This window comes from Solanum lycopersicum, chromosome 10 (genome assembly GCF_036512215.1).
Source record: "Solanum lycopersicum chromosome 10, SLM_r2.1".
In the NCBI taxonomy this organism is placed as follows: Eukaryota; Viridiplantae; Streptophyta; class Magnoliopsida; order Solanales; family Solanaceae; genus Solanum; species Solanum lycopersicum.
Window position 1 is genome coordinate 10,322,827 of NC_090809.1, and position 72,089 is coordinate 10,394,915.

The 72,089-nt window shown below is 35.0% G+C and overlaps 1 protein-coding gene and 1 long non-coding RNA gene across 4 annotated transcripts; one reads left to right on the plus strand and one right to left on the minus strand.

Annotated features, from left to right (window-relative positions):
* Positions 1–28,408: 28,408 nt before the first annotated feature.
* LOC101247669 (metalloendoproteinase 4-MMP) lies at positions 28,409–32,271 on the minus strand. Its single transcript, XM_004248558.5, has 2 exons — positions 31,657–32,271; positions 28,409–29,011 (listed from the first exon to the last, which is right to left on the minus strand). Exons 1-2 carry the CDS (start codon positions 32,227–32,229, stop codon positions 28,511–28,513), a joined length of 1,074 nt encoding a protein of 357 aa, XP_004248606.1. The 5' UTR covers positions 32,230–32,271; the 3' UTR covers positions 28,409–28,510.
* A 3,980-nt stretch (positions 32,272–36,251) lies between these two features.
* LOC104649540 (uncharacterized) lies at positions 36,252–41,668 on the plus strand. Of its 3 annotated transcripts, none has more exons than XR_011212093.1 (3): positions 36,252–36,390; positions 39,359–39,423; positions 41,407–41,668. It is a non-coding gene; the product is annotated as an uncharacterized lncRNA (long non-coding RNA). The 3 variants fall into 3 exon arrangements; XR_011212094.1 differs by lacking the exon at positions 36,252–36,390 and adding an exon at positions 38,963–39,099; XR_011212092.1 differs by lacking the exons at positions 39,359–39,423; positions 41,407–41,668 and adding an exon at positions 38,365–39,284 and having other exon boundaries at positions 36,255–36,390.
* Positions 41,669–72,089: the final 30,421 nt, after the last annotated feature.

Below are 72,089 nucleotides of genomic sequence, written 5' to 3' on the forward strand. Positions count from 1 at the left end.
TTAAGTCTCCTTTGTCATATTTTTATGCCCCTTGATGAATATATTGTGTTTTAATTTTTTTAAATATGTTTTTCTTTTTTAAGATTATTTTAGTCATATTTTTTAAGAGTTTATTTGTTGATTTAATTAGTTTATGATTTCCACTCTTTACGTACTAGAATTTTTATTGAAATTTTACGATCATAATATAAGCTTTTAGTTTATTATTTTAATATTATTTCTCTATATTATGTTAATTTATTCTATTATAATAAATTTTTGTTTAAAAATTATTTTTTAGTTTATAAAATCAAGATATAATAGATTTTCTAATCCTAATAATTATTTTTCAAAAAAAATATAATTAAAGTTTGTAAATTACAAAAATTTGTTTAAGGAATAAACTATTAAAATTATAATTTTTTATTTATAATTTCTTATGAAATGTGTAATGAAATTTAATAAATAAAATATTAATTAAATTTCACCTACCTTTAATTTTAAGAATAAAAATATCCTATTAATTGACGGAAATAATATGTAATTATGTTGGTGTTTATGGATGTATTTGCTTTTTGAATTTCTTGACAATAGTATCAAAACTTATATAATTTTTTGTCAAGATCATTTATGTTCTTTCCGTTATGTTAACTTATTGAAGAGTATTTGTGGATTGAAGTGTGTTTGGATTATAAAATTGTTGAGAGAAAAATAAAAGAACATATTAAATTTCAACCTTCATTATTTTCATATTAATAATCTACTCTCTTTTTTATAATTTCTTAAGAAATTATAAATATAATAATAGTTTTACTAATCTACACCTTAATTTTTTTTGGTAACTTTATAAATTTTATTTATACATTTATAAATAATTAATTGTTATCATAAAATTGAAAATTGTAATTAATTATATATTTAAAATTAAAAAATAATATTATATAACTATTTTTAACAATATAAATTATAAATATCGAAATACAAAAATAAAATGTTAAAATAAAATGAGTCGGTCAAGATTTTTTTAATTTCATATTTTTCATAAGTAAAGTTATTTAAGTATGAAATTTGGAACAATTGTTAGAAAAGAAATCAAAGGGAAAAAAAGAGTCAAAAAAGTAAGGAAGAGAAAAAAATGTGAAAAGGAAGAGAGAGAAAAGAGGAGTTTGGTCAATTTCCAGAAATAAATCCACTTGGCAAATTATGAATGGTCCTCATACAACTTCTGTTTGTCACATTATATTTATGCCTCATGCATGATAATTTTTTCATCGGGAGTACGCTTAATACCAAGTGGACTAAGGGTCAGTCACCCTCATAGTCCCATATGTGGACAACATATTTAATGATCATGTTAGTCATGCCTTTATACCCTGGCAAGGTGTATTGGGTCCTATCGATGGGGCAAAACATTGGACTCCACGGATAGATCTCATGGTTTTATGTTGATTACTAGTGGCTCCCACAGTCAGAATCTATGGTATTAACCAAGTTCTCAATTGTAGTTTGGAATTCAGTCTCAGGTCATTAACTCAATTGGTGTAACATATTTTATATTTCAATATTTCCCTCATGTTAAGATTATATCATTGATCTTATTGCTTTGTTCATTTATGCATATTGTTCAGTTTAATCCTATATTTCATGCTCAATACCATACAATTACTAATGCATATCCTGCGCTACATCTTCTCGTAATGTAGGTTCATGTTCCCGACATTTAAGTGACACATAGATAAGTTCTTGCTCTCCAGTTCAACAGTATTAGCTAGTGGTGAATCTTTATTTCTCGAGGGAGATAGACATGTTTAATTGTATTTTTGGTCTATCAGTTTCAGTTTTTCTATAGTTAGTTGGGACATGTCCCAACATCTACAGTCATTTAGAGACTTATATACAGACATAGTTAGATTTAGTTTTAATTGAGTTTGATATTTCGGTTGTCATTAAACTTAGTTAATTATATATTTTGACTTAGAATGGGTATTCCCTGTCATTTCTCTTCACGTCATGTTTTAAGATTCTACACATATTTATCTACTTTTAGTTTTCTTAGCATGTTTATGATCTGACAACAGGGTTAGCTTGGGGTTATTCTTGATCCTTGGTCTCGTGTTAACGTCTAAGGGGTAGCCTCGGGGCGTGACAAACTTGGTATCAAAGCACTAGTTATAGGAGTCCTAGGATGTCAGAAAAGCCGCACTAAGTAAAGTCTCTTTCATTGGTGTGAAGAGCACCACATATATGAGGCGGAAGCTACAATGTGTTTTGAGGAAGAACTTTACTTTCTTGATATTCTTATCTTGCGTGGGTATAATCTCCTTTATAATCCATCGTCATGCATTTCATATCATGCCACGTTGTAGATTTACCCCAGGAATATTAATGCCTGCAACGTTGATGCACTTTCTCTAGTAGCAAATCACGAGGTTTCGAATGTAGAGTTTCAGAACGCCATTCAAATTTTGGTCCATATTGTAGTTAACAAGAACAATCAGCAGGTTCGTGTTCTTGTAAATGCTAGTGGTAGATCAAAGGAAGCAAAGGTCCATGATTTTATTAGGATGAACCTACCTGAGTTTATAGGGTCTCAAGTTGGTAAAGATCCCCCAAAAAAATAAATTTAATTGACCCTTGAACCAGATCAACTAGAACGGTACCAGGCCAGAACCGGTTCTTACCAAACCAAATCAACTACTCTAGAATATATTTTTTGTAGAAGATAAAATATTAGTGTAGAATTTAAATTTTAAAATATCCCAAATATTGGGATTTGGCCCAAATACAAGTATTTGAGAAATCGGGTTATTTACCAAAAATATTTGCCAAATAATGAAAAATTGTATGGACAAACACTAATAGCCAAAATTTCCCCCAAATTTTACTTGGGAAATCTATGGACAAACAGGTCCCTAGTATTTGCCCCAGGGTGCTCCAGTGTTGTCTGTGATAAAGAACGATGGTGCTTTTAGGATGTTCATCGACTATCGACAGTTGAGCAAAGTCACAATAAAGAATAAATACCCTATCCCCAGGATAAATGACTTTTTCAACCAACTACAGGGTGCTAGTAATTTTTGAAGATAGACCTCATATTTGGTAACCATCAACTCAAAGTCAAAGATAGTGACATCCTGAAAACATCTTTCATTACTCGATATGGTCATTATGAATATGTAGTAATGTCATTTATACTAACCAATGCCCTGCAACTTTCATCATTTTGATGAATAGGTGTTCAAGCAGTATTTGGACTTGTTCGTCATTATCTTTGTTGATGATATCCTAATTTACTCCAAAAGTGAGGAAGAACATATGACTCATTTGAAGGTTGTCCTGAAAACTCTCAAAGATCGCTAGTTATTTGTTAAGTTTAGCAAAGTTGAGTTTTGGTTGATATATGTTGTTTTCCTTGGTCATATAGTGTCCAAAAAGGGATCCGAGTGGATTCTTAGAAAATAAAGGCAGTCAAACAATGGCCTAGACCTACCTCTCCTACAAATATCAGAAAGTTTCTTAGGTTTAACAGGTTATTACAGAAGGTTCGTGGAATGATTTCATCAATATATTCTCCATTAACTAAGTGGTTAGATGAGTGTGAGAAGAGCTTCTCAGAACTGGAAACTAGATTGACTACAACATCTGTTTTGACTCTACTAGTTTATATGGTTATGTGATCTATTGAGATGCGTCCAATGTCGGCCTAGATTGTGTATTGATGCAGTGAGATAAGGTTATATATTAAGCTTCTAGACAACTTAAGGTGCATGGCAAGAACCATCTGACTCATGATCTCGAGTTTGCAACAACAGTTTATCCCCAAAAGATTTGGAGATATTACTTGTACGGTGTTCACATAGATGTGTTCATAAACCATAATATCCTTCAGTATGTGTTCACCCAGAAAAAGTTTAATATTCGCTCCTTCATATATGTTCACCCACAAAAGGTTGAATATTTGATAAGCTCAAACTTACATCTTATTTGAGAAGTAAAGCGGTCGTGTCAAGTAAATAACCCAACTAGTGAAGTTGGGATCGTTACCACTAGGAAAATAGTTTAGACTTAAATTCAACCTGTTATTACTATTGTTTGGTCAATGACTTCCTTGGAAAGTAAAAACAATAAAAGGGGGGTTTCTATTTCTAAATGAGTGAAAATAACTAGCAAAATTGAAAGAGACACTTAGCTGCTTTGATTGTTGGAGTTTAATCAATTAATCGAAGTAACTAGGGTTTACGTGTTCCCCACAAGTTCATAACTTGATAACACTAACTACAACAATTCTTTCCTAGTATATTGCATGCAAAGTGATAAGTTATGTATTTCTAATCCTTAGTCTGACATCTAGAAAATCTCGCTCCGTACCTTGGTCTGGCTACGTGTGTTGCTATCCTAACCCTTATCTTTACCTCATATTAAGCATCGTATTTGTTAATTGACTAAGTTATTACCTCGTACCAATCAATACTAGCCTATTAGATAGTATACACTAAATCTATGTTAATAATTCTTTTCCTATTATCTACCTCCTTGGTCCGGCAAGTAGCATTAAGGTGAGTTCTAACGTTGGTCATCCATTAAAAAGACTTCTATGCGAAAGAATTATTAATACATGCAAGAAACTATTCTAGAATTGTTATTTTAGTTAGGTTTTATCTCATTATTTGCCTATGGTTCCCACAACCCTAGTTATGGAGTTTAGTTACTCATATTCATAATCACAATATTCAAATATATTAAATAAGAATTCATGTACTTACTTCAATGAGAAAGAGTAAAATCCGAAAGTTTGCTTGATTAATCACCAAAAATCACTTGCAAGAATCTCAAAGTAATCAATAATCTCACAAAAAGTCTAATGATAATCAAGAATCTAACAATACAGTATCTACTAAGATGATGTCTAATAATCCAGAGTCTAACCTCAAAAACGAGGTTTTTGGAACTATTTATAAAAAATAAAAACCTAATTAAACAAGGACTCTATTTGCTGGAAATCTTCCAAAACGCGGCTGGGTCGATGGACCTCGCGACGGATCATCGTGGTCACGAACCCATACTTGTGCAATTTCTTCTGCTGCTCTCTTTATTCCCCTCGACGACAAGCATGACGGACCGTCATAGGCACAACGGTCCGTCGAGGGTCTTTGTTCCAAAACACTTCAACTCTTGAAAGATGAGTACTAGGATTACTTCTCTGAACTTCATGACAAACCTACAGGACGGAGCGTCAAAGACACGACGGACCGTCACAAGCTTCGTAACCCTACACTTGGTAAGACTTCTCCATCTTCCTTCAGCAGCTGCACTACGCTGCCACCTACGGACCGTCACAAGCACAACAGACCGTCATAAGCTCTGTATATGGTCTCTTCTGCATTTCTTCGCTCAAAATCTCCGCATTCAGCTTTGGACAGATTTCCTTTAAAATAAAAAAAAACTTATATAAAAATTAGCACAAAAAGGCTTTTAGACACACTAAACTTAAGGAAAAAGTATTAATAATACCGTGAAACCACGGTATATCTCCATCCTCAACTTAAATTCGTAGTTTCTCCTCAAGTGACGCACTATGACTCAATATAAAATCTTTGTACAATAGTATCCATGTTTCATCATTTGCAATTAATTGGCTATCAATCCCGATTAATCTCATCAAATCTATGCATGCTATCACTATTAGGCTTGAATTATGTGGGATCAGAATGTGAAAAAGACTCACCATGCACTAACACCTATCCTCTTCAATTTCTCACTGAGGTGCTAACAATTCTGGTTCGAGTATGGGGCATAAAGGTTGACATTTCCTTGCCGGCCATTCACCGGTTTCTATACAGCGAGGGTGTTGATGCTACTCGGACCCCCCCTCACTGCCGAGTTTGACTACCGCTGGCATATAGTTAAAGATGGTCAGTTCCTATGCGAGCCATCATTGAGAGAGACCACCAAGATGTGGATGGCCCTGCACCTGTCAATTGATGGAGAGGGTGCCGACTGGGTGACTGAGCCAAAAGAGGCCATCAAGAAGGCCAACCTCACTTTCACGGCGAAGTTCTTGTGGCTGCTTGCCCGTCACTGCCTTTCCCCCATAGCTGCTGATAATATCATTGCATGGGATCGAGCAGTGTTGATTGCAGCGATGATAGCTGGGTTCGAGGTGGACTTTGCGTGGCTTCTAAATGAAGTCATGCACGAGAGGGCATTCAAGGTCACTACTACTTACCCTTTCCCATGCATGATCTTTGCTCTTTGCAGGTCCGCATGTGTTCCTATATGGCACGTAGATCAGCTCAAGACCCCGCAGGGCACTGTTGACGTTGGCCTCATCAGAGATAAGGCAAATGAGTTGTGTCCACGTAGAGGGCCCCTTCCAGAGCTGCCCCCACTTGCTGATGATCTTCCTAATACGGTAGCCTAGGCCCGCACGGCTACACAGGCGGCGTCCACTGACAGTATCCCGGTCGAGTCTATCCCGGGTAGTAGCACTACCCCGAGCTCCTCTCGCACAGCCCCTCTACCGGCACGGGCCCCGCTTGCTAGGGTCCAAAAATTAGAAGCACAAATGGATACACTTCTGTATCATATCTAGTCGTAGATGCAGAAGTCTATTATTGAGTCAGAAGAGCGCCTAGAGCGGAAAATGGTCCAGTATACAGAGCGGAAGATCGATGAGGTTCACCAGCGCTTGGACGCCTTTGATTTGTGGGTGTTAGCCTGACAAGCCCCTCCGATGGATGTATCGACTCTTCAGGCTGCAGTTGACACTCTTCGTGCAGATATTGACATGATCTTAAAGGCTAGGGTGCCAGAGTCTGAGGCCTTTTCTGGTGAGCCTGCTGAAGACACCGTATTGGCGGCCCTTTTTGCCACTTCAGAGATTCCACCACCTCCCCCTCGAGAGAACGCCAAGAGGCGTAGGGGTCGATAAGAGAACGAGGCGTGAGCACGGAAGAAGAAGGAGCACCGAGATGTAGAGGCTGCGAGAAGAGCCTCACTTGCTGAGGAGGAGGCGCACTAGATGAGAGCATCAGAGGTAACGGCTGGGGCGTCTAGCTTCCGCACTGTGGAGATAGCAGGAGGCACTACTGATGGTGCAGTTGTTCCTTAGGACACCACTGAGGGTGTCCAGATTGCAGAGGATGTGGGTTCCGGGGAACCGGACCCACCAGCTTGCTGATCGACGGAGCTTTGCGCCACAGGTTTTCTTCACCTACCACTCTAGTATTTAAATTTTTATGCATTGGGGACAATTTCATGTTTTTTTGTTGGGGGTGGGGTAAATGGAAAGTGAGTGTTAGGGTGAAGTCTGAGTAGCCCAATTCACTATCCTTTTTTGGAGTTTTCTTGCCTGTGTTCTTTTTCCCCAAAACACTGATTACTTTTACTGTTGAACCGGCATGTTTATATATTTTGTACATAGTTTGATTCTGGAGAATGATGGCTAAAATGATATCCTGATAAACTGGAAAATGATGAATGACTAGGCATAGTAACTGATAATTGTGTGGCCAACATGACATAGAGGTACACCATTGCATTACCCTAAATCTAAAATTCGAACTAGGTTTCTGATAATCTGGTATAGTGATGAGATGTCAAGTTAGTGTGAGGAAAATTTGAATAGTCCACTATTGGTATTGAGCTAGAACTTGCCTGGTTAGTCCTGCTAAAAGTAAGTTGTAATACACAACTAGGAAAGGATCATAGGCCCTTATTCAGTATAGCCCATTTCTAGCCTAAATAAAAGAAACCAAATAAAATTTATCATTCTTTGATCCAAATGATCTGATCTTAAATTAGACCTTTCTTTTTCACCCCAACTGATCTTTTCTGGGAACAATTTGTTGGCCCTGGTCCCTCCTTGGACATGTGCACCTCAGCTTATGCCAAAAGCATAAGCTGAGGGTGGCTAATGCAATAAACAACCTTCATTATGGCCCTGACCCAACTTTGGGTATTGTGTACCTTGATTCATGGCAAAGCCATGAGTTGAGGGTGGCTATTATGAGGAATGCTCTGAAAAGTGGGGTTGAAAGAACAAAGAGAGAGAAAGAACAAAAGTAAAGTTACTCAAGAATTAGTTGAAATAAAAGTAAAGAAAAAAATATACAAGAAATACAAGCAAGAAAAGAAATGAGTCACTTACACAAATGAAGAAAGAAGAGAAAATAGCAAGGAGAAAGAATATGAGAAACTGGGCGAGATAAAATGATAGAAGGTGGAAGGTTTAGCTGATATGTCAAGAAGGGCAAAAAGTTACTAAAGTAAACCTAAATATACCCTACCTGACCCTGAGCCTATGTTACTAGCTAAGAAAGTCCTATCGTGATCCTAAGGGTGTATAGCGAACTTAAGGCAGTGAAAATAAGGGCAAGCTTATGGCAATAGGTATGAATGAGTGTGACTTTGTTCTAAGAGCGAGTGTTGAAAAGTAATCCTTATACTCGAACTGAAATCATTGTGTGAAAAATGAGGATTTTGTTTTAAAGTGAGGACACTAGTTGCAATAAAGGAATTGTTAGCACCTCGGTGAGAAATTGAAGAGGTTAGGTGTTAGTTCATGGTAAGTCAGTGCCATATTCTGATCCCACAAAATTCAAGCCTAATAGTGATAGCATGCATAGATTTGATGAGATTGCTCAGGATTGATAGTCAAATGATTGCAAAGGATAAAACATGGATACTATTGTACAAAGATTTTGTATTGAGTCATAGTGTGTCGCTTAAGGACAAACAACGAATTTAAGTTGAGGGTGTTGATATACCGTGGTTTCACGGTATTATTAATACATTTTCCTTAAGTTTAGTGTGTCCAAAAGCCTTTTTGTGCCAATTTTTACATAAGTTTCTCTTTGTTTTGCAGGAAATCTGTTCATAGATGAATGCGGAGATTTTGAGCGAAGAAATGCAGAAGAAACCACCTACGGAGCTTATGACGGTCCGTCGTGCTTGTGACGGTCCGTAGGTGGCAGCATAGTGCAGCTACTAAAGGAAGATGGGGAAGTCTGACCAAGTGTGGGGTTACGAAGCTTGTGACGGTCCGTCGTGTCTATGACGGTCCGTCCTGCAGGTAGGTCATGAAGTTCAGAGAAGTAATCCCAGTACCCATATTCCAAGAGTTGAAGTGTTTTGGAATGAAGACCCTCGACGGACCTTTGTGCCTATCACGGTCCGTTATACTTGCCATCGAGGGTAATAAAGAGAGCGGCAGAAGAAATTGCACAAGTATGGGACGACGGAGTCCATGACGGTCCGTCGTGACCACGACGATCCGTCGCGTGGTCCGTCGACCCACCCGCGTTTTGGCAGATTTCTAGCAAATAGAGTCCTTGTTTAATTATGTTTTTATTTTCTTTAAATAGTTTGAAAAACCTCATTTTTGAGGTTAGACTCTTAGATTGTAAAAATCCTTATTGGTAAACATTGTATTGTGAGATTCTTGATAATCATTAGACTTTTTGTGAGATTATTGATTACTTTGAGATTCTTGCAAGTGATTATTGGTGAATAATCAAGCTAACTTTCGGATTTTACTCTTTCTCATTGAAGTAAGTACATGAATTCTTATTTAATATATTTGAATATTGTGATTATGACTATGAGTAACTAAACTCCATAACTAGGGTTGTGGGAACCATAAGCAAATAATGAGATAAAACCTAACTAAAATAACAATTCTAGAATAGTGTCTTGCATGTATTAATAATTCTTTTGCTTAGAAGTCTTTTTAACGGATGGACAACGTTAGAACTCGCCTTAATGCTACTTGCCAGACCAAGGAGGTAGATAATAGGAAAAGAATTATTAACATAGATTTAGTGTATACTATCTAATAGGCTAGTATTGATTGGTACGAGGTAATAACTTCGTCAAATATCGAATACGATGCTTAATATGAGGTAAGGATAAGGGTTAGGATAGCAACACACGTAGCCGGACCAAGGTGCGTAGTGAGATATTCTAGATGCCGGACAAAAGATTTAGAAATACATAACTTATCACTTTGCATGCAAGATACTCGGAAAGAATTGTTATAGTTAGAATTATCAAGTTATGAACCTGTGGGGAACACGTAAACCCTAGTTACTTTGATTAATTGATTAAAATCCAAACATTCAAAATTGTTAAGTGTCTCTTTCAATTTCATTAGTTATTTTCACTCATTTAGAAATAGAAACCCCCCTTTTATTGTTTTTACTTTCCAAGGAAGTCATTGACCAAACAATAGTAATAACATGTTGAAGTTAAGTCTAGACTATTTTCCTCGTGGGAACGATCCCAACCTCACTAGTTGGGTTATTTACTTGACACGACCGCTTTATTTCTTATTTAAGAAGTAAGTTTGAGTGTATCAACTCCACATATAGCTCTCATGGTTTTATATCGATTACTAGTGGCTCCAGAGTCAGGTTTTAGTGTATTAATCAGGTTATCAGTTATAGTTCAGAATTAAATCTTAGCATGTTTATACATTGTTATTATATTTAGTTAGTTCAACATTTAGTATATTTCAGTATTTCCCTCATGCTCAGATTACATCATTGCTTCTATTGCTTTGTTCAGTTATGTATATTGTTCAGTTTTATTCTATCATGCATGTTGAGTACCTTTCAGGTACTGACGCATACTCCGTGCTACATCTTCTCGTGATGTGGGTCTAGGTTCTCAACATTCACATGATTAGTTCCCGATCTCCACTTCAGCAGTATCAGTGGTGAGTCCTTATTTGTCAAGGACGATAAACATGTTTTATCGTATTTTCCGTCTTTCAGTTTCAATTTTGCTAGATTTAGTTGGGGATAGTCCCAACATCTCTAGTCATTTATAGGCTTATATTCAGACATAGTTAGATTCAATTTTAGTGGAGTTTGATCTTTTAGTGGTCATTAAACTCAGTTTATTATAGCTTCAGACTTAGAATGGGTATTCCACATCATTTCTCTTTATGTCATGTTTTAATTTTCTGCACAGATTTATCTTATTTTAGGTATCTTAGTATTATTATGATATTCCAGTAGGCTTATCTTTGAGTTATTTATGATCCAAGGGTAACCTCAAGGCTTACAAGTTATGTAGACCCTAAGATATTATATAAAAGATTTTGTAATCTACTTTCCAACGTCATCAAGTTTGATAAATTTCAAGCTCAGATGAGGGAGATATGTCTGTTTGAAGTCAGCCTATCCAGTTAAGGAAAGTTATCCGAATTAGTGAGAGGTAATTGTGTTTGTTCCTTACCCCATCATCTTAAAAGGTTTTTAGTATTATTTAAGGGGTCAAAATTTATTTAGGTCAGTTTTGACAATCCTAAATTACGCTTTTGAGAGGAGTTCAAGAAGAGGAAAAGGGGAGAAAAGGAAGAACAAACAAGATCTCTTGCATATCAAGGAATTGTTTCACCAAATCAAGGAATGTAAGTTTTCATAGTGTTGGGTTCATTTCCCACACACCAATCATGATTTACATATTTGAATTTCATTCATAAAATTTGGAATGTTGAGTTCTTGATGATTCTTGATGAGTTTGTTGAAGTTTATGATTCATTTTTTTATATGAGGTTTTGTTGCGTTATTGTGACAAGGATCTTGTGTATCAATTATTATTCTTGAGTAATTTAGAGTGGATTTCGTTGTAATTATGTTGGATCTAAGAATCCATAAGATTTTTAGGGAATCATTCGATTCTAGAGGAGTTATACATAAATTTGAAGCAATAAAATTCGTCAAAATCTGGGCATAAGGGTGGAGCATAACGCCACTCAGTGAGTCCCAACTGGTGTAGGTTGGGGCCTAGCATATTGCGCCACTGAGTGCGCCCCAACCCATGTTTATTAATTTGGGACATAGCACATCATGACATTCAGTGCGCTACAACCTACCTTCAGTAGTTCAGGAGCTGGCATTTCATGCCACTCAGTGCGCCAGGGTCACCAAGTCCCCTACCCTTCAAACTTTCTTTCCGTGTGAGTTCCCTCAAATCGTACCTATGTTTTATACTTGATAACCAAACTTAAAAATATTGTTAAACATCGAGAGACTCTTCCTAACATGAATCATATCTTTTGAATTCATAATTCAAATTTAAGGAAAGATTTGAGAGTCAAGTCTTGAGAGTTCTTTCGTGTCATTTTGAGAAGTCTTTTACAATCTTTTAAAACTTGTTTTAAGACTTGAGTACTTTAATACTAATATGAGTAGAGTTGAATATCATTTTTCAAAGTGAATATATGGGAACTAGTATTCCCAAGAGTAAATGCTTTTACATTTAAAATGAGGGGAACCACCAATTTTCGAAGGTGTTCACGAGGAGTTTTGACTACTATCTCTTTTAAGATAAATCTTTTGAGTTATAATATCAAAGTTGAGGATGAGGAAATTTTTTTATACATATGAGAAAAGTTATATTTTGGGAGTAGTATTGAGCATCAAGATGGGGACGAGTCCTGATCATAAACATTTATAGCCAACGTGGATAGAAAGGGTCATACTTTTTAGATGATTTCTTATTACTTTTTAAGCATATCTTAGTGAATCCACTTAGTTTTGGAGTTTTATACCCTAGTAAGGTATAAGATAGTTCTGGCGGTGCGAGCGAAACATAGTACAATTACATAGCTCATTGTGATGGTTGTGGGTTAGAGAATCTCCCAAAAAGAGTTATTTTTTATATTTACATACAAACTGAGTTATTATTGTATTTTTGAAATTCAGTGAGTTGTTATCTACTATTTTAGATATTTTATATAAACTGCACTTTTAACATTGTTTTATATTGCATTGACTTGAGTATCCATGAGTTGAGGTTGAGTTGAGTTGAGTTGAGTAGAGTCAAGGTGAGTATGTTTCCTTTTTATCAGTTCAAGCTTGCAGGTTATGTTCAATATTCCCCTTACATGCTCGTACACTCCATGTAATGACATCATTTGGCCTTCTTTGTTTCATGATGCAGATACAGTATTGTTTTATCGAAAAAAGTGATTTTCGAAAAGAGTTTATTTTATTTAAAGGGTATTTTCGACTTTTTGGAGTCGCCACTTAATTTTTAAGAAAAAATCAAGAAAACTTATTTTCAGAACAACTAAGCAGAAAATTGTTTTGAAAATTATTCTAAAGGTTCGGGATTCCTATTAGTGTCTTAGGAAGGTGTAAGGCACCTAAGACACTCCGTTAAATACGGTTTTCCGACGATCAACTTATTTGACTATTTTATTTATTATTTGCAAACTTGAAATTATTTTGAACTTATTAGAATATTACTTGGCCAAATTTACAAGTTGAAATGCTTAATTCTTTTAAAGTTAAACTTTTTAAATTTTAAATTCTAAATGAACTAGTGACTTTGAAACGTCTATTGTTTTAAAACTTAGTTTTAGCTTGATAAAATGGAAAGGCGTTTCAAAGGGGGTTTGGAGTTTTTCTAATCCTAAGCTAACGACATATAAACAAATGCACATAAGCAAGTAATAAAGAGAGAGAGAGAGAGAGAGAGAGAGAGATTTGGGTCCAAACTCGGAATCTGTTCGCCTTGACCGAGTTTTGGACCCACCTGTTTTTTGGGATTTTCGACTCATTTACCTGTCCTAGTCTAAGCATACGAAATATAGAGAAAGTAAAGCGACAAGGGCTTATGCCCATTACAAAAATAAAAGTACAATACAAAATAAAGAAATTCAACGGGTCTCCTAATCCGCTTCTTCAAATTCTTCAATATTCATGGCATTTGACTCTCGCATGCTTGCTTTGACTGATGAAGAAATTGAGCCTTTACGGCTCTTCCGGAATGCAAGGAGAGAAGGGAGCCCCAAAGACAGGCTCGAGAGGAGTTTCCACATGCCACCAAAAAGAAAAGAAATGAGAATTGACATTTTTTAGACGAATAACCAAAATCAACAAAATACACAAGCGCAACAAGGACCTCTTCAAGCATAGTATTAATCGGATATTCACACGAATAGCAAAATCAATATTCAGCAATTTTAGTGACAACTTTAAGGCAAAGAGTCATGAAAATGCATACTTGGAGAGCTGCTGGAATTAGATGCATTTTTAGAGAACTTTTGAAATTAGGCCCATTCATTTGATAAACTACTGTTAAGATAAACTCATATGCCAAATTAACTTAAGAGAAGGGAGGGATACGAACATCTTCTATGAATCAAACTTGCAGCCAACACAAACTCAGGCAGATTTGGTCAGAAACGGGAAGTAAATACCAGAAAATATTAGTGTAGCAAGGCTGTCATGACCGAAACTAGGGAGAAGAAGAGATTTCATTCACATTCAGCAAACACACATGGAAATTATTGTACCCTGAAAACCTCCCAACTTAAACAAACTAAAACTTGACAGAAGTCAAATTCGATGAGACGCCAAAGCATGTCAACTAACATTCGAACAGCGGCTCCCAAAACAGAATGAAATACAGACCGACTCGATAAGATTGGTTGTAAGGACTATGACGAAACAAGAGAAACAGAGAGTAGCATAAACAAGTGAATGTAACGAAAATATCTACGGCATACGACATGTCTTGAACTCAAAACTAAACCAACAAATGCAATCTTCTACATTTATAACAAACAAGCCATGTAAACTCGATATTCGAATGGTTTAACATATTCGATCCAGAACAAACGAAAGACAGCATATGGCTTAAAAGCAACTCACATAACGGTTCAAAATATCACCAGCAAACATTAACAATCACAGCTAAGAAACAGCGCATCGATACACGCAGACGAAGGAGATTGGGAAAGAGATGGACGATACCTTTTCCGGGGCAGCAGAACCAAGACGAGAACGAGCAGGGGACGGAGACGACTTCCACACCAAGCGAAAAACACGAACACAGAATGGTTAAACGTGAGTCGCGGAATCGAACAGCTCGCCAATCCTAAACCTTTCTTTCAACGAACAGTAAAGCCAAGGACTTTCCCTCCTTTCATTTTTTTTTTCGAAAATCTTTTCCCCAACCTTTCAGAATTTTTCCATGAAAAATGTCAACTCCCAAAATTGCTAACCAAATTTCTAACTCCAAAAATCTCCCATCCCACTGTTCTCCTACAGCGAAACACGAAGCAGAAGAGAACCAAAATGTTTTCAAGATTCTTCTTCTCAAAACTCGTCTTACCCTTTTTGTGATAGAACTCTCCAAATTTCGAGAAAATCCTCCAACCTCTAACTCCCCAAAACTCTAAAAGAATTCCAACCAAAGTTCCAATCTAAAACCGCTAACCCAAAGAAAGGGAAGCCGAATCCCTTTTCTTTTCTTTTTTTTTCAGAATTCCCCCCCCCCCCCCAAATCTGAAGAGGAAGGAGAATTAAATAGAAGATTCTCTGGGTTTTGGTTTTGGGGGGTGGGTGATACTATTTTTCGTCCATTCGAATTTGAAATTCGAATTCTCTCCCAAAAGCTGAAGAAATGCACGGAAAAGGGGAAAGGGAGGGTTGAGATGCGTTCGACGTCCTTGTGAGCTACGTGGCGCAATCTCGTTGCCAAGGACAACTTTTCAGCCTTCCAGACCTGCGCGAGAAACGACAAGGGAAGATGCAGGTTTCCGTTGCGGACTCTTTCCATCCACGCGGGATAAAGAGAACGAGAGGAAGACGAGACGCGTGAGGGAGAGAGAGGGTGTGGGCTGCTGGGAATCGAGAGCGAGTGTGGGCGTGAGGGAGACGCGTGTGGGGGGAGATACGAAGAGGGGGGGTCGCGTTTTCTCTTTTTGGGGCCTGTTGTTCTGCATTTTTTTTTTGGTTCTAGGAATGGGGGTCGCGTGGGGGAAAGGGTGGAGAAGAAGGGGAAAAGGGATGGGTCGGGTCGGCGGGTCAGGAGTTTGGGTCGGGTAGGATGGGTTGGGTTTTTTTAAAAAAAAATTAAAGGGAGTGTTAGGCTGGTTTTAGGAAGAGAAGTGGGAGAATTGGGGACGTTTGGGCCTGGCTTGGAAGAGGAGGGGTGTGGGCTGATGGGGGAAATTGGGTTGGTTTAGAATATACACAAGATATACCGGCTATATACACCACTATGTAAACGTTAAATCGTTATATTTTTTGCAAAATTATAAAACTAATTAATTTAAATTATTTGGAAAATTTAGGAAGCTCGATAATTAATTTATACCGACGTGGGTCAAAATTGGGTGTCAACAACTGTCCCTCATTTTACTTGGGTTGATGCAAGCAACTCAAGGAAAATGAAATTGACCAAACCAATTTTGACCAACCCCCATTCATTTTAAAAAGAAGGTTCCGACAAAGGGTTTAGGAATTATGGCCGAACCCTTGCAAACGGATTTCCTACATATCTCAGGCTATATGAGAATTCAAGCCACTTGTAGTTCGATAAGCTTGATTTACCGCACGATTTGAAAGAATCAAAAGCCACCTCGACACCGAATTATGAAGGTATCAAAATGCTCGAGAATAGAATTCGAGAGCGAATGTTGGAATACAGCTGAGTTTTTGACATAGAATCCGCCTACATATCCTTAAACCTTCGGAATCAGGCTGTGTGTAGTTCGACTCGATCGGTGGAAAAGGAAAACTATTATGCTAGCTAACCTTCGGTTTTGGACGAGTGACACATTAACGAGTATGAAAAGGAGGCTTCTAACCTCTAAACCATGAATATGGCGCGCTTCACACCCATAATTAAGAACTTACATGGACATAATTTCCAAAGCTCTTGGCGTATTGTCACTCAGATTGGAAACTTGCTCCCGATAAATCGAAACTTCTGGATGCGAGACTGAAACTGACGGGACTTAAAGGAAAACTCACATGCCTCGAGAGGGGTGGTTCGATCGTGGTGGAAGTCGCTCCTCTGCTCGCGTCCTAAGAGTGTGATATTCCTCTTTGGACTGTGTCCCAGTTCGCTGCTAAGAAAAAGTTCCACGTTGCGCTGCATCCCTTTTGATGTCGTCCGCACCTGTGGTTTTTGGAGAATTCATCCTTTTGGATGCTCTCGACAAAGACTGAGATAAAACTCGTCAGCTTAAAAATGCAATTAGGATGGGAGACAGTGTCTTTTTACCGTGTCGACACTTCATTGTTCTCCTCAAATCGACGTCGACTCGATCGGTCTGGCGTCCAGCAAATAAAGCTCATGCCTTGTGTTTTGCAATACAATCTTCAATGTACTCTTCAGTTGATGCTAAAATAAATAAATAAACTCTGATGCGATATTGATATTTCTTTTGTCGCCATCTTCGATGCTCTTCTTGATGTTTATTTTCCTTTTCTTTTCCTTTCTTTTTTTTTCAAAAATAAAGGATGCACTTGAGGCCGATGGATAAATATTGCTCTTGGGATACACGATTTCCCTTTCTTTATCCATGTATGTTCTCTTGCGGGGCATGAATATCTTCCCGCTATACATAAATTCCAGCGAGGTATGAAATCCTCTCGCAATATATAAATTTGACGAGGCATGAAATCTTCTCGTCGTGCATAAATTCAAGCGAGGTATAAAGTCTTCTCGCGATATATAAATTTGATGAGGCATGAAATCTTCTCGTCGTGCATAAATTCAAGCGAGGTATAAAGTCTTCTCGCGATGTATAAATTTGACGAGGCATGAAGTCTTCTCGTCGCGGATAAATTCAAGCGAGGTATAAAGTCTTCTCGCGATGTATAAAATTTTGACGAGGCATGAATTCTTCTCGTCGTGCATAATTGTTGATTCGCAATGCATGATTTCCGCGATGCATGATTTTCGCGATGCATGTTTTTCCACAATGCATGATTTCTGCGATGCATGAATTTCTGCAATGCATGATTTTCGCGATGCATGTTTTTCCGCAATGCATGATTTTCGCGATGCATGTTTTTCGCAATGCATGATTTTTGCGCAATGCATGATTTTTAGCGATGCATGATTTTTTGCAATGCGTGATTTTAAACGAGGCCTGGATAGCTCGATAATAGTCCAACTGTAACGAGGTGGATGGCTCGATAATGTTCCAACTGTAACGAGGTGGATGGCTCGATAATGTTCCACTGTAACGAGGTGGATGTCTCGATAATGTTCCAACTGTAACGAGGTGGATGGCTCGATAATGTTCCAACTTTAACGAGGTGGATGGCTCGATAATATTCCAACTGTAACGAGGTGGATGGCTCGATAATATTCTAACTGTAACAAGGTGGATGCTCGATAATATTCCAACTGTAACGAGGTGGATGCTCGATAATATTCCAACTGTAACGAGGTGGACGGCTCGATAATATTCCAACTGTAACGAGGTGGATGCTCGATAATATTCCAACTGTAACGAGGTGGATGCTCGATAATATTCCAACTGTAACGAGGTGGATGCTCGATAATATTCCAACTGTAACGAGGTGGATGCTCGATAATATTCCAACTGTAACGAGGTGGATGCTCGATAATATTCCAACTGTAACGAGGTGGATGCTCGATAATATTCCAACTATAACGAGGTGGACGGCTCGATAATATTCCAACTGTAACGAGGTGGATGCTCGATAATATTCCAACTGTAACGAGGTGGATGCTCGATAATATTCCATCTGATTCAGGAATAGAAACCTGAAATGGAAAAGCATATATACGAACCACTTATGGGGTGGATCGCCCAACAAACATATGCTAAAGTCTTTGATTGGCCAATCAAAACACATAATCCACTTATGGGGTGGATATCCAACAAATTAGAATTAAGACTCTGACATATTCAAGAAACGAAGTACGCCGAAATTGCTATGCGACAAACATACTAAATTGACGCTTATGCACGTCGCGACTATGATTCTGTTCTTTAAAAGAAAGAATTATTGAGGTGAATGACTTAATTCATTCACAGGAAAAATAAAGACACTCTCGTCTTCCTTGACAAACTCAGCAGAATTTGAGTTTGTTGCAGTCATTTTTAATCATTTATCGAAAACTTGTAACAATTCGATAATTTTGACTGTCAAGGAGATATTGGTCACCATCATCTCTCTGATGTGATGGACTCGGCGAATCCTTGCAACACTTCTAAGTTAGTGTCACTTTGACCATCTTCAAAATGATGTCGCTTCAATATACGACTTTATCAATACTATCACCTGCGAAGCTCGACACCAAACATTAGTACAATGATGAAGTAAAGAATAAAAGTAAAATTGAGGAACTAGATTGAGTCATTTGACTTATCCAGATTAGGCTGGGATGAGTCCAACGGTAACTTTGATCATGACTCATAACTAGGAATCCTCCTGCACCTTGTTTCTTGCAACTTTGGAAGAATCTATCAGTGTTCGGCCTCAATATTCCTGCAAGATAAAAAGAAACTTGTTTATCACTTGAGGCAATATAAAGCAATAGCGATAAAATGAGTTTGAAGATTTTCTAGATTTCGCTGATAAGTCCACGATGGGTGCAAATGACGCCCTTTGTCAGTCATGACAGCTTTGTGTAGCCATTTTGTGACTTCAATGTTCCTGCATCCAAAGAAAAATTCTTAGTTTGAAGGACTGATCTGTGTTGGTCTTGTCTCCATGCTCCTCCTTGCAGTCGGCTTACACGCTCGCCCGTCCTTTATGTGACATATTTGATGGAATTTTTGAGGACCCTCCTCAAAATTTGTCTCGGTCTACAATATATAAGAACTCTCATAACTTGCTCTGTTAACTTGGAGGTTGCTCATTCTGGAATTTTGAGGCCCCTCCTCAAAATTTGTCCCAATTTACCTCAATAAGTAACAAATGACATTTGTGGAATTTTTGAGATCATCTCAAAAATTCTGTCCCAGTTGCAAACTAGATTGTCGTAATTTTGAGATCCATCCAAGGCTAACTCCGTCGAATTTTGGTCTTCTGTTATGACTTGTTAAAGAAGTCCAACTTCAAATGAATTTTTGAGATCCTCTCAAAAATTCTGTCCCAGTTTCCATTATGAAGAGAAACGGAAATCCTTACTGGGTATATGACCGAGCCGTGGTGGCGCCTACGTATCCCATTGGAGCAGGAATCAGGTCAAACGTAGTTCCCCTCTCAAGGGTTAACCGAAATAGGAAGTTTTGATAATGAAACGACCGAGGCCGACATAGGCCGCCTACGTATCTCATTCTTGAGAATTCAGGTCGAACGTAGTTCAGACGAAGAAAAGTGCGAAACATTTTCAAAAGGAAGGTAACACAAAACTTCATATGTAAAATTTGGCCAATGTTGGGCATTCTTCTTCTCGACCTTTGATGATGAATATCTTCAAACAACTTAATTCAGAAATGTCTTGTACTCACTCTCGAGTATCCAATATGTCATCCATTCAAGTGGTTTCCTCGATATTGATCAAGTTGTTGTTGATCATGTTTTGTATCTTGTGCTTCAGAGTTGAACAATTCTCTGTGTCATGTCCAACGGCTCCTGAATGATAAGCACATCTGTGGTCAGCTCTGTAAAATTTTCCCAAAGGATTGGCTGGTCTTCCTTCTATAGGATAGAGCATACCCATTGCTTTCAACCTTTCATAAAGTTGAGTTTGAGACTCCTTTAATGGGGTAAATACCTTAGGGGCCTTCCTGAATTTGGGGCGAGGAAATTTTTCCTGACTGACATTATGGTTTTGATATTTCCGTTGAGAAGCTGACCTCGTATGAGTAGCCGTGATCATACTTACCTCCTCCACTTTTCCTTTTGATTTATCCATATCACTGATTCTAGCAGATTTTCCATTAGATCGCAATGCGGTAAGTCTGATGAGCTTTCTAGTGTTGAAACCATCTTCCAGAGCTTCTCCCACTTTGACAATCTCGACAAACTTTTATCCCATCATACACAACATTCTTTCATAGTACTCAGGCTCTTGAGTACGAATGAACATTTCGGTGATCTCACGCTCGGACATTGGAGGTTGAACTCTCACAGCCTCTTTTCTCCAACGAAAAGCGTACTCTCGATAATTTTCTGTAGACTTCTGTTTGATCTTCTCCAAGTAGTAGCGATCTGGGGCATCTTCTATGTTATGCCCAAATCTTTCCGTGAAATCCTTTGCGAGTGCATTCCAACTCTTCCATTGTTTCAGCTCCTGTGATGTAAGCCACTCCAGTGCTTCTCCACTTAGACTTCGACCGAAGAGACGCATCAATAATGCTTCATTTTGGCCAACTCCCACAAGTTGATCACAATAAACTTTCAGATGTGCTAGAGGATTTCCTGTTCCATTAAAAGTGACAAACTTTGGCACTTTGAACCCTTCTGGAAGGTCGAGATTCGGATGGATGCATAAGTCCTTATAGCTCAATCCATCAACTTCGGAAATATAGTGCAACTCCTTCATGGCTTTCCTAATATCTTCTTTCATATTCAGCTTGACTGCCTCTTCTTTTGACCTCCACTCTCTCTCTTGTTCCTTATAGTGATCAAGCTCGGAACAGTTGGCATAAGGTTCATTTGGAATTGGGATTTGGAAAGTAGTCTTCTGAGGTATGGGTGGAACAATGGAGGGATACTGGGTATTTTGAGTGGCTTGATAATTTTGGGGGAAAGTTTGAGGATCGACATTTTGGTTTTGAAGATGGGGGAAGGTTTGAGCATTGTCCGTATTTTGGTTTTGAGGGAGATGGAGGTTTTGAAGGTTAGTATTTTGTGGATGTTGTGGTGCTTGACACGATGTGGTGGCGTGACGGGGATTGGGGGTAGTTAAGTCAATGGTGGGAGGATTTTCAGTGGGGTTAGAGAGAAGGTTCTGAACCTGTTCCGTGCTTGGGGGAGGAAAGTGGAGTGGAGGTCTTCCATCTCTTGGAGGGTTGAAGGATGAAACTGGGTTAGACGAATCTTGCATTCTTTGCATTTCGACCCTCATTTCTGCAATTTGTTGCATCAACTGCATAATCAATTCATTTTTATCAGCGGCGACGGGTTGAGCCACGGCAACATCATTCATGTCAATCTCCTCATTGTTATCCCCCATTGTTGTCTTTTCCTTTTGCAAATTTGCGGGAAAGGAATCTTTAGGGGCCTTAGACCTTGTGAAATACAGATGATCAACCAACACAGATTAGTTTTAAATACCTGAAAAATGAAAAAACTCAAAAGACCAATATGTTAGTGTCTGGAGGTGGTAAATAATACAAGATATCACATATAGGTGAAAACACATAACAGTTGCTTTATCCGGAGATAAACCAACATAGAGAAATGATTAAATAGACAGAAATTTGTCTACTTGACTTTGGGATTTAGTAAATAAAAATGTCGACTTGAGTCGAGACAAAGTCGGCGGTATCTTTCATTACCGTACTTTGATTTTTGATTGAGATGTAACCCTAATTTCCTTGTAAGAGTCGAAAAAGATAAAATTTCTCAAAATTCTTTTGATGAATCTTTTTCTGATATGAGAGCAGTAATTTTTTTTTTGGGAAACTAAAGACTCGAAGAAATTTGGACGTACTTTTGATAGTGACTTGATATTTGTGCTTATGGGTTCTAAAAGTATTTGAAGAAAAATGAGCTAGAATATCTCCGGATAAAACAACATATTCACATAAGGAGTTATAAATATGGCGCGTTCTAAACAGATATGTGACCCTTTTCTGCCAAGGGTTGGCCTAGCGATTTGAGGGATGTATACGTCGTTTGAAAACCGTATACATCCTTCAAATTAAAACACATAAATATGAACGTCCGTTTAGGCCGTGGGCTGTTTTGGACTCAAGGCGGTCTTCTAATGGGCCCAACACGCCATGGGTATTGGGTCATCTTAGGCATATGCGCTATTGTCGGGATTTGGTTTAGCTCTATCTTAGTTTGACTAAGAGAGGGTTGTATTTAGAGTGGATTGGGTAACCCAAGCGGACTACTTGGGCTGGGACAATTAACGATCGTTGACTATCAAGTAGTCAACTACACTCGTCAGGGTGCCCCGAGAAAATTTTTGGTTAACGAACGACTGCGAACCCGCATAATCGTCCTTTAGAGGAAATGTAATAAGTGTCGTATAACGGAAGTATGTATGTTATGCATGCAACAGTTAAAATCTGAATAATCTAAACACTTAAACAATAAATCTCAAATAATCAAACACGTTAATCTTAAGGTTAGAATCCTCCAAATCCCCAGCGGAGTCGTCATTTCTGTTTTATCGAAAAAAGTGATTTTCGAAAAGAGTTTATTTTATTTAAAGGGTATTTTCGACTTTTTGGAGTCGCCACTTAATTTTTAAGAAAAAATCAAGAAAACTTATTTTCAGAACAACTAAACAGAAAATTGTTTTGAAAATTATTCTAAAGGTTCGGGATTCCTATTAGTGTCTTAGGAAGGTGTAAGGCACCTAAGACACTCCGTTAAATACGGTTTTTCGACGATCAACTTATTTGACTATTTTATTTATTATTTGCAAACTTGAAATTATTTTGAACTTATTAGAATATTACTTGGGCATATTTACAAGTTGAAATACTTAATTCTTTTAAAGTTAAACTTTTTAAATTTTAAATTCTAAATGAACTAGTGACTTTGAAACGTCTATTGTTTTAAAACTTAGTTTTAGCTTGATAAAATGGAAAGGCGTTTCAAAGGGGGTTTGGAGTTTTTCTAATCCTAAGCTAACGACATATAAACAAATGCACATAAGCAAGTAATAAAGAGAGAGAGAGAGAGAGAGAGAGATTTGGGTCCAAACTCGGATTCTGTTCGCCTTGACCGAGTTTTGGACCCACCTGTTTTTTGGGGTTTTCGACTCATTTACCTGTCCTAGTCTAAGCATACGAAATATAGAGAAAGTAAAGCGACAAGGGCTTATGCCCATTACAAAAATAAAAGTACAATACAAAATAAAGAAATTCAACGGGTCTCCTAATCCGCTTCTTCAAATTCTTCAATATTCATGGCATTTGACTCTCGCATGCTTGCTTTGACTGATGAAGGAATTGAGCCTTTACGGCTCTTCCGGAATGCAAGGAGAGAAGGGAGCCCCAAAGACAGGCTCGAGAGGAGTTTCCACATGCCACCAAAACCAAAAATAATGAGAATTGACATTTTTTAGACGAATAACCAAAATCAACAAAATACACAAGCGCAACAAGGACCTCTTCAAGCATAGTATTAATCGGATATTCACACGAACAGCAAAATCAATATTCAGCAATTTTGATGACAACTTTAAGGCAAAGAGTCATGAAAATGCATACTTGGAGAGCTGCTGGAATTAGATGCATTTTTAGAGAACTTTTGAAATTAGGCCCATACATTTGATAAACTACTGTTAAGATAAACTCGTATGCCAAATTAACTTAAGAGAAGGGAGGGATACGAACATCTTCTATGAATCAAACTTGCAGCCAACACAAACTCAGGCAGATTTGGTCAGAAACGGGAAGTAAATACCAGAAAATATTAGTGTAGCAAGGCTGTCATGATCGAAACTAGGGAGAAGAAGAGATTTCATTCACATTCGGCAAACACACATGGAAATTATTGTACCCTGAAAACCTCCCAACTTAAACAAACTAAAACTTAACAGAAGTCAAATTCGTTGAGACGCCAAAGCATGTCAACTAACATTCGAACAGCGGCTCCCAAAACAGAACGAAATATAGACCGACACGATAAGATTGGTTGTAAGGACACTATGACGAAACAAGAGAAACAGAGAGTAGCATAAACAAGTGAATGTAACGAAAATATCTACGGCATACGACATGTCTTGAACTCAAAACTAAACCATCAAATGCAATCTTCTACATTTATAACAAACAAGCCATGTAAACTCGATATTCGAATGGTTTAACATATTCGATCCAGAACAAACGAAAGACAGCATATGGCTTAACAGCAACTCACATAACGGTTCAAAATATCACCAGCAAACATTAACAATCACAGCTAAGAAACAGCGCATCGATACACACAGACGAAGGAGATTGGGAAGGAGATGGACGATACCTTTTCCGGGGCAGCAGAACCAAGACGAGAACGAGCAGGGGACGGAGACGACTTCCACACCAAGCGAAAAACACGAACACAGAATGGTGAAACGCGAGTCGCGGAATCGAACAGCTCGCTTATCCTAAACCTTTCTTTCAACGAACAGTAAAGCCAAGGACTTTCCCTCCTTTCATTTTTTTTTTCGAAAATCTTTTCCCCAACCTTTCAGAATTTTTCCATGAAAAATGTCAACCCCAAAAATTGCTAACCAAATTTCTAACTCCAAAAATCTCCCATCCCATTATTCTCCTACAGCGAAACACGAAGCAGAAGAGAACCAAAATGTTTTCAAGATTCTTCTTCTCAAAACTCGTCTTACCCTTTTTGTGATAGAACTCTCCAAATTTCGAGAAAATCCTCCAACCTCTAACTCCCCAAAACTCTAAAAGAATTCCAACCAAAGTTCCAATCTAAAACCGCTAACCGACAGAAAGGGAAGCCGAATCCCTTTTCTTTTCTTTTTTTTTTCAGAATTCCCCCCCCCCCCAAAATCTGAAGAGGAAGAAGGTTTAAATAGAAGATTCTCAGGGTTTTGGTTTTGGGGGGTGGGTGATACGATTTTCCGTCCATTCGAATTTGAAATTCGAATTCTCTCCCAAAAGCTGAAGAAATGCACGGAAAAGGGGAAAGGGAGGGTCGAGATGCGTTCGACGTCCTTGTGAGCTACGTGGCGCAATCTCGTTGCCAAGGACAACTTTTCAGCCTTCTAGACCTGCGCGAGAAACGACAAGGGAAGATGCAGGTTTCCGTTGTGGACTCTTTCCATCCACGCGCGATAAAGAGAACGAGAGGAAGACGAGACGCGTGAGGGAGAGAGAGGGTGTGGGCTGCTGGGAATCGAGAGCGAGTGTGGGCGTGAGGGAGACGCGTGTGGGGGGAGATACGAAGAGGGGGGTCGCGTTTTCTCTTTTGGGGCCTGTTGTTCTGCGTTTTTTTTTTTTTGGTTCTGGGAATGGGGGTCGCGTGGGGGAAAGGGTGGAGAAGAAGGGGAAAAGGGATGGGTCGGGTCGGCGGGTCAGGAGTTTGGGTCGGGTAGGATGGGTTGGGTTTTTTTAAAAAAAATTAAAGGGAGTGTTGGGCTGGTTTTAGGAAGAGAAGTGGGAGAATTGGGGACGTTTGGGCCTGAAGGGAACTTGGGCCTGGCTTGGAAGAGGAGGGGTGTGGGCTGATGGGGGAAATTGGGTTGGTTTAGAATATACACAAGATATACCGGCTATATACACCACTATGTAAACGTTAAATCGTTATATTTTTTGCAAAATTATAAAACTAATTAATTTAAATTATTTGGAAAATTTAGGAAGCTCGATAATTAATTTATACCGACGTGGGTCAAAATTGGGTGTCAACAAGTATCATCAACCAACGCTTTATTGATCCAGTTGAGTTTATTAAGAACTCAATTTCATCGACTTCGAGAACAAAATTGTGGTGAAAATAACATGATTGGCGTGTGGTTGAATGTACCCAACACAGTGGGTGAAAATCTGCAACAAAACTCAAGATCTCGACGAACGCTTTGATCCTCTCCTTTTTTTCTCCTCTTTTCTCTTCTTGAACTCTCAACCAAAACCCTAGGTGTATATTAGGATTATAAAATTGAACCTAATCATTTTAGTCCCCTGAAACCTTATTAAAAACAAATTAAATCTAATTGGGTAAGGAAAACACAAAAATACCCAACATTATTTGCAGGTAACTTTCCTTATTTGGACAACTCAACTTCAAAAGGACATATCTCCCTCATACGAGCTCGAAAATTAACTAACATGGTGGCGTTGGAAATATAATTTAAAGACCTTTCATTTGTTATCGTATGGGCCACCTAACTCATCCTATGCTGAAAGTTATGGTCGTTTGAAATTTATCCAAAACTTAGAAGAACTAACGAATGACTTGAATAAATTGTCTTTAATTATTTTTGGAAATTAAGTTATTATATCTAGTGACCTTAACACTTAGGAAAAATTTAAATTCCTTGGTAAAAACATACTCACTAAGAAGGATGGTTCAAGTCTTAGCTCAAAAAAATTTTGAGGTGTTACAAATACATCAAACTATAAACTACAAAAGAGTATGAAATACATGTCATCTCCTTCTTATCTTCATTAGTAGATAAACTCTAAATTGTACTCAACTTAAAGAATTTAACAAGCAGAATACTACCCACTTTTTAGTATTATTATATTGAACCTTTAAGTACTTTCTCATTGTACTGCTTCTAGGATAATGATAACATGTATGTCCAAAATTTTCTGTGTGGATTTGTATGTCTAAAACCTTTTAATTTTTATCTCTGTGGATTTGAATGTCTAAATTTTTCTTTGATGATCCAAAATCCTTCATTGCAAACGATTTTCTCAACTCCTTATTTAAATACTACAATTCTGGATGTATTTTTGTCAACAATCAACATATCGTCCATATAAATTAGTAAGATAATAAAATCATCATCAGAGAACTTCTGAAAGAATACACAATGATGTGAAGAAGTTTTTTTGTATCTGTAATTTCTAATGACGTATTCAAATTTCAAGTATCACTGCCTTTGAGTTTGTCTAAAGCTATACAAGTTCTTTCTCAATTTGTAGACATAGTTTTGTTTTTTACAAACCTTTAGGCTGCTCCATGTATTTATTCCATTTAACTCATAATTAAGAAAACCAGTCTTGACATCCATCTACTCAGCTTCTAAATTTAAACCCAATCATACGATCATATATAGAAGATATTTTTATAACTTTGCACCAAATTTATAGAACCATTAAGGATAGATCCTTATGTCACGTATAAATTTGAATAGCAACCACATTATATTCTCATTATTTTCTTCTTTCTTTCCTTCCTTCTCTAAGGTTTTGCTTCAACTTGTTGCAAAACCTTTTAATGTGTCCTTTTCTGGACACAACACCAATGAGCATTGAATAATTCTCCTAAGTTTCCTAAAACCAAAATCAACTCCAATTAGGGCTAAAATTCCAATCATTTTTCAAGTAGAACTGAAAACAAAAGTGAATAGAATTATGTCATGGACCTTTGGCTGGAGCAAACACTACAGCAAAAATAACTTTTAGCGATAATAAATAGATAAATTAATAAAGAGTGTTAAAGTATTTACCTGCATTAGTTAGGTGTCATTAAATCTAATGTCACTAAAGCATTTAGGGACATATACAAAAAGTGTTAATTGCCGCTAAAAATATAAATTTAGCGGCAATTGCTACTTTATTGCCGCTAAAGATCATTTTTGATATAGTGAAGGTTCATTGCCCAACAAAAAATTAAAGGGCATGAGGATCTTTACAGTTTGATTATAGTGTTTTAGTTTTCCTGATATAGGAATGGTTGTATGCCATCATGTCTTAAGCAATTTGTATCCTGACAGCATATTCAAAGAAACATTAAAAGATCATATATAATTCAAATTTTTTTCGTCAAATATATTATATATCAATCTAGGGGAGCAATAATTGAAACATCATATAACCTAGCAATTATGGTACTTTCTAGATACTATGATTTCTCTAATACAAAAAAATCAAAAGTCAATTTCTTACATGACCATGACCAAAAGAATTTTGTATATAGTTTGTATCTTTTCTTTACATAGACATGAACAAGATTAAGACTAAAATAAAATTAGACAATGTTAATTGTCTCTTCATCAAAGTAGCTCCATTGTTAGTAGAAGTATCAGATTCTAATAAAGCTTTATAACTAAAATTAGGGTTTGAACCATAAAGAGCTTGTATTCCCTTAATATCATCCATTTTCAAATCAACTTTCTTTTCTCTTGGCTTTAAACTAGGGAACATTACTGCTTCTTGAACTGAAGTATGTGCTAACCCTAACAAATGTCCAATCTCATGTGTAGCTACTGATTCTAAATCAATAGCTACATCTGATTTTTCTCTTTCAAAGTCCACTGCCCATGTCTCCGCCGCGTCTAGATGGAACCTACCAGTTTCTGGTGAAAATGCATGAGCTAAAACCCCTAGAACACCATCAAATGCCTCTCCATCTCCATGATCACCTTTGTAAAACCCTATTCTAATGTCTGCAAATCCGTAATCGTTGCTTCCCATGAATGTAACCGGTATTACCTGTTAAGACATATATAATTAAGCACTCCCTCTATTTTAAGTTGTTTGATTTATTTTGACTTGAATCTGAGTTTAAGAAAGTAAAGAATACTTTTGAATCTTGCAATTTAAATTAATGATAAGTCAGATGTACCAAAATGTCATTTAATTTTGTAATCTTAAATATGTCAATGTGGAAAGCTGATGAAATTAAAGAGTTGCCAAAGAGTAAAAAGTCATTCATTTTTTTTAACTGACTAAAAAATAAAGTAGGTTAACGAGATTGAAAGAGTATATATGTTACTAGTTAAATTTTCTACGCTTCACGCGGTGGTGAACTACATTAATATTCTAATTCTGAACATTTGATAATTTAAGTGTTTTTGAGAGGGTACAACACTACGATAAATTGTCAAAATATTTTATCCAGAGAAGAAATAAAATATTTTTTCAATCTTAAAATGAAAAAGATTTTATTCTAAGTATTTATGAATTTTGTTATTAATTCTTTATATATGTAATTGTCTCATTGTCTATATTTGTATTTTCAGAAAGTGATATAAATATTTTATTCATAAAGAAAGAGTTTTTCTCCTATTCAAAGCGTCTACATACATAATCTAAAGTATTATATATCTTATATAATTAGTTGTGTACTTGATAAGTTAAACAAAATATAAAAATTACATCTTTTGGAGTTCAATCAAATAACACATGTCTCTCAAATAATTTGGATTAAATGATGTCTCGTCAAGTCTCTTATTCAGAATACATTGTTGATGACATAGCCAAAAGTCATATTTTGTTTTTTATGTATTTTTTGGGGGGACTTTTAAACTAATGTTTATAAGTAGATAATTATTTCTTTAATATTTAATTAATATAGATTCATTCTACTTTAAGGGGTAATTTACTGTCTCCAACCCGATATTTGAATCACAAACATTTGATTACGGTTGAGTACAATACTTACTATCCCACTACACTCCTTTATTTTTTGGATGCTACTAATCGATTGAATGTCTTCATAAGATAAAAAGTTGAATAAACAATTCTCCGAGGTAGTGTGGAACCACCATAACTTTTGAACACTCAAAGTTTCTTCTTGGACATTCGATGAATCATTTAGCCACTGAAAACTTTATAGTCATTATTCTAATCTATATGACACCAATAGTTTAATGATTACATCAAACTCTTGATTAGCATATTCGTACTTCATATAATGATAAAAAGTATAAATATAAGCAGCTATTTTTAAAACATGTACTCAAAAATAAAATTAATCAGAAAATAATGACTGTAAATAACATACCATGATATGTAATAATAAAATGAAACATACAAGAAAAATTAAGCCCCTAAATGCACAATGTTCCCTTAAGGAAATATTTCATTCTAGTGCCCGAGTTTTAAAGGAATAGATCCTCTCACGACAGAACGACTATATTCACCAGCGTATTGATAGAAAAATAATGGTGTCAGCAAGTCACTCAATAGGAGCAAAGTACACGAATATTTAGTTGTGCAGAAGAAGAAAACGTTGAGAACTTTTCGTTGTTTTAAAATGAGAGGAAATCCCACTATTTATAGACAAAGAAGGTTAGTGTGAATAAATGTTTATTGTGCCTTATTAGAAAGGTCATGACTCTTTGAATAAGTCACAATCTTTCATAAAAGTCACAATCTTTAATAAAAGTAATAATTTTTCCTTAAAGTTGCAACCCTTCATAAAAGTCACAGCTTTTCATTAAAGTGGCAAATTTTCATAAAAGTTGCAACTCTTCGTAAAAGTCGCAATGTTTCATAAAGTCACAACGTTTCATGAAAGCGAAGGTTAATTTTGAAAATAAATAAGCTAAAAGAGAATCCTAGTTTATGGTGGCGCCACATATGCAGATTTAGGGTTCTCTTTTATATAAATATATGATTTCCAACAACTTATAAAACTTTTATATGAAATACTTATATACTAGTGCAATACGGTATAAGAGCATGTACAAACTTAAAGGTTTAAATTTGGGAACTTACATAAATATACTATACGAAGAAAATATTTACCATTTATAACTATAACATTTTTTTTACTTGATTACTTTTAGTACATTTATAATATGGGTTAATTACATATTACAGAGAACAATTTATTGGAACACATATAATACAAGCTTTTTGATAAATAATACATTTATTACACATTTTAATACACTAATAATACAATGTGTCAATTTCTTATCAAACAAATATAATATAATTTAAAACAATTATACTACATATATATTGCATACAGAATTTACTTTTAATACATACTATTGATTTATTATAGTATTGATATATATTGTTATATATGATACTAAACAAATAAAATATCGCTAAAATGAATAATTATTTATTAAAAGGTACATATTCAAAGTATTTTTTGCGCTATACCCAATAGCACTTCATGAAGCAACGACCCAACATATTTATGAAACATAGTCATCCTTTGGAAAAAAATTGCAACAACAATTTAGGAGGACTATGATGCATGTATAGCACAAACTAGAAGGATGATAATATGGTGTTCAACAAACTTCAAAAAAATGTTGTGTGTTGAGACAGTTATATATATACATTTTTTAACAACTTAAACTTTTAAATCAAATAGTCAGAGATTTGAATATTACCAATGCCCAATGGTTGAACGCGCGTTGAAAAGCATCCTTTATCTCCAACATGCTCAATGAACTTATTACATACTCTTTAGAGAATGCATAAGTTAATGTTATTGGTATACTTCTAGACCATCTTGGTCTGCCTGTGAAAAATGCATAGTTTCTCTTTGCATGCATGAATAATTGAGGCGTAGAATCGGATACGCCACATCTAGGTGAAATAATCTGAGAAACTGTATTTTCATCAAGTTTTCCAGTGACTAAAAGGCCCAACTTTTCTTGATATTTAATCAAGGCATGTTCTAAGTGATCATCAAATAAATCTGTGAAGTTCAAGTTATTATAATCCATCTTCATATATCCGAATCGATGAAAATATTTCTTGAGCTCAGAAATTCCATTGATTTTCTTGCCTTTTGTAGCATCCACAAAAATTTTAAACTTATGCCATGTGTAAGTTTGAATTTTATGATGATGGTTTGTGTGATTAATAGTTTTGGAGTGAAAAAATGTTGTTGTTCTAATAGAAAGGCATGGAGAGAAGAAGAGAAAAGAAGCAAGGAAGAAATTAAAGAAGATAGACATATTAATGAATTGTGAGGATTTGAGATATGGGAGAAGAAGCTTTGTTATAAAGGAAAGGTCAAATTTGTTATATTTATGTAATTACTTGCTATTCCTTCTTTTGTATCTGATTTTGATTTGATATGGAGATCGAAAAATAAAGATTTCTGAATCTTGTGATTTTAAATTAAAAATATGTAAAATATATCAAAACGTCATTTAATTTTGTTATAAACATATTTATAGAAAAAGTTGGAATAATATAAAATGAATTACATAATTGAACAAACAAATTAAAACCAGACACATTATACTTTTGTGTTTGTTAGTCTCTTTTTTCTTTTCTTAAGGTTTGATTTTGACTGTTAAAGGAAAAGGGGAATATGGTTGGTGAATCACTATCTTGCTTTTGGTTTTGTTATGCATTTAATTTTTTTATTTTTTATAGTATTAAAGTACTTAATATACACATTTGAACAGGTTAGTTGACATTTGTTTTAGATTAACAATTAATTTTATGTTATCGTCTCCATTTAAGGAGTTTTCTGAATGGACAGAGTAACACTAATTACGCTAGACTATACATTCATGTGGCTATCAGTCAGTGGTCCAATTAAAATAAACAAAATTCATTGGGTCAAAATATTAAAATTTGAAACGATGAAGGGTTTGTTTGATAGGAAGTTATTTACTTTCTAATATTTAATGGTAAAAAAATAATATCTTAAAACCACTTTTACACAAGAGATAAGGCACAAGTATGTTCTAGATTATGATTGAAATTTTATAGACACGTTTAATTAAATTAAGGTCCTATTACGTTCTTCGAACTCATTTTTTTTGTAATTTTCTACATAGCACATTCCGTATCTTCAGGTAGTTGAGGCCGTGAGAAATGACATGTACGCCAAAATGATGTATAAAATTACAAAAAAAAATAAATTAATTTGAGGATAATAGGATCTTAGTTTAGTTTAGATATATTTCTGAAACTTTTATCATAATTTAAAGGGATAATGCCAGAGTACCCCCTCAACCTATGCCCGAAATCTCAGAGACACACTTATACTATACTAAGGTCCTATTACCCCCCTGAACTTATTTTATTAATAATTTTTTACTCCTTTTTAGCTTACGTGGCACTATCTTGTGGGCCCAATGATGGTTGACTTTTTTTTTCGAACTAGTGCCACGTAGGCTAAAAAGGGGTAGAAAATTACATATAAAATAAGTTCAGGGGGGTAATAGGACCTTAGTATAGTATAAGTGTGTCTCTGGAATTTCGGGCATAGGTTGAGGGGGTACTTGGATATTTTCCCTAATTTAAAGGGTATTCATGTCTTATCCCTTTATATAAATGTTATGAGGTGAGATGGGGATAAAGATGGAGTTGAGGAGTTGGGGTATGTGGATGGACGGCGGTGATGGTGGGATGGTCGAGGGTGGGGATTGGAGGCATCAAGTGGATAAGGAAAAGACACTAAACTTGAATGTCATTTATAAAACGGAAAATGGTCTAAAATATTCTTGAAGTATTGAATGGTACAAAACTATCCTTCATTCACTTATTGGCTCTAAAATATCCTTGTTATCCACTTTTGGGTTCAAAATTGACCACTTATTTAATTGTTTAATATTTAAACTATTTAAATATTTTTTAAAAATATTTGGCGCTCCTATTGGATATAATTTATTTTTTTAGTATCATTTATAAATCAACTCACTATCCACCCATCACTAATTAAACCCCACCCAATTAATAAATCAACTCTAATATCAAAATCGCCCTAATCACTACAAAAACACGACAAAATTACAAATTCCTGAAAATAACATTCAGAATTATTTGAGTCTGAATTGAAACCCCAATTAAATTTAGGTTGAGTTGCTTATTTAGGAAGACACTTTCAATAGAATTCTCTTTCAAGCTTGAATTCAAATTTTATGATTAAAGGTAAAGAAGCAGTAGATACCAAATTAATTCATGCACATTTTTTAAAATATAATTATATAAATATTTTTTAAGTTTTAAATATTAAAACTTTAATATATTCTCTTTTTAAAAAGTTATCTATTAAGTAACATCACATAATTGAAATGAATGAATAATTAAGATGAACATAGTCAGACTTTTAAGTTTATCGGTAATTTTTAATGGCGAAATGGTATGGTGGACCCTTATACTTGTATCAGTTTGTATTTTGAACCCTTCTATTTATTCTTTTATCATCTAGACCCTTAAACTCAATCAAAATGAGACTTTTGAGTCCATCCAACAATGTGTGTAGCCCACTCTCCTTTATATAACCGACATGTAATATCCACGTCAGATATATTAATGTCACGTCATAATTATTTAATAACTATTTTTAAGATTATTAACCAAAATTATTTTAGAAAATGTAAAATAATAACATTTTAATTTATTATTGGCATTTCTATTTCTCCTTATTTTCACTATTTCACAACCAAAAGAAAGTCAACGCCGCCGGGTCATCGTCATTTTTGCTGGCGAAATCACATATACTTTTCCCCTAACCCGTCTTCATCTCAGATGCACACCATCACTTTCTTTCCTCCTCCAACCTCCACAGTAACAACATGCAGATGGATATTGGTGGCATTACTCCGATGATCTCCACTCCGATCATTTCTAGAATATTGTCATCATCCATTTTTTGATCGCCGACTGCTGGTGGGATTTAGGAGTGTTGAAGTTTTTCAAGGTTTGTTTGGAAAATGTTTGGAGAATCTCAACAGAAATAGAAATTTGGCGTAACTAGCCACCACAATTAGATCTGGTCACGCACGACCAGATCTGGCCAAAAACATTTTCGTAATTCAACGCCGACTACTATTTTCACACTCTAAATTGCCTATATATACAACTTCACACCAATATATGTCATGAAACTCATCGAAATTCACTCAAATTTTGCCTGAATTTTCTTGATTTATCAAAAAGATTGAAAAAGAAATGTTTAAGGGATTAGAAGGAGACTTGGAGGAGATTTCTTGAGTTATCGAAGAAGATCCAAAAATTGCAAGCGAAAAAAATTAGAAGAAGACAAGTTAAAGGGATTAGAAGAAGATTTTCTTGAGATAAAAATTCATCCAGAAATTGTTGTGAAAGATTGAAAATATGGAAGAAAAGAAAGTTAAAGTTGCCAGGAAAGCAATTAGCTTTGGGGAAGAAAAAATATATTTTTAACTATTTGTTTTTAAATTAAAAAAAATCTTTTCTAATTGTATTTCTTTAACGTAAAAAAATTGTTCACTCGCTTAAAATGCGTAATGTCACGCACTTTTGTCAATTCAACCATTTTAAAGATACATAAGCTTGGTCAATGGTCAAAGGATTTAGTAAATTATGTTTTATTGAGTTTGAAGGTCCACATGACCAAAGTGTAAGTATGAGGGTTCAGAATAAAAATTGATACAAGTATAAGGATCTACCACACTATTTTGTCATTTTTAATTAGACACTTGAATTATAATATGTTTTGATTGAGGAGTTGAATATATGATAATCTACTTCTATAGACATTTTCGCCTCAAACTTTTAAAACACTTATTGGCAATAGCTTTTATGTTGTTCCATTAGTAATAGGGCGGATTTATTAATTGGGTGTGACTTAATTAATAATGGATGGTAATAGATTGATTTATAAATTATATTAATAAGTTAAATTATAACAAATAGTTAACGTCATGTATTAAAAAATATTTAAATAGTTTAAATTTAAAATCATTAAATATGTGGTTAATTTTGAATTCAAAAGTAGATGACAAAGATATTTTGGAGTCAATAGCTGGATGAGAATGATATTTTGGAGGCAATAGGTGGATGAGTGGTAGTTTTATACCATTTTTGATACTTTAAGGATATTTTAGGCCGTTTTTTCGGTTTATAAAATTAATATATATTTCCTAATTCTAGTTAAAAAGTTATTTTTTACATTCCAAGTGAATTTATTTTACAAAACATTTTGAATTTTTACGAAATCGCTGGTATAAAAGACATCCAAAGTATTACGATTATTATCTCACTCACCCATAAGAAGGATCTTCTATATATGTTTCTTTTTCCTTAAGTTATGTGGCCTACTATCATGTTGGTTGTTTCTGAAGATGAAGAATTTAAGGTGTGGACTATATCAGAAGCAAGAGGGCTTGTTAAAGGTATGGCCACAACACAAGTACATATAGATATTATCTCTATTTCAATTTATATGCCTTATTTTTGTTTTAAATAAATGACATATTTTTATATTAAGATATAATTTAACTTTAAAATATTTATTTTAATCATAATGAAATGATTTATAGCCACACAAATTTGTATTATTTATTCTAAATCACAAATTTTAAAAATTTTCTTTTCTTTCTTCAAATCTATATCGAGTTAAACTAATTCACGTAATATGGAACGAATAGAATATTGTTTAAAAGGGGTTTGTTTGATTTTGAAGTAAAATAAAAGTAGCACTACTAGAAGGTGGTTATGATTATGATTGCTAGAAAAAATCAGAAAAAGGAGAGGTCGTTTGAGACGTGTAAGAAACTCAAAAAGAAAATGTCCTTTTCTAAAATTATACTTTTTGCCTAGTTAGGTAGTGGTTACGACTCAAAAGTGTTATTTATGGGGAAAATAAAGTAAAGTTAGAAGACTCAACCATTTTGGAGTTCTATGTTGGGAGATAATGCAGAATTCAAAATTACAACTTGTGCTCATTGTCTCATTTTAAAATAGTATTAGGGACTAGATAAGTTTAAGTGTATCGCTCATATTTTGATAATAGGTTAGGGGTTATGTAATCTCTATACTTTTTTGTTTTAACGTATGTAGCTTAATTTTTTAATCTTTTCGATATTTAAAAATTAAGTTATATTGTTTTGTAAATAGCAATAAATTAATAATTTAAAATATTTAAATTTTAAAGGAATAATGCACAAATATCCCTTAATTTATGTCCAAAATTTCAGAGACACACTTATACTATACTAAGATTCTATTAACCCCTTGAACATATTTTATTAATAATTTTCTATCCCTTTTTTACTTACGTGGCATTATCTTGTGGGCCCAACGCTGGTTGACTTTTTTTTCAAACTAGTGTCACATAGGCCGAAAAGGGGTAGAAAATTATTTATAAAATAAGTTCAGAGGGTAATAGGACATTAGTATAGTATAAGTGTGTCTCTGGAATTTTGGGCATAAGTTGAGGGGGTACTTGTGCATTTTCTCAATTTTAAAAGACATAAAAAATTGATTAACTTTCGAGATAATATCTATTCGACATAAATTGAGATAAAAGAAAAAACATAAATCATTTGAAAATAATGTAAAAGGCACTCTAGATCACAATAATTAACAATTTAATTAAAATATTTGGAAGACATAAAAAATTGATTAACTTTTGAAATTCTATATATGTCATGTAAATCGAGACTTATGGAGTAGTATATAATATTTAAAATGTAAGAAATATAATAAATCGCAATAATTAAAATTTAAAATATTTAAAAATCCTAGAAAAGTTTCAATGATAACCCAAACTAGAGTTGTATCACGTAACTGGAAATTATAGGAGTAACAAATATTAATCATGTGTAAGTAGGGGCACACGACCATGTCAAGTGATTGACATAAATGGACAGAAATTAAAGTGAGGATATATAGTAATGGGGCAGGGAGGATGTAGGTGCGATGGGTTTAAGGCTATGCGGGGCAAAGCAGGTTTAAGGTTATTCGAAGCGGGCGGAATGCAGGACGTGCTGAAGTGGTTCTTTTTAAAACTAATGTGGGGCGGGTGGTTTGCTGGTATATGTGACTTTAAGTGGGTTCAAATTTAATTTAAACTTTTACATATTATAAGTCTGATAGAGTATTTCTTTATTAAGATAATTTCTTTAAAACTACTAAGACATTTAAGATAGTAAATGAAAAATGCTTCAATGAAAATTAATACAATTTCTTACCTGCTTCTCACTTGACCTCTAAAAGAGAATAATTTTTTAAGTGAATATTCTATTAAATTCATACAAATTAATAAAAAAGTGAATTTATTTTTATGAATATTAATCATAGGTTCAAACTTAACTAGAAAAAGAAGATATTAAAAAACTTATGCAGAGTCAGTTTATGTGGGGCAGGTCCATTCGGAGCAGGATGAGGCAGGTTGAAAATGAAAAAAATTGTTATTCGAGACGGAGCAAGGCGGATGAAAATTTGGCGGATTAAGTTCAACCCTGTAACGACCCGTAAAAAGAGCAAGTGAAACTAGCGCCTAACTAATGTGTGTAAGAGTTTGATTTGAGGTTTCATATGATAGAATGTTGTCCCCATCTATGATTGAGGGGCTTAGGGGTCAAGCGTCAAGGTACCACTCCCCAAGGATCACCCTAAGGGTACTTGAGGAAGACCCTTAGCCTAACCCCCAATACCCCAAAGATAACCAAGAGGACCACGCCCCGTAGGTCCATCCACGCCCTGTGGATGGCCTCCGTAGGTCATGGCCCTTAAATCCAAGACTCAGCCACAAACCACGATTGACCAGGACGGGGTGTGACCCACAATGCGTGGTATGGTGTCTTGAGTTCCCACCTGGTTCGCTTTCTTAGTTCGATCAAGGCAAGGGTGATTTTGTAAACTCCTCCTTTGGTCAGTTTAGTTCATGGACGGTTATTTTAGGTTAATTAAAGTATTTTAAGAGTAAAAAGTGTTAGGCTCTATTTTCCAATTCATTATTTCAAAACTCAAAATACAAACCTCCCTTCCCCTCTAAAAGTTCTCTCTCTAGAATCCTCCATTAGAAATGAAGAATTCAAGCTTTCAAGGTCAAGACTTCACTTTTTTCAAGGGATTTTACTGGGATTCTTCTACTAAAGGTATGGTAGTCTTGATCCTTGTCTAATTTATTATTTAATGAGCCAATTTCAAAAGTGATTTCAAGTCTTCAAAATTGATCAAAAGCCCTAGTTTTCAATCTTGGCATGGATTCGATTCTAAACATTTTTCAAAAGTTTTATTGCATTGAATTATAAATCAATTGTGGAATCAAATATGATTTTTTTATGTGTGTGTCAATATTCTTATCTATTGTAGTATCTTAAATCTATAAGTTGATATTGATTCATTGCCTTGAAGGGAAAGTTATGAGTAAATTGAATGTTGAAGTAGAAATGGGACTCAAATGTTGATCCACTTGAAAGGTAGAGGTGTTTACTTATTATGTATATTATCGTATTTAATTGATGGATATCTTCCTTGTACCTTTATGTGCATGAAAGATCTATTTATGATAATGATGTGAAGTATATGTTTATGATCTCAATGAAAGTAAGGTGATCATGTTTAGAATGTGATAGAGTCGTGATTGAAGGTTTATTCTCCTTGAACACTCATGAATGATGATGATAGAATGTGAACAATTTTCTTCAATGCATTGTACACTTTGAATTGGTAGACTCTTGTATCCTATTCTTGTATAAATGAAAGTCATGTGTATTCATGTATCTTGAATTGTTAGGCTTAGGCATCCTCTTCTTGAATGAATTGAAGTATGGTAGAGGGATGCACCTTAACTTGGTAGGATTAGGCATCCTCTTCTTGGATTGTTATTGTATAATGTCTTAATAATTTGAATCGGTAGACCTAATGTTAGTAGCCCTTTCATAAATGACTAATGGATGTGTTTATGATTGAAGTATAATGAATTGATAGACCTAATTTTGGTGGCATTTTCATGAGAAATAAATGTAATGATCATGAATCGGTAGACCTAGTGTTGGTAGCCCTTTCATAAATGAATGTTAAAGTATTCTAGGCTTAGTCTAGTACCGGTAGATCTAGTATTGATAACCCTTCATGATGAGTCTAGAAAGTAATGAATGATAAACCTTAGATCAGTAGAATTAGTGGTGGTAACCCTTCCATGTGTGAAATGATGACCTTGTATCGGTAGACCCAATGTAGATGGCACCCTTCTTGGAAAGTCCTGAGATATCCTTAATATACCTTTAATCGGTAAATCCAATGTTGGTGACCCTTTCTTGTGTAATTTACTTAGAGTCGGTAGACCCAATATTGGTAGCTCTCTCAAGTACAAAAAATGTGAATGAACTACACTATGGGAATGTAGGCTAAGCATCGAGTAGATATGGCAAGATGGAAACTCTCCCAATGTTAGGCTAGGGTTCTGATGAACGTCTTCCTATCCCATAACTATGTTCCTATATAGGGTATATATTAGCTAGTGGCTTCTACCAAAGCTAAGATATTACTAGTCTACCTTAGGTAAGTAGACCACCTTTTTACGATTGGGGTCATATAACACCGGATTCCAAGATCTAGATTTCATGGTCTATGTCGATTTAACTATTTTTCCCATCATGTGAGATGTGTATTATGGTTTCTTGAGAAGTTTTATGACATGTAGGTGGTAGTATGGGATGCCATTCATGTATTACATGAGTCGGCTTTGAGAGGGATATAGTGAGTTCTATAAGGTCTTAATGACCTATGTATGAATGTTTCCTGAATGAATGAAAGTGCACACAATCAAACTAATGTAGAATGTTGACTTAAAGGTGTAATGAGATTATGCATGTTTTAATTGAATTGTTCTTATGTTTTAATTTCCTTGTCATGACTTATGAATATAAATGTGTCTTGTCTTTGGTGACTTCAAAGGAGCACTTAGTGTGAGTAGTAGTAAAGGATGATATTCATACATTTCACAAGTATGACTTAGAGTTGCCCTATATGATGGCCTTATGTGTTGATACTTATGAAAGGTTTATGTCTCTTATGTGTGAATATTATTTAATGATGTAAAGGAAGAACGGTAAGTTCATCTTTGGGTTACCTTAAGGTGGTAGTTTAGTTTGGATGGTGGTATGAGACGTTATTCATACATTGCACAAGGTATAGCTTGAGGGTTACTTGAGGTGAAAACTTAATGTAAAGGCAATGGTTTCTATGTTGATTATGCCTCTAATGTAAAGAAATGACTTGTATTATGACAGGGTTTTATCTTATGCCTCTTTTATTATGTTCATGAAGTTTTATAAAAAAAAATGGGCATATGCATGGTTTTCAACAAAAATGTTCCTTTTAAGCATGCTTATGCATTGCTATCATACTTACTACTTAATTGTACTAAACCAAACCTTTTCGTTTTTACCAAAGTGTAGGATTGGGAGATGTGATGTATTATACTTTGGAAAATAGGTTTCAAAGGAGCTTTGAGTTGAAGATTTGGTAAGTCCTCATAGTTTCGAGGACAAACTCATCGTGTTCCCTTATGTCTTTTATTATTATGTTTAGAGTTTTGTATGGGTTGTGTCACAAATTTTAAGTATTATGTTTCTAGATGGTTTGAGACAATGTATATAAAGACTTCCACTTGCTTTTATAAAAGGGAAACGGATAAATATACCTTCGAATTATCGTAAATGGTATGTCAATACCCTTCGTTATAGTTTAAGATTGTATATACCCTTACTGTCAATATTTTGGATTGTGTATACCCTTGAAACTAACAGCCGGACACATGGCTACATCTCAATTATTTACATAATTTTTATTATATTTTTATCCAAAATTAATAAACCCACTCATCATCCCTAACACATTTGTAACCCGAATTAAAACACCAATGACCATCTTCCATAATTCCCTTCAAACAATGATCCATCTTCTTCATTCTCTTCTTTAGTTCTCAAAATTTTGTTGCACGATTTAAAAATTAACTAACATTAGCCATGTACATTTTTTTTGTGTTTTAGAGTTCATGGATGATTGTGCACAAAACCATCAAACAAATTTTGTGAATGACCACCCCTATAGTTGCCGCCTTCTTCTCCAAAGTTCACACAAACATATAGATCATTAGAGATGAGATTTTGGTGTTTCTTTAGATGGAATGCAATACTTTTTTAGGTTGTGTGCGCCTTGAAGAGGCGCCGACATTGGCCTTGCTTCATTAAGCTTGTCGAAAAACCACCAAGACGTTCATTAGTGGTCTGTCGGAGTTCAAACCCTTAGAATAAGCTGAAATTTCTTGAGGTAGATGATAAGTGGGTGGGGAATAAACTCCAGATGTCAAAACTTTACAAACTTTCCCAGAAATTAGACGAAATCTCTTGCGACAATGCATTAGGCGATCTCGCCATAAATTCTCAAAGCTTCTTCATTGTTAATTTTCCTCATAACAAATTGAATTTTGGCGAGGGAGTAGATCTGACGATGCTCCATCCTCTTCACTAGACAGAATTTGAGTCAAAACACATGAATATGATATTGTTGCAAAGGTTTTGAATTTTATATTTAGCTTTATTAAAATATATTCGAATTATTTCAAAAAAGGGTTTTGGGTGGGTTTAAAATAGAAATGGGTGGATTTTCTAATTTTGGGTAAAACAATCATGTTAGTCCTTGAAATGAAGTCACGTGTTAGGCCGTTAGTATCAAGGACATACACAACCCAAAATATTGGCGGTAAGGTTATATACAACCGTAAAGTATAACGGATGGTATTGACATACCATTTACGATATTTTGGAGGTATATTTATTCTTTTTACCTATATAAAAATGTCTTCGAATATAAATGAAAAGTTTTTAATTTAGCTTTGTTTTCCTATTCTCCTATGACCATAAATGATATGAGGCTTGTATGAAACTTTTTGGAGTCTTGTACACCGTGTCACTTTCAGGGTGTAGGCTAGGGTGGTGACAAACATGGTATCAGAGCACAAGATTTTGTGAATGGTTTTAGGATATCTAAAACCACATCTAGTAGAGTCTTGTTCAAAGTGTGAAGTGCGCCAGGAGGCTATTGGGTGTTAGGAAAGTCTCACTTCTTCATTCTTCAAGTCGTGCCATAGAGTTTAACTCTATAATATTTTTTTCGCATTCCTTGTCGGGTGGTCTTTAAGATATGATCACTTGGAAGACTTATATTAGGAGGAGTGAGGGAGAAAATTTGGTTGTGATGCCAATTAAGGATATGTGACTTGTTAAGATTTTAGGTGATAGATTGTGATGTTGTCTCTAGTATGAATGAGTTGTTTTATGGTTATATGTTTTGTTGGTAGAAAGTTATGATGAGATTTAAGGTATATTGAAAGAGTTTATGAATAGTGTTGTTTAAGTGATGCCTAGAGATGTTGGGTGTGTGACTCTTTTGAAAGAAGGGTAGAAGTGTTATTCACCTTAGAAATTGAGAGAAGAGATGCTTAAGAGAATTTGTATAGACTTGCTCCCAAGGGGTAGATAATGTGATTATATGGTAAGGTCACTGAGTAACCTAGATGTACATGAGCTAGAGTTCTTTTACATTCTTACCATATGAGGAGTGGTGAGTTTGAGAATTTTAGACCCGATCTAATAGACTCATACGAGACGTTGAGATGGAGTTGATGATTTCTTTTAATTGTGAATGTTGTATTGAGGTTTTTATATTGTTTTCATAGTAACCTTAGTTGGGTTTACTCCTAAGTGTGGAATGGTATGAATAGTAAGGTTGTTGAGAGTATCCTTGCCTCTTTCCTTTGATTCCCATTCAAGCTTGAGACGGGGAGTTCCTTGTAGCTTGTTTTTGTCTTGGAGGCATGAGTGATTATGTGTTCCATGGCTTCCTTTTGATATGCATGTTCTTAATGAATTCTTGGTTAAATGAGAAAATGAGTCTATATAATATATATTCCTCATGTTAATGTGCATTTAGTTTGAGTTGCCTCTATGCTTCATCACATGAATTGTAAAACATACCTAAATGTGTTTTTTTAGAGTAATTACATATTTTGCTTGATGATGTTATGATGAGCATTATTTGAGTTGGAGAAGGAAGTTCCTCCAATAAATGAGAAATGATTAATTTTGATGCATAATGAGTTTGTAGATGTAGTTCATTCTTTCTTGTATTGCATTGAGCTTATTGATGTGGAGTTGATGTCTCTTCCTAGTTTTGTGCATTGTTTATGAAGTTGCATGCATGATGGGCTGCTGGGCTTGAGTCGTTAACCCTTTAATGTGTTCTAAGTGTCATTCGAGGACGAATGTTTCAAGTGGAGATAATGTAACGACCCATAAAATGAGTAAGTGGAACTAGAGCCTAACTAGTGTGTGAGAGAGAGTTTGATTTGACGTTTCATGTGATAGAATATTGTCTCGATTTACGATTGAGAGGTATAGGGTTCAAGCGTCAAGGTACCACTCCCCAAGGACTACCCTAAGGGTCCTTGAGTTAGACCCTTATCCTAACCGCCTAGACCCCAAAGATAAGAAAGAGTTGCCAAAAGCTGATGACCTACAAAAGGGGACCACGCCCAGTAGGTCCATTCATGCCCCATGGATGGCCTCCGTAGGTCATGACCCCCAAATCCAAGCCTCATCCACAAACCACGGCTGACCAGGATGGTGTATGACCCAGACCATAGTCCATGGTTTGGTGTCGTGAGCCCCCACCTAATTTGATGTCTTGGTTCAACCAAGGTAAGGGTGATTTGGTAAATTCCTCCCTTGGTTAGTTTAGTTCATGGACGGTTATTTTAGGTTAAATAAAGTATTGGAAGTGTTAGACTCTATTTTTCAATTCATTATTTCAAAACCCAAAATACAAACCTCATTTCCCCGCCAAAAGTTCTCTCTCTTTAAAACTCCATTGGAGGTGACGAATTCAAGTTTCTAAGATCAATACTTCAAGTTTTTCAAGGTATTTTCATGGGATTCTTCTACTAAAGGTGTGGTAGTCTTGATCCTTGTCTAATTTTTCATTCAAGGAACCAATTTCAAAAGTGATTTCAAATCTTCAAAGTTGATCAAAAATCTTAGTTTTCAATCTTGGCATGAGTTCAATTCTAATCGTTTTTCAAAAGCTTTATTGCATTGCAGGAATCAATTTAGATAGTGCTTTGTGGCTCTGGTGGTGACTAGATCAATGTGTTATTGTTTCAAGATAAAATCTCATCGAAGTTCGTTGAATTATGAATCAATTGTGGAATTAAAGATGAATTTATGGTGAATTTCTCCTAGAACCCATGCTTTTCCCAAATCTCTATATTGTGAATTGTGATTGGTGGTTGATTGATTATGAAGAATGTATGTTAAATTGTTTGTGTTTATATTGAATTAGTGTATTGAATCATGTCAAAAAAAAATTAACTATGGTAATATCTTAGATCTATGGGTTGAGATCGATTCATAGCCTTGAAGGGAAAGTTATGAGTAAATTCAATGTTGAAGTAGAATTGAGACTTAAATGTTGATCCACTTGAAAGGTGGAGGTGTTTACTTACTATGTATATTATGATATTGAATTGATGGATATATTCCTTGTACCTCTATATGCATGGAGGATCTATGTATGATCATGATGTGAAGTAAGGTGATCATTTTTAAAATGTGATAGGTCATGATTGAAAGTTTATTCTAACATGAACACTCATGAAAGATGATGATAGAATGTGAAGAGTTTTCTTGAATGTATTGTACACTTTGAATTAGCAGACACTTGTATAGTGAATTCACGTTAATGAATGAAAAGGTATACAAAACATAATACAGAAGTTGAATCATACTATTGTATTTTGTTAAGGTCTGCAGAACGTAAATTGTATACTCTGAAGGTATATATATATATATATATATATATAAAATCAATCATATATCATCTCGCTAATTGGTAATTTTCTACCATATTTCATGTTAGATACACGTAGATATGCGTGTTTTTGCTACCGAATACACTGCAATAGAGAGAAAGGTGAGCTAGTGAAATACGAGGGATGCAAGTGAGATATTTTATATATAAAAGATACATGTGAATCACATTAGATAGATGTATCTAGAATAATAGATATATTTCTGATATATTCTGAAAATAGATGCATTGGGAGAGAGGCGGGGGAGAGGGGTGAGAGAATTTTAGAGAGTCAAATACATGTGAATCCACTTGGATATACTGTATCTAAAATAAATTACACATATTTTGAACTCCATGTATCGAGATACATTTATTTGAAAGTGTAAGATACATGTATCCAAAGTCCAAATTCTGATAAGATTCGTAATATTGAGAACTTTAGTGAAGAAAAGTGGGATTTATGTTGATTACCCAAACAATATAGGAAAAACTACATAACTAGACATACTTTAGTACCATTTATTCTATTGTTTTATATATTCTCAAAATATTGCATATCTTATCAATAGTTAAGAGTTTCCTACATATCTTACGCATAGATAGATGAGTGAGATTCGTGCCACACATAGTTCTTCTGACTTTCAAATAGTATTCAAGATCCTCCGTTTTTCATTATCTAACAAATCACTTAACGAAGTATATTATCTTTACATTCGTTTCCTAAATTCCATAACCCCTTCCTGAACCAAATATGAATCTTTTGATTCATTTGTCTCTCACACTCAATTACTTAAGATAAATTCTCATATCTTTTTTTATGAATGTAAAGATCCTATCTTCTCTTCTTTGTTCATATTCCAAAAAGTTTTGAAATTAATATTCGTAGTATTCCAAATATATGTGAATCATACTTGATACGTATATTTGTATGTATCTGGAGTGATTCACGTATATCTGCTCATATATATGATAAGTGTAGTGAGAAAGATGGGAGAGATGTGGGAAGAGAGAGGAAGGTTTGCTATGTATCTTCGATGCATGTACTTGGATACAATGTATATAGAATAACAAATAACATTTAAATTTAACCCATGTAGCCAAAATACATGTATTTGGAATAATATACAGTACTATATATTTAAGTACTTAACTCCTGAAGTAGTGAAATTTAGGTAGGTTCCCAAAAATATACCTTGTTTAGGTATACAGTAATGTTTCAAAATGGACCTTTTTGGGTAATTATTTTGGGCCTAACCCCACCTTTCTTTTTCTGATTGGGCCGGAGAGAAAATGGATAATTTCCTCTAGTCCATGAGCTAGTTCATCCTAATTTCTACTTATATAAAATAATAATTGGTATTCTTAAAATATACCAAATATAAAATGAGCTTTACTTTTCAAAATATAGCAGTGAAAATTATCAACATCTAAAAAAAAGAAATTGAAGTAAAATAAAAAGGGCTACTTTCACATATAGTAAATAAAAAATTTATATCTGTATGCTATAGCAAAGTTTGCATAATTGCGCTTCATAGCAAACATAGAAGCTGTATAATTCGCAATACATATACAGTTGAAGCAAATTGTATAAAACGAAGTGTATAAAACAAGAAAGAGAAAGACACTTGGGCAGAGAACTGTATAAAAACGAAGTGTATAAAACGAATTGTATTATTATAAGTGTATAGAACGATTATATACAATTTGAATTTGTATAAAATGAGAAAGAGAGAAAGACAAAAGAGACTTGACAAGGAATATAAAATAGAATTGAATTGTATAAAATGAAAAAAAAAAGAAATTAGATACAATTTGAAAATTGTATAAAACGAGAAAGAGAGAAAGGCAAAAGAAACTGGGCAGGGGAGTATTTTTATTGTATAATTATAGGTGTATAGGTGTATAGGACGAAAATATATGTACTTGCATGTGTATATACAATTTTCTCACGCTTTATACAAACAGATTCGCAATTTATACATTTCGCTTCTGTTTGTATAAGTGAGAAAGGCGAGGGTGGCGAGCGAGATTTGGGAGAGTGGCGAGCGAGTTCTAGAAAGGGGAGAGAGGGAAACAAACAAACATATATATATATATATATATATATATATATATATATATATATATATATATATATAATTTTCTCTGCTTTATACAATTAGAAACAATTTTTATACACTTGTGTTTGTATAAAAAGTAAGGAAGCGAGGCGAGAGATTGGAGGAGAGTGGCGAGCGAGATATTAAATCAAACCCTAACTACTCCATTTATTTTAAGTTATTGGTTTGCTATTATATACAATTTCTCAAATAAAAATGCATGGTAAATGATTCCTTCAAACACGAAACTAGTGTTTTTTGTTCCATATTTTTTTCTGGATTTTTGTCTTCCTCAATTCTTTCCTTTGACATTGTTTTTTTTTTAAAAAAAAGATGCAATAATTATATTCTTTCAAACAAGAGAGTAATCTTTTAGCAAAAATTGTATATAATAGTAAACTATTAATTAAAATCAAATATTATAATCATAGTTTAACTTAATTGTACTCCATAACAAACTGTTAATTAAAATCAAATATTATAATCATAGTTTTATTTAGTTGCATTCCATAACAAACTGTTGCTATTTCACCTCTCTCACGGTGAATCTCGCTCGTTACTCTTGTTCTGTTCCTCTCTCTTGCTTTTTATACAAACGTGAATGTATAAAATGTGTTTGTATTTGTATAAAGCGAGAGAAAACTACATATATGCATATATTTTCGTTCTGTTTTCTCCTTTCTCTAAGATCTCGTTCGTCATTCTCTCTCGCTTATACAAATAGAAAATAAATGTATAAATTGTGTTTTTGTTTGTATAAAGCGAGAAAAAATTGTATACACACATGCAAATACATATATATATTCATCTTATATACTTATAATTATACAATATAAATATTTTCCTGCACAGTTTTCTTTTGCCTTTCTCTCTTTTTCATTTTATACAAACACAGATTATACAATTAATCTTTTATATATGTATACCGAAACAGAAACAATTTTTATGCAACTATCTTTTTATATATGTATAGCGAAATATATACATATTTAAGTTTGCTATGGAGTGCAGTTACGCAAATTATAGCTATAACATATAAATATAATTTTTGTATTTGTTATACGTAAAAATTGCTCTAATTTTTTTCATGATACTAATTCGAGAAAATTTTCATTTGTTTTTATCTTATTATATCCTTTTTCGAATTAAAAATAAAGGATACCTTATCTTTTTTAAGAGACAGGGAACATATTTTTTGTCATGATATTCATTTCATAAATCACTTCTAGAATTGTGTTTTCTCTGTTTTTTTCTTTGAATAAAATAAAAGGAATGGGTAAGAAAAATAAAAACTTCAAACACAATATCATAATCAATATTTAGTATGATATTATTTTCATAAATTTCTCCTACATTTTTATTGTTTAACATTCTCCCCTTTTAAAAATCTGAAAAATCATATTATACATATGCTTATTCTCTTTTGTATTCCGAGTTAAAAACTTTATTTCTTTAAAGAATTTTTGCTTTTTTAAAATTTCATTAATTAATTTAATCACTCTATAAAGTGAATCAATTTGTATTTATCATATTCTATACATTAGTATACACTAAAATATGTTTGTGTAAGATATGGTAAATTTGTTTGTATAATTCGTGGGTTTGTATAATTTTGCGGATGAGTTTATATTATTTGTGTGTACGTTTATATAATTAAGCTATTTTTGAAAACTTCAAATAACGAACTTATACAAATACAAACATTTAAACTTTAATTAGTTATACAAATTATACTATCCAAATTTACATCATATCAAAGTTATACAAATTATGAATTATACAAGCGTGAAAATTATAAAAATTCAAATTCTAGTCCATGTAATTAGTATTGAATGTTTATCGCAAGTGATCATTACTAAAACTAACTATAATTACTAATTAACTAGTGTGTGTGTTTAACCATTTAACTTTTTCCATATTTTATCCACAATTCATATGCTAATATAAGATTCTATATTATGCCATTTAGATATATATTTTTATGCAGTTTGTATACCATATTATTTAAGGAAAATTTCTTATATAGCAAACAAATTAAATAAAATAATGTTTTGTAGGTATAGTTATGTAATTATATTTTATGGGTATAATTTAATTTGTATATTACATTTTTTTGTTTATTATAGTACAATATTTTGTTAATAAATGGATACATGAGCAATTAATAAGGTGACATAAAATTTACAAAATTTCATGATTCATACTAATCGTTTTAAATTAAATATTTTTTCGAAAGAAGAGTTTTATAATGATACAAACATCATAACAACTAGTTTTCTCATACCATTGAAGCAATATTAAACGAAAATTTTTGGGTTCATCAATACTCTTTATATTCAACGTCGGGTGGATTTTTTTTAAAGGAAACTTCATGTTTTGAACGGCAAAAAAGGATACGGTTAATTTGTATAGTATATAGCTAAAATTTTCAGGAATGGATTATTAATGTTTTGTTCATTCTAATGTTTCACAAGTATGTATTTTTGTTTATACAAATATACAAAAAGTATATATTAACAATTCTAATCAAATTTTATTCTAATTGTTGGTGAGAAATTTCGAAAGACATAATTTATATATGTGAATTATATATGTATAGCACTGCATGTAGGGGGGGGGGGGGGGGAGCATGTTTGGTGGTTGATTGCAAATTAATCTAACTCCCTATGTAAACGTGAAGACAATAAAAAATATATTTCAATATGTAAATCAAATATTTATACAAATTAATTACTATATACAATTATATGCTTTATAAGTATAAACCATTTGTACAAAATAAGAACTAATGTTGTTTGTATATAACTAGAAACTCTATATTATATGAATGTAGTACTTAAATATACAGAAATATACATATAAATAAAACCATTTTTTATATAACTATCAAAATGTACAAATCACTATATAAAACATATTTTATACACTTACCTAGTGTTCTTTATATTTGTGAATATATGTATATCGAATACAGAAATACACATATACATCAAATAATTTTGTATATAACTATCAAAATATACAAATCACTATATACAAAATTATTTCTTACAATCAATAACGTTTAACAAATCAGACACAATCTCTTCTGATATTCTTGATTGATTACCATTAGAATTACTGTATTTGAATTTTCTCTTGTTCCCTCTGTCACGACCCAAAACGAGCCGTGAGTGGCACCCACACTTATCCTACTATGTGAGCGAACCAACCCATCTAAACCCCAACATTTCAAACATAATAGACAGAATATAATGCGGAAGACTTAAACTCATTAACGAAATCAATAATTAACTTCTAAAACTCAAAACTTATCATTATCCCCAAAATCTGGAAGTCATCATCACAAGAACATCTATCCTCAAATTACTAAATCTAAGAATGTCTAGGAAGCTAAAACAAATACAAGAGATAGTCCATGTCCGAACTTCAAGGACATCAAGACATAAATGATAGAGAATCCAGTCCGAGCTAGGAACAATAGCTCACCCTGAAATCTGACGTGGTGAAGACTTGCTAGAGTTGCGGTTGAGTTGAAGACGACGGTACGTTTGCTGCACTCCACAATTAACAAAAGGAAAACATACAAGTAGGGGTCAGTACAAGCACAAGTACTGAGTAGATATCATCGGCCAACTCAAAATAGAAAGCAATATATATCGAATAATATCATAAAATCAACTACAATACTCAACAGGTGGCAACAACAAGTACAAGAATCTTTGATAATAACGCCAAGTACACCCATGAGGACTCAAGCCTCCATACCATACTCATTTGGGAAATAGGTTCATTAAATTGAGTCCATTAACATAATTCAAGATTCATTCTCTTTATTCCTCTTGTGTCGGAACGTGACACTCCGATCCCCTAATACTACGTGTCGGTTCATGACACCCGATCCCCTAATACTATGTGTCAGTTCGTGACACCCGATCCCCTAATACTATGTGTCGGTTCGTGACACCCGATCCCCTAATACTATGTGTCGGTTCGTGACACCCGATCCCCTAATACTATGTGTCGATTTGTGACACCCGATCCCCTAATACTATGTGTCGGTTCGTGACACCCGATCCCCTAATACTATGTGTCGGTTCGTGACACCCGATCCCCTAATACTATGTGTCGGTTCGTGACACCCGATCCATTAACCTCATTCTTTTAGTTCATCAAGCCTTCTTTTATACCAAGACATCATCATTAACAAAGAGGTTTTTAAGATTTAAAATTCAACAGCCTCATCATGCTTATTTCATCAAAATTACATAATCATATCATACAAGCACACAATTAAGCATATAGAAGACTTTACAAAATTACCCAACACATATCATTCGCTATTAAGAGTTTACTATGAAATAGAATAAACTATAACCTACCTCCACCGAAGAATTGAAGTCAAGAAATCTACTTTTCCAATGCTTTGCTTTCTTCTTCGTTTCTCCCTCTCTCGTTCGTTCGTTCTCCCTCCTCTCTTTTTTCTGATTTTTCCTTATTCAAACTCTTTTTCTTTTACCCTAATTACCATATAATTATGTGTAAAAGATGACCAAAGTAACCCACTAATTAATTCAAGGTTATCTCCTTTAACCCCCAAGTAATTGAATTATTAACATTAACCCACTAACTTTATAATTATAAGCAAGAATAGTCCAAAACGCCCCTTAAAACTTTTAACAGAAATCCGACTCAGTCAGGATTACGTAGCCTATGACGGCCCGTCGTGCCTGCGACGGTCCGTCCTGCTGCTTCCGTCACAAAGTTCAGAGACTAAATTTCTCTAAAGGGTCTGTGACGGTCCGTCGTGCCCACGACGGTCCGTTCTGCCCACGACGGTCCATCCTGCCATGTCGTCGTGAAGTTCAGAGAGTTGTTCTCAGTACCCAATTTATCAGAATTCTAAGTGTTTTGGAACGAGACACCCTCGACGGTCCGTCGTGCCCATGACGGTCCGTCGTGGGATCCGTCGACTCAGACAGTTATTACCAGAAAATAAACTCTACTGCTCAAAATGACTAACAGGTCGTTACAATAGATACCAATTTACCCGTCGTTCGTCCTCGAACGATCACAAGAAAAATAACAAGGGTGAAAAGGAGTACCTGAATTTGTAAACAGGTGTGGGTATTTTTCCTGCATATCAGCCTCCTTCTCCCAAGTGGACTCTTCAACGGGTCGATTCTTCCATTGAACTTTGATGGATGCAATCTCCCTTGATCTCAACTTGCGGACTTCTCTATCCAAAATGGCAACAGGCTCCTCCTCATAAGACAAATTCTCATCAAGAAGGACTGAATCCCAACGAATGATGTAGTTTCCATCACCATGGTATCTTTTCAGCATAAACACGTGAAATACCGGGTGCACTCCTGACAGTCCTGGGGGTAAGGCTAATTCATAAGCTACCTCCCCCACGCGCTTCAGAACTTCAAATGGACCAATATACCTCGGACTAAGATTACCTCGCTTACCAAACCGCATCACCCCTTTCATGGGTGAAACCTTCAGCAGAACTTGTTCGCCCTCCATAAACTCCATGTCTCTAACCTTTCGATCTGCATATTCTTTCTGCCTACTTTGAGCCTCTAAAAGCTTTTCTTGAATGCATTTCACTTTGTCTAACGATTCCCTTAGAAGGTCAGTACCCCAAGGTCTAACCTCAAATGCATCAAACCACCCAATGGGAGACCTACATCTTCTCCCATACAATGCCTCAAATGGGGCCATATCAATACTTCGGTGATAGCTATTGTTGTATGAGAACTCTGCTAAGGGTAAGAAGTTATCCCAATGACTTCCAAACTCTATCACACATGCACGAAGCATATCCTCCAAAACCTGAGTCGTTTGCTCAGACTGATCATCAGTATGAGGGTGAAATGCAGTACTAAGATCCAATCTAGTACCTAATTCAGCATGCAATGTTTTCCAAAACTTAGAAGTAAATTGCGTACCTCTATCTGATATGATGGAGAGTGGAACTCCATGCAATCAAACAATTTCATAGATGTAAATTTTGGCTAACTTCTCTACATTATAAGTTACCTTGACCAGAATGAAATGAGCAGCCTTAGTTAGTTTGTCAACAATCACCCAAATAGAGTCATACTTACCCATTGTCTTTGGAAGACCAACCACAAAGTCCATTGCAATTCTCTTTCACTTCCATTCAGGAATGGGCATTCTCTGAAGTGTCCCTCTAGGCCTCTGGTGTTCATACTTTACCTGCTGACAATTTGGGCATTGAGCAACAAAATCAACAATGTCACGCTTCATCCTACCCCACCAAAAATGTTTTTTTAGGTCACGATACATCTTGGTTGCACCAGATGTATAGAATACCTTGAACTATGAGCCTCTGTAAGAATAGTGTGAATCAAGTCATCGAAGCGGGGTACACATACTCTTCCCTTAATTCTCAAAACACCTTCCTCATCGATTTTTGCTTCTTTAGCCTCACCTCGCAACACCTTATCTCGGATCCGGATCAGTTTCTCATCGATAAACTGCTTTCCTTTAATCTTATCAAGAAAGGAAGATCTTGCCTCCACACAGGCCAAAAATCCTCCCTTCTCATTTACTTCTAGCCTCATAAAGTCATTAGCCAAAGTCTGAACCTCTCTAGCCAATGGGCGTCTAGAAACCTGCAAGTGGGCTAGGCTTCCCATGCTCCCTGCCTTTCTACTTAAGGCATCTGCCACCACATTAGCCTTTCCCGGATGATACAAGATAGTGATATCATAGTCCTTCAGTAGTTCCATTCATCTCCTCTGTCTCAAATTCAAATCTTTCTGAGTAAAGACATACTGTAAACTGCGATGATCTGTATAGACTTCACACTTAACCCCATATAGATAATGTATCCATTGCTTTAATGCAAACACTACTGCCGCTAACTCTAAATTGTGGGTCGGATAATTACGTTCATGCACCTTTAATTGCCTCGAGGCATAAGCAATTACATTCTTCTCTTGCATTAGCACTGCACCTAAACCATAATAGGATGCATCACAGTAAACAATGAAATTTTTACCTTCCACTGGCAAGGTAAGAATTGGTGCAGTAGTCAACAAGGTCTTGAGCTTCTGAAAGCTTTCTTCACACTCGTCCGACCACACAAATGGAACACTCTGCTTAGTCAAGTTTGTCAATTGGGAAGCAGTGGAAGAAAATCCCTTGACGAATCGACGGTAGTAGCTAGATAAACCAACGAAACTCCTTACCTCTGTAACATTAGTAGGTCTTACCCAATTTTTCACTGCTTCGATCTTAGAAGGATCCACCATCACTCCATCCTTAGAAACCACATGCCCCCAAGAAGGACACTGAATCTAGCCAAAACTCACACTTAGAGAATTTGGCATAAAGTTTTTTCTCCCTTAACATTTCCAATACCCTTCTCAAGTGCTCCTCATGTTCTTTCTTGCTCTTTGAATATACTAGTATATCATCAATGAATACAATGACAAAGAGATCCAGGTATGGCTTAAAAATCCCATTCATCAAGCTTATAAAAGCAGTAGGGGCATTCATAAGCCCAAAAGACATTACTAAAAACTCATAATGTCCATACCTGGTCCGAAAAGCAGTCTTGGGCACATCCATTGATCGTATTTTCAATTGATGATAACCAGATCTCAAATCAATTTTTGAGAAGGTACAAGCACCTTGTAACTGATCGAACAAATCATCGATGCGAGGAAGAGGATACTTGTTCTTAACAGTTACCTTATTCAGTTGTCTGTAGTCAATGCACATCCGAAAACTTCCATCCTTCTTCTTCACAAACAAAACAGGAGCACCCCAAGGGGATGCACTTGGTCTAATAAAGCCCTTGCTTAACAACTCTTGAAGTTGGTCCTTTAACTCTCTTAACTCAGTGGGAGCCAACCTATAAGGGGGTATGGAAATAGGGCGAGTGACCGGCTCCAGATCAATACAAAAGTCGATATCTCTATCTGGTGGCATACCAAGAAGGTCTGTGGGAAACACATCCAGAAATTCACGGACTATTGAAACCGACTCAATTGAAGGTACTTGGGTAGTATCATCCCTGAGGTGTGCCAAGAAAGCTAAACAACCCTTTCTAACCATTCTCTTAGCACGAAGGAAGGAGATGATACGAACTGGAGTGGAAGTGTAGTCACCCTCCCACACTAACAGATCTGTCCCAGGCTTGGCCAATGTCACAGTTTTGGCATTGCAATCTAAGATTGCGAAGTTTGGAGAAAGCCAAGTCATACCCAAAATTACATCGAAATCAACCATTTATAAGATAACCAAGTCTACATGAGTATTGCTCCCCATAAAAGTCACAAGACAAGACCTATACACCCTTTCAACTATCACAGACTCACCCACCGGAGTAGAGACACGAATAGGCATGTCAAGCGATTCAAAATGTAATTTAAGACCAGTAGCAAATGAGGAAGATACATATGAAAATGTGGATCCAGGATCAAATAATACAAAATGCATGCAATCACAAACCAAAAGATTACCTGTGATGACAACATCAGATGTCTCCGCTTCAGATCTCCCAGGGAAAGCATAACAATGAGCCCTATCACCGGTCTGTCCGTTGCCCCTACCATGTTGCGCTGCAGTAGTTCCAGTTTTCCCGTCCCCCCGGCCGTTTTGATGACCACCATTACCTCGGCCACCACGTCCTCCCGAATAACGGCCTCTTCCATGACCACCTCTACCTCTGATTATTGGGGGTCTGTAACTCTGTTTTGGACAATTTCTCCTAGTATGTCCAGTTTCTCCACATCCATAACAATCTCTAGATTCAAGCATAGGTCTTTGTGAGAACGACGGAGTCTGGGGATAACCTCCAAACTTAGAGAAATATTGACCGGTCTGCGGTGGACCCCCAGCTACAATCTATAGTAAAGACTGAATAGGGTAGGCTAGAAAACCTCCTGAACTCTGCCCTCTAGAGTAAGAACCATTGAACTCACCTCCTTTACGAAACCTCTTAGATGTCGATGCCATGGTGAAGTCGTCTGGCTTCACTCCCTCCACTTCTATCACGAAATCTACCACCTCCTGAAATGATTTTGCTGTAGCAGCTACCTGTAAGGATGAAATCCGTAAATCTGACCTCAACCCTTTCACGAAACGGCGGATCCGCTCTTGTGGACTGAAGCAAAGCTGGGTGGCATACCTAGATAATGCACGAAACTTAGCCTCATATGCAGTAACCGACATCCTGCCTTGCTCTAGGCTCAGAAACTCATCTCTCCTCCCATCCCTCAAAGTCCGAGGTATATACTTCTCCATAAACAAGCTAGAGAATGATGCCCAAGTCATAGGTGGTGCTTGTGCTGGTTGACATTCAACATACGATCGCCACCACATTTTGGCATTCCCTTGAAACTGATAGGTTACAAACTCAACACCAAATCGTTCTACTATGCCCATTTTGTGTAGTAGCTCATGAAAATCAACCAGAAAGTCATAGGCATCCTCATATTTAGTACCCTTGAAGACTGGAGGTTTTAATTTCAAGAACTTACTGAAAAGTTCATGCTGATCACTTGTCATTATAGGCCCTGTAGTCAACCGAGGAAACGTGCCTATTTTCAATGAGGCATCCATGCGGGGAGCCACAACAGCGGCATGTTGTACTCCCGGAACCTGAGGTGATGGTGCAGAAAACATTGGAGGTGTCTGGCCCTGATCAGATAACCCGCTAAGATAAGCAAGAACCTGATAAATCATCTCAAGGGTAGGTTGGGGTGGTAATTCCTCATTGTGCACTTGCTCATTCTCACCTTCCTCCCCCTCTCTTACTACTTCCTCAGTCGGTGGAGGAGTCACCGCCCTGGTACTAGATGGGCCAGGTGCTTGTCCTCTTCCTCTAGAGGACGTCCTGCCGCGACCTCTACCACAACCTCTTGCCACTGCTCCTCTTCGAGCTAGAGTCTCAGTGGCTGGCTCAGACGCCTCTTGTCTTGCCGGTGCTGGTGTTGGCGCGGTTGTTGCTCTTGTTCTAACCATCTGCGAAATAGAGTAAAGATGGTCAGATACCAATTTGTATCACCTAGATACCAATTGGATCCAAGTAATAGCACGAAATAAGAAAGAATGGGATTTTCCTAAAGTCTTATAGCCTCTCAAAGAAAAGAAAAGGCGTCCCCTACCGTTCCTCAAGACTCTACTAGACTTGTTCTTGTGTGATTAGACCAACGAACCTAATGCTCTGATACCAAGTTTGTCACGACCCAAAACGAGCCGTGAGTGGCAACCACTCTTATCCTACTATGTGAGCGAACCAACCCATCTAAACCCCAACATTTCAAACATAATAGACAGAATATAATGCGGAAGACTTAAAACTCATTAACGAAATCAATAATTAACTTCTAAAACTCAAAACTTATCATTATCCCCAAAATCTGGAAGTCATCATCACAAGAACATCTATCCTCAAATTACTAAATCTAAGAATATATAGGAAGCTAAAACAAATACAAGAGATAGTCCATGTCCGAACTTCAAGGACATCAAGACATAAATGATAGAGAATCCAGTCCGAGCTAGGAACAATAGCTCACCCTAAAATCTAACGTGGTGAAGACTTGCTAGAGTTGCGGTTGAGTTGAAAACGACGGTACGTTTGCTGCACTCCACAATTAACAAAAGGAAAACATACAAGTAGGGGTCAGTACAAGCACAAGTACTGAGTAGATATCATCGGCCAACTTAAAATAGAAAGCAATATACATCGAATAATATCATAAAATCAACTACAATACTCAACAGGTGGCAACAACAAGTACAAGAATCTTTGATAATAACGCCAAGTACACCCATGAGGACTCAAGCCTCCATACCATACTCATTTGGGAAATAGGTTCATTAAATTGAGTCCATTAACATAATTCAAGACTCATTCTCTTTATTCCTCTTGTGTCGGAACGTGACACTCCAATCCCCTAATACTATGTGTCGGTTCGTGACACCCGATCCCCTAATACTATGTGTCGGTTCGTGACACCCGATCTCTAATACTATGTGTCGGTTCGTGACACCCGATCCCCTAATACTATGTGTCGGTTCGTGACACCCGATCCCCTGATACTATGTGTCGGTTCGTGACACCCGATCCCCTAATACTATGTGTCGGTTCGTGACACCCGATCCCCTAATACTATGTGTCGGTTCGTGACACCCGATCCCCTAATACTATGTGTCGGTTCGTGACACCCGATCCATTAACCTCATTCTTTTAGTTCATCAAGCCTTCTTTTATACCAAGGCATCATTATTAACAAAGAGGTTTTTAAGATTTAAAATTCAACAGCCTCATCATGCTTATTTCATCAAAATTACATAATCATATCATACAAGCACACAATTAAGCATATAGAAGACTTTACAAAATTACCCAACACATATCATTCGCTATTAAGAGTTTACTATGAAATAGAATAAACCATAACCTACCTCCACCGAAGAATTGAAGTCAAGAAATCTACTTTTCCAATGCTTTGCTTTCTTCTTCGTTTCTCCCTCTCTCGTTCGTTCGTTCTCCCTCCTCTCTTTTTTCTGATTTTTCCTTATTCAAACTCTTTTTCTTTTACCCTAATTACCATATAATTAAGTGTAAAAGATGACCAAAGTAACCCACTAATTAATTCAAGGTTATCTCCTTTAACCCCCAAGTAATTGAATTATTAACATTAATCCACTAACTTTATAATTATAAGCAAGAATAGTCCAAAACGCCCCTTAAAACTTTTAACAGAAATCCGACTCAGTCTGGGTTACGCAGCCTGTGACGGCCCGTCGTGCTTGCGACGGTCCGTCTTGCTGCTTCCGTCACAAAGTTCAGAGACTAAATTTCTCTAAAGGGTCTGTGACGGTCCGTCGTGCCCACAACGGTCCGTCCTTCCATGTTGTCGCGAAGTTCAGAGAGTTGTTCTCACTACCCAATTTTTCAGAATTCTAAGTGTTTTGGAACGAGACACCCTCGACGGTCTGTCGTGCCCATGACGGTCTGTCGTGGGATCCGTCGACGCAGACAGTTATTACCAGAAAATAAACTCTACTGCTCAAAACGACTAACAGGTTGTTACACCCTCCTTCAACAATTTCATACTGCTTGCATTGACACTATTAACAATTGCTTGCAGTGTAATTGGATCATGTTTTTCTTGGATCTCAATTTTTCAATAATTTTTCCTCTAGAATTTGCTTGGATTTTTCAATAGACCTTGTATTGACTCCAAAATCTTGTGTTAAATCGAGAGAAAACGAAAGTCTATTATCAGAAACTTAGACATGCAATTACATACTTCTCGTAAATATTTCATCATCATTTTGTTGGTGAAAAACAGACAATAAGTGATTAGAAACTTTAGAGAAAAATTAATCTAAAAACTAACAAACATAATACAAAGTAAAAACTGAAAAAAAAAAGGTTGATACATGATTTAAGCGGTTACTTGCAAAAGTGAAAGCATGTATATCTTTCAAATAATTGTATATATGTAACTGGTATACATAATATATTTGTATATTTGACGAGCGAGATTGGGAGAAGGAGGAGAGACGCGAGCGGGAGAGGCAGGGAGTAGAGAGTTATGTTTTAAACATATGAGCATGATTATTTATCGGGAGTAGTATTGAGCACCGATATGGGGGAGTTCAAACAACTCACAACCCCCATAAACCATGTATGACAACATAGGTAGTCATACTTTTTAGATGATTAGTTATTATTTTTAGAAAAAGATTAGTGGATCCACTCAGTTGAGGTGTCCTATATTCCGGGAAGGTATAGGACAGTTTTGGTAGTGTGGGTGAGACGTTGTATCATCATGTAGCTCGTAGTGGTTGTCAGTTGTAAGATCTCCCAATAAAGTTAAGGTGTATTTTTATTTATCACTTATTATACTGAATTCAGAGATGAGAAGTATTTTGTAAAGCTTTAATTGATTTTACTTTATTTTTTTACATTCAGCTTGAGTACATTGTTATCTATTGTCTAATTATTCAGCTATATTACATACTCTTACATTAAATGTACCGATGTTATTCGACATCACCTTTTAATGATGCAGATACAGATTTTTAGGATCACCAACAAGAGTCTGTTGAGATCACTTCATTCACTCGTCAACTTTTGAGTGAGATTTTCTTGCTTCCGAAGGAATTCAGTTTTATGAGTTATTAGTAATAGTTTTTGAGGAGTCGTGGGTCTTGTCTCGACACTCATCTTTATGTCGTAAAGGCTTCATTTATAGACAATTTTGGAGAGTCTTTTAGTTTTCTGATGTTTTATTTAGAACTTATGTTTTATACTCAAATATCCAGTGAAGTTTTGAGATTTAGTAAATTATTTTTAAACGTTTCTTTCAATTTGATGCTTATGTATGCTCATTTTAGTATTTTACTTGTAATTAGTTAAAATGAGGGTTTGCTTGGGGATCGACAATGGTTCTCGAGTGTCACCCACTCCGGGGTGTATGCTCGGTTCATGACACATTTACCCTTTTAAGTTTATAGTATTATTTTAGTCTTTAGGTTCACAACGTCAAAACCTAAAGAACTAAAAACAACGATAGTTAGGGTTTGAAATGACGATGACAAGGGCTGGGCAACAATTAGGGTCGTGAATTGTTAGTATTTGTTATACTTTTACTACACTTTTTGCACTTAACGTGTAATTGGATTTCTATGTTTTTTTTATTCCATATCAAATTATTGGACAAGTCATATATTTGTTTGAAAAGTATTTTCTTATTGGTTAAATAGAAAATTGACTATTAAACACCAAAAACTGATAAATAAAAAATCAATAACATGTATCTTATTGCTATCGATTTTTCGTTTAGTATATTTAAAAATTGATAATCGAACCAATGATACTTAAAATCAAATCGAACGATCGATACACACCCTATTGAGTTGTAGAGAAGTGGTGAGACTACTCCACTCTCAATCAAAAGTATCATATTTAGGTCTTAGGTATGTGGTAAATCATGTTGGAAGTGTCGTCCCCAGATGATTCATGCAATGTGTGATCTGAATGAAATTTGAGTTCCAGTTCAACCTTCAAATATTGAGTGAAAAACGAAAAAAAAATTGTCACGCAATACTCTCACTAGAAACATAAAAAAATGAATAAATAATTTTTTTATAAATTGGAGCGAGTATAAGACATAATAATTCTAGAATAATATGTAAGATTATTTTAGAGATGAATGTCAAAAACAGACTTATACTATACTTTTTTTTTGAGTTTCATACCTAAATTATTGAAAGTTTGAGCTTCATACCTAAACTATCACTTTTTAGTTTGAGAATTACCCCTCTCTCTTTTATACCACTCTCATCATGGTATGTGTAATACACTCTCTCTCTTTTATTTTAAAGAATTTCCACATCACACTCCATATGGACAAAATATTCAACCTTGACAAAAAATAAATAAATTATTAGTATAGTTAATATTAAAAATTAAAATATTTTTGTTACCCCACACCATCTTTAAAGTTTTTTTATTTTGTTTAAATTTCTTTTATAAAAGTATTTCATTTTTTACTTCATCTCCTCCTCCTCATCAAATACTAATTTAGATATTATTTTATTTTCTTAAAAATATAACTTTACCCATCCCACTTAACCCTTCGCTTTCAATTTTTTTCCAGTGTTTAGATATACACATCAAAAATATTTTTTACTTGCCTCCATATGACTTTTTATATTTTTTAGTTGTTTATGTTATATTCGGTACACTAGTAGAATTTTTTTCCTAAAAATATATGTACATGCATATCTAACACAAAATAAGAAAAACGTAAAAAAAAATAGTAGTGGAAAAAATTAAACAGGATGAGGTAGATTTTTTTAAATAAAATAATATCAATTTCTATCGGGAGCGGGGAGGGGGGAGGATGAAATATGAAATTTTCAAAAATATTTTATAAATGATTTTTTTTAAAAAAAAGGATGGGGTTATCGCGGGGGAGAATGGTACGTGGAGGATGTGGTGGAGTGAGATAAGAAAAATAAATTAATTTTTTATATGGATAGTAATCTGTTATTTTTAATTAATATTAAATTTTTATTATTTATTTTTTATCTAGATAAAATATTTTATCTATGTGGAATGTCATGTATCAAAGTTTTTTCACATTAAAGAGAGACTGCACTATACACAACACTGAGGTGTGTTTCTCAAACTAAAAAGTGATAGTTTAGGTATGAAACTCAAACTTTTAATAGTTTAAGTATGAAACTAAAAAAAAGGTGAATAATTTAGATGTATTTTTAATATTTATATCATTATCTTATTCCACATTTGATTGAAAGTATTATTTATTCTTTAAATTATTTATTCTCATAACTTTTATCATAAAAATAAAATAAGTAAAATAAATTATTTTTAATATTTTATCTCAAAATAACTTATTTACAATCAAATAACCACAAAAAAAAAATATGAAAATGTTTGGAGTCATCCCAGAAAGTGCTGGCAAGTGAGTTGGGATGGACCCAATGGTGATAATGTTGGACAAATCCTAACTTGCAGCATCTTTGTAAAGGCCCAATGGTCAGTACAATGGACCCATTCTGACTCAGCCTTGATGGAACTTGTCATCAACTAAAATCAACTTTCTTTTCTTTTCAAATGCTTAATTATACTGCTAGGGAAAATATGTTACCAACAATTCAACTCCTAAATACTGCTCGCTCTTTCCATATTTTTAATTGTTAGTGTTATATTTTTTTAAAGTTATTTCAATAAAATTTTAAAGTTAAATTGCATATATTGATTTGATATTTTAAATGAAATATTTAGATATTTGAAGGCTATATAAAAAGTATTATAAATTATATTTTTTTTACATATCAATATGAACGTAAATGTTAGTCAAAGTTCTTATGATTTGACTTTGAAAAAGGAAATCATAACAATTAAAAGTAGACGGAAAAATAAGTAGCAAGTAGGCATTTGAATAATAACTTGGTTAAATTAAAATAATACTATAATTGTATTTTTGAATATTAATATTACTGGAAATTTGTTTTTAAAAATTTGTGAATGAATAATTGAATCATTTTTTTGTTAGAAATACATATCAATCTTTTCCACATATTTACTTGAAGTTCATTATTTGTAAATCACAAATGGGGATGACCACTTTCACTTATTCTATGGTATTTGCAAACATGTAGTCCCTCCATCTCATGTTAATTGCACTCACATGATATCTTGTTTTTTTTAAAAAAAAAAAACAAAAAAACTAAGCCATGCAGGATTTTAAATTAATTATTTTTCCAATATTTAGGTAGGAAGAATAAATATATCTATAAAGTGCATGTGATCCAAGGATTTTAAGTCATCTAGATGACATACTATGATAATTTAATACTGAGGAGAACTTAACACTACAGTAGAAGAATAATATTATTATTATTATTTGGATAAAGTGGTGGATGAGATTTTTTTTTAGAGTACAGAAGACATAAGTGAAAAAGTGAAGGGAATATGGTCCCCAAAATCCCATATATAATGAAACTCAATCTTGAAAATAAAAACTAATGGTCCCATAGGGGTTCTTGCTAGCTTACTCACATTTTTATCTTTTTTAAACTTTGGGAACAATACTTTAATATGTTTCATTAAAAGAAACAATCTAGTATACCTTCTATGCACGAACACATGCCCATTTCTTCCATAAGAGTACAGGGTATGGGCGGAGCCAAATCTAGGAGGAGGTTAGGGTGTTTAGCACTCGAAATTTTTGATAAAATATTATGTTGTATATATAAAGTGTTTTTTCTTCTATTTTTTTTTTTTGGGGTGTATATAGAATATTTTTAACACAAATCAAGAGATTGGTTCAGTAACTTAGAAGGCTCAAATTTAACCTTTTAAATTCAAATATCAAGTGTTACATTTTTACTTTTCTTGGAAAAATTGATTATTTGTAGGAAAATGTATGTTGTTGAGAAAAATATGGTGATATTATTGAAAATCACTCTTCATGATAATAATATTCTTGCCTTGTGGCCAATATTCTTGCCTTGGGGCCCGTGTGACACACAAAGTGTTCATACGTTCAAATTTTTTAAAAATAAGTTATCTCTAGTAGCAATGTCAATCAGGCTCTAAGACTAATTACCTGCCTAGGCTACCAGCTAATAGCTTCATTTATCATAGTACTTTGTATAATTGTATTTGTTAGTGTTTATGGAAGAAGGTGAACTGGAGATGACGATCGACTAGTGAAATTCAATGCACTACACATTCGCCAATAAGTGAACCTCAATAAACATTATTACGTGTACAAACACAAACATAAGCAATAGTTCATTTTTCATGCCCTAATAATATTGAAGTAGCGGGTACCTACTCTATCACTTAATTAGGAGGATCTTTAGGTCCAATTTAAAATATGAAATGCGGAAGTGAATTAAATATAAACAAACATCTAATCTGAATGAGCATATTCAAACTTAGTTAAACACAAGTACTTAGGTCATAAATTACACTAAATCCTTTAAAAGAACTAGTCTAAGCAAATATAAGAGTTTCTAAAGAATATGATTTATGAAAGAAATATGACACAACTCCAAAGTCCTAACACAAGGAAAGAGGATCAAAAGCTTTCAGAGATCATCATCATCTTCACCAAAGAAGCATCACTAATTCTACAACCATGTCAAGTGAAATAACAAAAGTATTATCGGTACAACCAACAAGTAGTACTGAGAGGCATCATCGGTCGACCTGAATCCACCACATAGCATTATGCAAATAATCAAAAAATTAAACATGAAATTGGAGATAAAATTGAAAGCCTGATCTACTTAGTCTCCAGTCTCACTACAAGTGGTATCACCTTGGAACTGATCAAACGTTCTATCTCAAGTCACCACTCTCATTACAAGTAGTATTACTTTAGAACTCATACGCTTTATCTCAAATCAACTCACCTCCTTCTGCTGCCAACCTCACCATCTGCACCATTCCACACTCATGTCAAATCATAATCTAGTATCAAGTATATCATATACGAACCACACGAACAATACAGTACAATCTAGTGAATAAGTAAAACACCTAGTCCACATCCCGACTTAATCATTCACAAATCACATGTCCACAACATTACAATAATATGTCATACATGTTTGATCGCACCTTTGTCACAATTCAAAAATGGACATGATGACATTCATTTAAATCCACCAAGACAAGTCAGACTGAAATCTAAAAATACGAAAGACATGCGGAAATATATCAATAATAGCATAAGTGCGAAAAACATAGCCAATTTTATAAACACTCCCAAATTTTGTTGTTGTGTACAAGCTTTAATGTATGAATACAAATCTGAAACATAAATAGAAGTGTCAATATCTTTATGTTTCTAATAGAACAAAACATAAAACAAGGAACAAGAGGGTCCCATGGTATGACAAGCAACTACCTCTAAAGTATTCATATATACTCTCATATGTAAGTAGAAAAAGAGCAATCACACGAACCCAAGCTCGGAACCAACACCAAGTGTAGAAGTTAGGAGTCAGAACCATACAACACGGTGATCAGAAGGCAACCCATTAAACAAAGTAAAATTAAGCTAGAGTACGAGTATACGGATCATCCCAACCAAACCTCCTCCACTACAACCTGCATACAAATCAGCCAAATTTAATAGTTTATTATACACACCCCCACAAAGCTTAACAATCATAGCCCATTAGTCACAGTTCAATAATCAACAAGTATCAAGTTAATCAATCACAATAGTCAAGCACTTGCAAAAATCATTTTCCATCGGCACGATACCACTCGCCTAAACCATTTCTCATCGATTTTGAATGATATCACTGGCCAAAACCATTTCCCATCAGCACAATCACCACACGTCTCATCATAATGTGCATAAATCAAAGCAAATAGGCAATTTCACACCGTAATGAAGAGATGATAAACTCAAGCAACTCAAGTCCAATAATGCCATTAAAACATTTCGTCAATCAACAAATTAGGATCAACACTCAAGGCAATTCACAAAACACAACTATTAGCACATTGCCTTTTTTCCATTGAATTCCGCTTTCAATCGTTGAGATCAATTAATTTGAGTAATTGAATCCACCACCTCATTCACATTACTCTCCATCACACAATGAAGGAAAATATACACAAGATTCTACAGGTTTTACAAGGTTTAGAAAATCAATTGCCTTTATTCAACAAAAGTTAATCCAAAACTTGAGTTTCTCTTTCCGAACGATATCCAAAATCACATAATATAATCCAACAAGTAATCATAATAAGATTCTGAAGAAAAAAAAAACATTATCAAATCATATCATAAAATTTAAAAAATGGGTCAAATCAACTCAAAAATCAAATTTCAGAAAACGAGGTTTGAATACAAAAATCTTTATTAGAATACATTTACCTAAGTCATTATTTGAAAGCTATTGGTGAAAATCATTTCGAAAACAGAGTTATATTCAACTCATAATCATCGTCTTTATTAAAAGCTCAACTTCACGAAAACGTTGCATATCAAAAATCACAATTTTTTATGTTAAAATCAACAAATGATCAAAGGAAAATGAAGTTTTAGGGTCACACAGACTTACCCAAATGATTCAATATAATAAATCTATTTAAAATTTCCTCCAAGGGTTTTCAAAAACTCAAAATGGTAGAAAATGAGGTAAAACCCCAAAATTTCAAACAAAAAGGTCTCAAGTATCCCAAAAGGAAACTCAGGTTCGCTTTTGCGAATGTCGCAAAAGCGACAACCTGATCACCAAAGTGATCCCTGCAAAAGATTCGCCTCTCACTTTTGTGACCGGTCTTTTGCTAAAGTTAAGGTCGCGAAAAGACTCTCGCGAACGTGAATTCCAAAGGGGCCGATCCTTCGCAAACACAACATGTACCTTGCAGAAGCAAGGCTCGCGAAAGCGAACAACCTCTCACTAATGCGAGGTATTCAAGATAACATAATAAACAGGAAATTGTCAAATCTCTAAATGAACCCTTGAGATTCGTTCGGAACCTCGTGCACATAAACCATATATAAAGCTTGTTAAACTCAATGAAAATATTGAAACACGAATTTGACTCAATGTTTCAAACTCAATGAAAATATTGAAACACGAATTTGATGTGTCCTTGACCTCGAAGAAAAAACATAACGCCTAAAAAGGCCAATCAATCTTAGGACCTTTGAGAATTAGACCAAAACCTCTTCTAGGTCTAAAATCATCCCATGAATCCCATATAAATGTCATAAATTCGATCTGAGCATCCAAACTTCGAATGTTGACTAAAATCAATCTAAAGGCTAAAATTATAATAATTTTCAACTTAGGACCTCAAATCCATGAAAATACTTTGAATTTGAAAGCAATTGACTTGAAACTCCAAAAGACACTAAAAAACAATTTTAGCCTTTTGAATTTAAAATTTTTCATAATTCACAACTTTTTACTCAAAGCTCAAAATTCTTTTTCAAAATTCAACCTTAAATGACTTGGGGTCAATATAGGGAGAGGTAAAATGGTAATTTTACAAAAAGTTTCATAAATAACGTTATGGAACATTACTTTATCCACCACTAAAGCACATGTTCATCTTTAAACATAAACTAAAAGAACGTACTTGAAACCTCAAAAAGTTGAGGATATCTAGCATGTATGTTAGACTCTATCTCCCAAGTCGCCTCACAAACTAAACAGTGTTTCCATTGCACCTCACTGAAGAAATTCCTTGTTCCTAAGAACTCGGACTTTCCTATCTAAGATGGAAACAATCTCCTCCTCAAATGACAAGTCTTGACCCATAATTATCGAATCAAACAAAAGCACATGATAATCCTAACACGTACTTCGGAAGCATGAATAAATGAAACACATGATGCATAACTAATAAGCTAGATAGGTGGCAAGACCAACTTATAGGCCACCTCTCCTAGTCGACTCAAAATTTAACAATGAATCTAGGGCTAAGCTCGCCCTTCTTCTCGAACCTCATCACACCCTTCATGGGTAACACTTGGAGTCAAACATGATCACCCTCTATAAGTACTAAGGCTCAAACTCTCCTGCGTAGATCTTCTATAAACTCTGGGATGTGGAATCATACAAAGTTTCTCCATAGTAACTCTAAGCAAGTTTGAAACCAAAAAGTTCATCTCAGCCAAATCAAACAAACAGCCTGGTGATCTACGCAGTCTGTCATACAACGCCTCAAATGAGGCCATCTGAATACTAGAGTGATGACAAGTACTGATCAACAAAGTCAATCAAACACACTTGGAGCATATCCTTTAACACCTAAACCGTCTGCTCGGATATACCTTCCTCCTGAGGGTGAAAAGTTGTACTCATATTTAATCGAGTACCTAAATCATTCTATAAAGCCCTCCAAAAGAGATAAGTGAACAATGAACCTTAATCAAAGATAACGAAAATAGGCACCCCATGAGTCAAAGTATTTGACTAATGTAAAGCTGAGATAACTTCTATGTCGTATATTTCACCTGAACTGGAATGAAATTGGTGAACTTGGTTAATTTGTCAACGATCACCCAAATAGAGTCATAACCACCCATGGTATTAGGTGAATCCACAATAAAGTGCATAGTGATTTTCTCCCACTTTCAAGTAGGAATAGACATCCTATGAGATACACCTCTGGGCCACTGGTGCTCACACTTGACCTGTTGGCAAGTCGAGCACCTAGTAACGAAGTATGAAATGCACCTCTTCAAGAGACACCACTAGTAATGCTGACTCAAATCATCATATATCTTCACCGCTCCCGGATGGATGGAATATCGAGAATAATGATCCTCTTCAAGAATCAATCCACCCACCTTAGGCACATAAATCATGCCTCCAACTCTCAAGACACCATCAGGTGACATCCTCCTTGGATTCCCCCCTCAACACTTCGTCTTGAATGAGATACAATTTTTCATTATCCAACTTACGCTCACGAATCTTCTCAAATAAGGAAGACTGGGCCTTTATAAAAGCAATCAAATCACTAATCTCCTTAGAAATGTGCAACTGAATAAGATTGTTTGCTAGTCTTTGAACATCCCTAGAAAATTATCTCTCATCAATATTGATAGCGGAAAGACTCTCTATTCTAGAAGTTTTCCTATCTCAAAGCATCGACCACCGCGTTAGCCTTCCCTGGATAATTTAAGATGGTGATATCATAGTCCTTCAAAGTAACTCAAGTCATCTGGTGCTGATTCAAGTTCATATCCCTCTAACTGAAGATGCACTAAAGACCGCGATGATCCGTGAAGACCTCATAATGTACCCTATATAGATAATACAGCCAAATGAACTTAAGCACAAGGACAACGACCGCCAACTCCAAATGATGAATTGTTGGTAATTTTTTAATCTTGACTCTACGATATTCATTGAAAAAATTACTTACAAAATTCAATCAGTATTCCACAAGTAGCTTTACTAATGGATGGAAAATAGAAGATAGTAAATTTGATTTTTTTACTATTGAAATTTCTTTTGTATTCCGTTGGTAAATATAATAACGAAAAAAGTGTCATTGGTAAGTACGATCGTTCATTGAGCCTAGCTTTAAATGGGAACTATATTTAGTTAAAAAGCTCCATCATGAGTGTTACTCAACTTGTATTATAAGGTTAGCCTAAAACGACAGAAACAATATAAGATGAAACAGCAAATAAAAAAAATACAAGTAGTAATCCGAGTCCACAGAAATTACTGTGTGTCCTTAAGAAATTTAATCCCCTCACTGTACCTGAGGTTATGGATTAATATCTCCCAATATAAAAGGGATTAATCATGTTAAAGAAATAGCGATACCTCAAATTTCTTTAACTTCAACGAACTTCAGAACAACAACAAGTCACACAGACTCAGTTGATTGACACTTTGATTTATTTGAGGGAAAATATATGCAGAGAAGGAAAATTTTAGTATTTGAAAAAATGAAAATTGACTTCCTTTTATAGCCACTTTCAGCAAGAAACGTGTCTGTTCAGACCCGTTTTATCCAGAAAGTTGTGTCTTTTGGAAAAAATAACAATTTTTCAGAAAAATGTGTCTGTTAGGAAAATAATGGCTTTTCGTAAAGTAACGACTTTTCGGAAAGAATAATAACTTTTCGGAATGTTACGTTACCGTACCCGCAAATTTATAAGAGATAATATTAACAGAATTTATTTGATTTAACAAAAACTGATTAAATAAATTTTGTCCAAAAAATTTATCAATCAATCACATCATTTGCCAAATCCATATCCAAATCCGAAGCCGAAGCCGAGCGAGTGACGACGACGACGGCGCGAGGGGGCATTTTCTTCTTAGCTCTTTAAGAAGTAATGGAAGTGTTTCCTTATATAAGGACAACAATTTTCTTTTCTTTTGCCGATATGGGAGAAATGACTTTTCATTTGCACTTTGCAAATGACTTTTCATTTTCCCTCCAAAATAGTCCCTCACTTTTCATATTCTCTCTTTTCTTTTTCCATTCACACTTGCTAAACCCAACAATCCCCCACATGAATGGGGAAGGCTATTGTTAAAACACATGCATGAAAAAACTTGTGTGTCTTTCAGGTAAAGGTTAATCGCATCTGGATAAGTAGGTTCGCCTTTAAACTTTTCGTAGTGAATATATATCGGATATACTCGGTCAATCGGTAGATTTGATATCTTTGAACCGTCGAGCTTTGGTGTATACCTAGACAACATATGTCAGACAATCAACCCTTAAACTGTTCTTAGTTCTCATTGTTTTGTTCGTTTCAGCCATGAACACATCTTGGATAGTAAGTGCTTAAAGAACTACCCTTACCGGATTCTCCTTGAAGCGGCTTACACTTCACACTTACATAGGTGATTTCTAAATGTGTTATCCCACAGATACACCATTTGATATTCCCTATATCAAACTTAGAAACCATTAAAAAGTCCTTATGTCTTTATCCTGGTTACTAAACATTGTCTCATCATGAGAATGGACCATAAAATAATAATTTTTTGACAATGTTGAACCGTCATCAATGACTTTGTTTTATCTCCTTGAACCTAGATCTTGGGATCTCCAGTCTTCTAGGTAGAGTTACCGC

What these genes read in the sequence shown, in the direction of transcription:
- LOC101247669 (XM_004248558.5), bottom strand. Translation starts at nt 32,229, where the DNA reads ATGTCTATCTTCTTTAATTTCTTCCTTGCTTCTTTTCTCTTCTTCTCT. An exon ending in CGTTCAACCATTGGGCATTG is followed by an intron (nt 29,012 to 31,656) that starts GTAATATTCAAA and finishes ATGTCTTAACAG; the next exon opens with GTAATACCGGTTACATTCAT.